Source organism: Pleurodeles waltl, chromosome 5 (assembly GCF_031143425.1).
Source record: "Pleurodeles waltl isolate 20211129_DDA chromosome 5, aPleWal1.hap1.20221129, whole genome shotgun sequence".
In the NCBI taxonomy this organism is placed as follows: Eukaryota; Metazoa; Chordata; class Amphibia; order Caudata; family Salamandridae; genus Pleurodeles; species Pleurodeles waltl.
Window position 1 is genome coordinate 1,664,448,105 of NC_090444.1, and position 72,089 is coordinate 1,664,520,193.

Consider the following 72,089-nt stretch of genomic DNA (forward strand, 5'->3'; position numbering starts at 1 on the left):
TTCCCCACTCACCGGTGCCCCTTCTCCTTTGCCTGATGATGCTGATGTACACAAAGACAAAGGAGGAGAGGGATGGAGGGTAGCAGAGAAAGACGGTGCAATGGGTCAATACCAACAGAACATTCACACAGAGTAACAACATCATTATCCGCTGCTATGCCCTCACTTTTACATGCTACAACAGTAGGACATCATTGGAGAAACTACAGGAATGCTGATCTAAACTGCTGATGGTGGAACAATAGCGCTCATGTACTTGATGAGGGTCATACTAGTCACACTTGCTGACTGCTTGGCACATTCTCATGGTCGTTAATGGAGACATATCATGTACTGCTTACTCAACAAAATCCTGCATGGATAAGTAGCATGCCCACTTATCCATTGACAAATAGCACAGTGACATCTGGGTCCACTGTACCTATCTACACATACAGTACATGGCAGCTGATAGAGGACTTACTAATTACCTCTGTCACAGTGGTAGGTTGATATTGATGGCAATGTCCCGACACCTCTGGTGTACTGATGCTGATGGTAGGAGCTGGGCTCCTAACCTTTGTTGAGGGGGACCACACAAATCCCAGATTGGAAGTAAATGCTCTCGTAAATCACTTTCTGCCTGGTATGGCCACACATCTTTGAAACCAATCCTGCCAGGGTGGCTGATACCTATAGCTGATCTGCATCTACCAATGACCTACACTACATCTTCCCACCAGTAGTCAACCCAAAGCCATACAAGTTTTACATTATTGAGGTGTGAGTGTGCACTTACCCCTTTGTGGCTGCTATGCTGCCCTCAGGCGTCCATCCACCTCAGGGTAGGCGGCCAAAATGTGGGCGATTAGGGGGGGTCAAGGTCCTATGGAACCCCCTCCCTCTTGGGAGGAATGTCCCCAGCTGGGCTTCTGCAGTCTTACGTGCCCAGCAGCGTCTCAGGTCCTTTCACCGCTTTCTGCAGTTGGTGCTCCACCAGCTATGGACCCCTAGGGTACGCACTTGCTTGGTGGTGGCACGCCAAATCCCCTTTTTTGATGGGCGCTGACCTGCATAGGTGACACAGACAGAAGGACAAAGTCATGTAGAGTGGCATCATAGGGACAGCAGTGAACATCACACATCAGAGACATCTCAAGACCACACTCACGTTTTATCACGCCACTGACGCTCAGACTCCTCACCCATCTCCATGCATCCACTCCGCTTGCCTTGGCCAAACACCTTTCACCCTCACACACATAACTATCAGACAGGACAGGGACATAAGACTCACCTGCTGCTCTGGTGCCCCATACAACTGTCCATTTGGGGGTAGGACCCCATCCACAAGCTTGTCCAGGTTCTCATTGGTGAAGGCTGGGGTCCTATATCCTCCAGGACATGGCATATTGGCTTCCAGAGTCAGAACACAGCAGCACACGCAGTGGAGGTCTTGCTTGCATGAGTGTCAGGAGGCAAGTGAGCTATGCAACTGTAAATGGCGGTCACGCCCGCCGCGTACATGACGGTCATCGCCAGCGGTGATCACCATTGGCCCCAGCCTCCCATAGGCAACAATGCTATCCAATAAGGAGTTGAGACCGCCTACCGCCATGACGACTAATGCTGGCGGAATGAGATCACTTCCATCTGTCCTGTAAATGCAGGACAGGTTGCTGCCATTTTACATGTAGTTAGTGATTAGTAATTGAATTTTAGATGTGTCGTGGATGAAATATAGTGACCACTGCATAGATTGACTATGTCCACACATTGAATACATCAACTTTTGACTTCTCCTCTCTCCTATTCACAGATACGGTGCAATGTTGATAATGAGACATGCCCCTGTGTACCGGCCCCCCAGTTCACTTTGCTACCCTGGGAGAGAGATACGTCGCACAGATGTATTGCCTGAACTGTCAGGCCATCACAGAGCTGTGTACTCAGTTGGAGCTGTATCTGTTGCCTGCCATACGTCATCCCTGTGCCATTCCTCCCACAGTACAGGTATTGTCAGTCCTCCACTTCCTTGCTACAGGGTTGTTCCAGATTACAGTGGGCTTGGCAACAGGGATGTCACAGCCGATGTTCAGTAATGTGTTGAAGGATGTACTGTGTGCTTTGCTCAAACATCTGCCCTACTACATCAGTTTCTCCCAACGGGCGGATTTGCCCACTGTTAAAGCTGCCTAATACAATTTGTCACATGTCCCTCATGTGATAGGGGCCATAGATGGCACCCAAATCACATGTCTTGGTTCCACCCAGAATAAATGAACATATATACAGGAACCGGAAAAACTTTTATTCCACTAATGTGCAGGTGGTGTGTCTCACTAACAGATATCTCTCACAGGTTACGGCCAAGTTCCCTGGTTCTGTGCATGACTCATTCATTCTACAGAACAGCAACATCCCACACATGATGGCACAACTACAGAGGGACTGGGCCTGGCTCATCGGTATGTACCCAACAGTATGTGTGCCCCTGTAATCTCACATCTCTTCCCAATCTGCTCTCGCCACCGGTATTGAGATGAGTCCAACCTTTGTGCACACAAGTGACTTTGGCTACCGTAACCTTCCCTGGCTGCTAACACCTGCGAGATATCCAACTACAGATGCTGAAAACCATTTCAATTAAGGCCCACGGCAGGACAAGGCGTGCCATCGAGAGGACCTTTGGGCTACTTAAGGCCAGATTCCGGTGTCTACACATCATCGGAGGTACCCTACTATACAAACCACTTAAAGTCTTCCAGATCGTTGTCGTCTGCTGCATGTTACACAATCTGGCCCTGGGACGTCACATCCCATTGCTGGATGTAGAGGAGGTGGCAGCTGGACCAGTGGCTGATGAAGGGGACATAGGCCCTCATTTCAACATTGGTTGCCGCCTGCCAAGTTGAAACCGCTGGGCGGTCGCCAATGCAGCCACACTCCCGCAGGGTCTATTTGGAGATCCCCGCTGGGCCGGCGGGCAGAAACCTCGTTTCTGTCTGCCGGCCCAGCGGGGACCTCGGCCTCAACACGGGTGCCGGCTCCAAATGGAGCCGGCGGTGTTGTGGCGGTGCGACGGGTGCAGTTGCACCCATCGCGCTTTTCACTCTCTGCTATGGAGACAGTGAAAAGCTCCATGGGGCCGTGGCAGGGGTCCCCGCAACTCCCCTTTCTGCCAGCCTTTTCATGGCGGTTCATACCGCCATGAAAAGGCTGGCGGAGGGAGACTCGTAATCCCCTGGGCTGCGCTGCAAGCAGCGCTGCCCTGGGGGATTACAACCGCCGGGACAAAAGTGGCGGGAAACCGCCGGGACAAAAGTGGCAGGAAACCGCCGGTCCCGGCGGTGCAACTGCAGTGCTTCTGCCGCGGTCGTAATGTCCGAGTTTGTACTGCCAGCCTGTTGGCGGTACAAACTCCAAAACAGCCCTGGCGGTCTTTGACCGCCAGGGTTGTAATGAGGGCCATAGTGAGTGATGAGGATGCAGATGGCTCTAGAGCAGAGTTAATTCAACAATACGTCCTATGAGAAACAGGTATGTGTCAACTGTTTTGTATGTAACCTGTAGTCCTGCCTGCCTTGTGACATAGCTCCTCCTGGGTGTCTGTCATCAGTGGAGGTGTTGAGTGCAGCTCTCCCCCTGGGTGGGGTGGGGGTGGAACATTTTGCCCATCAGAGGAGGTGTTACTGTTCAAATGTCACTGCTATTTACACTCTGCTGTTGTGTTGCATCACTTATGCAATTTATTGTCCAATGTCTATGTTCCCTGTATTGCTATTTCAACTGCAATGGTAGTGCTAAACATAGTGGTGTCATCAGTATTGCTACTTATCCTCACAGTCCACAATGGGAGAATGTGTAACCTAACTGTTACTGACTGTGGAACATGCCTTTAGTTGAGCTTTGTCAGCTAGAGGGAATGACAATTGGGTATGGATGTCTAGGAAATGTGGATCTGACATGGGCTTATGGTTTGAGATCCCACCTGCCAAATTACAATAGTGATTTCAACATTGTACTGCATGTGTGTTGAGTGGCCAACATTGACTCCTTTTGTGATAGTTGCTCCTATCTCGGTCTTTTTGCAGGGCATTCATGTGGTGCAACTCTGGTTCTTGCCTTGCCTGTTGGCTCTCTTGACAATGTGTCCAGAATAGGTCTGCTCTACTATCATCCTTGCTGCATATTGTTCCCCTTCTGTCTATCTCACAGACCTTTGCAGGACTATAGGTTGACTGTAATGCCATGTTTTACTACAGAAAATCTTACTTAATACAATAAGGACACGTAGGCAGTAGCTGCGCTCAAAGGGGTTTAATGTGATTCACAAGTGCAATGGATGATGAGTGGGGTCATGGTAGGTGAAATCATCAGAGTAGTTGCCCCAGCTGTATGTAGTCCAAGTCCAGTATCCAAGGGGCCATGGAATAAATGGAGACAATGCAGTGGACAGTCAACAGGGTATGTCAGTGGTAGACAAGGAAGAATGTTCAGGAGAGGGTCACTTCCTCGCAGTGGTCTTAGTCTTGGCATCAGGTCCTGAAGGATGTCTGTATGGGTGATGGTAGTCTGCGGGTCCTCTGGCAAGGCCTCCATTCCACTAGCTGCCAGAAAAGTGGAGGGCTCTGTTGAAATGTGGTTAGTGGAAGGGGCCTGATGGTGGGTGGAGGACGCACGCAGGATGGTGGTCAGTTCCTTGAGCACCCCTGCAATGAAAGCCACAGTGGCATTGAGGATCTGCCACTGCTGCATGGCTTTCTGGTGTTATTCCCTCTGCAGCCTTTGGTTCTCCTGCGCGGTTACAAGCATCTGGCCCATAGTGTTCTGTGAATGTTGGTATGCTCCCAGGGTTTGGGAGATGGCCTCTTGGCCAGTAGTTTGGTGTGGGTGCCCCATCCCTTGGGCCACAGTTGCCCTCCCTCTGCCTCTGGCCCCCTGTGTCTGTGCCCCTGGCACATTGTGCCCACCCTCAGTTGCACCAGGACCTTCATCGTCTTGGCTGTGTGGCGTTGACCCTGGTCCCTGTACTGTGGGGCACACTGCTGATTGACCTGTCCTTGGGACACAGATTTGGGGATGAAGGGTTGGCTGTGCTGTAGTAGCCACACGGGTGGGGGACTCCGATGTGTCCAGGGTGGGGCTGGCGGTGGTGGACTCACCAGTTGTCCCAGATGGGCCAGGAAAGTCATCAATATCCAGGCATCCATGGGGGCCTTCATACTGAGGAGGGCTGTCTGGCTCTGGCATCCGCTGCCAGGTGGCAGTGACAGCAGGGCTTATGGATGGAAGGGGGGAGAGTTACATTGTGGATATGTACTCATTCGTATCATCGTCTGATGCATGTAGTAGCTTGACTTGCTTCCCAGTGATGGCAATGACAGATGCAGCACTGCAAACATTGCTTGTGGGTGACAGATTGTGCCATTGTTTCAATTTTCTGTTGAGGATAGTGGATAGTACTGCTGTCATTGCCATGTGTTGGAACACAGTGGACGCATCCAGTTAGTGTGGCATGTGCTATGGTTTTCCGTGCAGGTGTTCCACTGTGAAGTGGGACTGTGATCTTTTGATGTGTAGGGAGTGATGCATTGCGGTGGTTGGCATTGTTATTGGTATCCGTGCATTAGGGAGGGACTGTGTGGTGATAGTGCCACTGGGGTGGTGTGGCATTCAGGAGAGTGGCGTGGGGCGATTTGGGGTGCAGAAGTGTGAGATGGTGTGGATTAGGGAGTGATGGGTGGTAGTGACGCATGCTGGACAGGAGTTGTTGGTGCCTGGGGAGTGTTGTTCACTTACCAGAGTCGAGTCCTCCGATGATTCCAGTCAGGCCCTCAGGACGCATGATGTCCAAGACCTTCTCCTTTCAGAATGTGACCTCAGGGGAGCGCAGAGCTGGACAGGTGCTGCAGTTGGCGTGGGCCCTCCATCAAATTAATAGATTTGTTGAACCACGAAAGCCGGTAACTATCCCCATTAGGCCCATCCTTCTAATTTCAGGAGGGTTCCTCCTCTAATTTACATACCATCAAAATATCACATGGTATGTGTCCAACATGACGGTGAGGATTAGGTTGATTGTTTTTTAGGTCCTGATGAATTGCACAGCGAGAAACATGTTGACCAGTGCATTACAAACCAGTGCATTATAGGCAGTGTAGGGAACCACCGACGCTGTTCTTTATCAGTCCATTCCTAGACGTTAGGGCTCATGGCACACAACTTGACACACAAGTAGGGAAATTGAGTCATTATACTCACCTTCCCCCACTTTGGTTTTTAACCTCGGCAGGGGTTCACATTTATAATAAAGGTCTGCCTTTTGGTTCCCCCTAGTCAATTTTAACAGCTTAGTTTCTCCAATCCCACATTTTTGCACTCATCATCGACAAAGATTTCTAAACGATCTCCAGCAAGGAGCCCCATTGAGGGGCCCATAAGGCATTGCAGTGCCGGCCTGACTTGGAGCAAAGCCCTATGATGAAGCATGTCACCGAAAGGCGAGTGAGGGCCCTTGTTCCTAGTTTAAGTGTCCTCAGTTGGTGTGCTCCTTGATGTCTCTATCAGTAGTTGTGGTTGCAAAGGTTTGTGGGGGCTTGTTATATAGTGCAGTGAGCAGGTGTGTGTATGTGTGTCAGGTGTGGGATATTCAGACTGTCCAATGTGGTGTTGGCTTCTGGTGGAGGTGATTTTTAGACCACAGCGATTCGCACCGCCAATGGTTTTCTGCTGTGCAATGACCGCCATGCTGATTTGTGGGTTGTAATTCGGAGGGCGGGATGTTGTCGACGTGGTGGTGCTGGTGGTGTGACCGTCTCTCTCCTGCCCTCGGTTGGCCTAGCGGTTTAGGATTTGTGGCTGTATTTGGGCAGTCTTCAGTGACTCGTAACTGTCACTGTACCGCCATCTTATGGTGAGCATATTGGCCAGAGATTAGCATCATTGCTGCAGGCCAGCGTATTGCTAGGGATAACCATCATTGTGCCAGGGCCAGCATTTTTATAGGGATTACCACCTTTGTGTTAGTGCCAGCATTATTTCTGGGAATTACTGTCATTGTGCTAGAGACAGAATCGTATCAGGAACTACCACTGTTATCCCAGGGCCAGAATGGTGCCAGTGATTACCACCATTGTACCAGGGCCAGCATGTTGCCAGTGATTATCAGTGTTGTGACAGGGTCTTCACTTTACCCGAAATTACCACTTATGTGCCAGCCCTAGCATGTTTCTGGGCATTACAACCATTGTGTCTGGCCCTGCACTTTACCAGGAATTATTAACAATGTGCTAGTACCTGCAAGTTGCCAAGGAATACTACCATTGGGCCAGGGCCACCACATAGCTAAGAATTACCATCATTGTGCCAGGTCCTGTGTTTCATGGTCAAAGGTATTTGGTAAAGTACTCTCTCCTTACCCACACACAAAGACATTCATGCACACAAACAAATGCATGGATATGCAGTTCCAGACGTACTCACATACATACACTTGTGCGCACACACTGACAAACTCACAGAGGTAGAGGACAGAAATAGAAGGAACAACTTATAGTTCTCAGGGATCGCAGAGACAATGGAAAAAGGCAATGTAATGGCCCTTATGCTCCCCTTCATCCCAGATCTTAATAAGTTAGAATTCTCATGTGTAAAAAAAAAAGGAGGGAGAGAGAAGAGTATGTTAGGTATGATGCCTTGTCTTCCCCTGAAAACATATGCCTACACTAGAAAGGATGCCTGCCAATCAACTACTATTTTCTCATTTCCAACCTATGGGGCCAGGAAACTCATTCCTTGTTTACAATGTCCCTCAGCCATACAGTTCCTTGTGCCATGCTTCATCATCAGCTCTATAGCCAGTGTAATCATAACTACCCTGTTGGTTCAACACAACGTCAGGAGGGAGCGCTTTGGTTCTGTCAAGAAACAACTTTCTTTTGTAGTAGGGATCCTGAAACGGGTTGGAGGGGGCCAAGATTGCCTGTTGGTGATACTCCAACTTTTCTTTATTCAGGGGCACCCTTGAGTGGATAAATCAGATCACCACATAATATATAATTCTGGTGATTAGACACTTATTGAGTGATCTAATGAAAGATCATTCATTATTGGACCCATGGCGACTGACTCATTCAGTGGTTCAAGATTATACTTTCACTTTCTGTACACACCGCACCAGCATACCAATTTGCATAGATTATTTCATAGTCACATCTTCTTTGCTGAATCACATCACTTACACAGACCTCATATCAAACACATTGTAATACAGTTTCGCATTGCAGTAGGGTTGCTTAAACCTCTACTTGAACAATGGCCTCTCCATATATGCCGATATAGCAAAATGTTGTCTGTCCATGTAATCCGCCTAGATTTTCTGCTTGTTGCCCTCCTGGTTTTTAGCCGTTTAATGTGGGTGAGCCTCACAACTGGTGACTCCTCCACTGTAAACACACGGTAAATGGACTGCACGTGGTTACTGCCAGAGCCTGCCTTTTAAGATAAGGCTGCTGCAATGCAGTAGGGATTAGGGGCTCTTGCCTGCCTAATTGTGAACATGTGTGCACATGTGAGGTGTGCACATGTGAGGCTACTGTCATCCACTGCCTGGAATTACACAAGTAGCCTGGCACAGAGGGGACTCTGCAGGTTGTTGTCTTTCCCCAAACTTTTTGCCTGCTTGCCTCCAATTTTTGCTGGTTTCTTTTTGTTGGCCTTAGGACTCTGAGCACTTTACTACTGTTGGCCAGTGCTAAGTGCATATGTGCGCTCCCTAAAACATGGTATGATTGGTATATACCTAACTGGCGTATTTAATTTACTTATAAGTCTCTAGTAAAATGCACTACATGTGCCTAGGGCCTGTAAATTAAATGCTGCAAGTGGGCCTGCAGCATTGCTTGTGCTATCTACTTAAGTAGTACTTTAAAAACATGCCCAGGCCTACCATCGCAGTCTGAGTGTAGTGTTATACACATCGAAAACAGGTGGAGAATGCTGAAGGCACTCGCACATCAACACAGGTTTAACAAATGTCCATCAGTAGTAGTCTTCTTTTAAGCAACAGTTAGTAATGGGTGCCAGGCTAGCCATGCACCTCCCACCTCAGGTGTCAGAGGATCACACACTGTAAACAGTGAGTGACACCTATATAATGAGAACACAAAGGCCAGGGCACACCCAAAGTGAAACTTCGTATAGTCGATCCAAGTGGTGATTCAAAAATTGAGTCGAAGTCCGGCAAACAGGTGACACAGAACATTTATTGCAGGTGAGACCAAGTGGTCAGAGTTCCAGTCAGATGACCAAATACAATATAAGTCCAAAGCAGCAAAACAGCCGACACGTGTTTCGTCTTCAAGACTTTGTCAAGGCTGTGAAATAAATGAACATATATGCCAATGGATGAAATGGGATGTGAACAAAAAAATAACCAACATCAAGATAAATATCTAAAAGAGGGGGGAAAGGTCCAACCACCAGTGACCAGTGTGGCAAACAATAGTCACACACGGGCGATTGTGAGTATCTGGAAGGTTGGTAAATCCTATCATAATCAGGGAGATGCACACCAAAGCTTGAAAATCATACGCGTAGAAAAGTGCACAGTATGGGAGTGATGAACACACTGAATGAGAGTAAAAAAGTTGGAAAGGCCCAGCACCAAGAGGTGATAGTATGCTGATGAACACATAGATGGCAACCTGCCCATTGGGTGCACCATGCCTTTTGTGCAAGAAAATAAAGATTAAATAATGATTAAATAGGCCAGGAAAATGCCCCAAAAGGAAATATTTCTAATTTGAAATTATTCAAGATAGAAAGTGCATAAGTGGGCAAGTGCAAGGGATTAAGTAAAAGGTCAAATACCTTCAGCTATGCGGACGCATGAAGATGAAGAGAAATGTAAAGGAGTCCCGAAAGTTTGTTTGGAAGATGTATAGAAGAAGTTGAGCTCCTGATGAGTCAATCACATGGAATACAGGTAGCAAAGAGGGCTATGATAAGCCTAATGTGAAGGAAACAGAAAAAGCTATCAAAATCCAGCTGCCACTATAAAAGTAGCGGTAAGTATCAGATAACAGGTTAAAAAGAAAAAGGGAACCATATGAAAAATAGCTTCAAACTGGGTCCTAATGCCCTAGGTTAATGTATATGGACGCCAACTGCGTGGGCTGCATAATTAAGAGGCAGGCAATCCGAGGGTGCTCAAACAAAAAGAACATGGAAAACCAAAGTAATAAATATAAACGTATAAAACCATCGTAAAGACTATTAGCCAGTAGACTGTACTAATATGTACCCAATGGCAGACTAATGAAAAGAAGCAAAACGAATCGCGTTGTGTATTGAAAAAACTATATAATTGTACACTACAATAAAAAAACATGGGGCAGTAAAAGAAAATAAAGTAAAACGGCACAGCTTGGTGCTAGTGTCAAGTCAACAGAAATTGGCTGCGCGAAGAACGCGCTCATAAAATCCAGAAGTTGCTTCCTTTGATATGCGTGATTAGTAGTTAAGAGCCGGTCGCGTCGGTGAACAGCCCAAATGCAGTCCGAGCGTATCCTGCTCGAATCTAAACACGAGCATGCGGAGAGAGAGGGAGAGGTAGCGCTCCTAAAGCTAGCGAGTTCTTACCTGGTTAGCAAGTGGCAAGTGGCACATTTGACGGATACCGACGCGACCGGCATGGTATGATGCCACAGTGTTGGCTGTTTTGCTGCTTTGGACTTATATTGTATTTGGTCACCTGACTGGAACTCTGACCACTTGTTCTCACCTGCAATAAATATTCTGTGTCACCTGTTTGCCGGACTTCGACTCAATTTTTGAATCACCACTTGGATCGACTATACGAAGTTTCACTTTGGGTGTGCCCTGGCCTTTGTGTTCTGAGTGTAGTGTTACACTGCCATGTCGACTTGGCATTTAAAACTCCTTGCCAAGCCTCAAACTCCCCTTTTACTACATATAAGTCACCCCTCAGATAGGCCCTAGGTAGCCCATAGGGCAGGGCGCTATGTACATAAAAGGCAGGACATAAACTTTTAAGTTTTACATTTCCTGGTAGTGAAAAACTCTCAAATTCGTTTTTTACTACTGTGAGGCCTAACCCTCCCATAGAATAACATTGGGGAAGCTGTAGTTCCCGATTGGGAAGGGGTAGATCTGTCATTTTTAGTACCTATGGAATTGCAATGATAAATCCTCTTTAATGTAAAGTTGGATTTATTGTTACAACTCCGAAAATGCCACTTTTAGGAAGTCTTAGCCCTGTGCGCCTGTAGACTGTCTCCAATATATGTCTGGATTGGGGGCCACAGCTCTGCTTGTGCATTCCCTCTATACAGCCTCACACAAAGGGAGCGTAAGTGTGACTGATGGGCCATCAACATCCTGGTGGCTCATCCTGGGCAGGATGGAAGGGAGGGGTTGGTCCCAGCCTCACACTTACACCTGAAAAGGCTGTGTTCTGCCCCCACACAAAGGGCTGAATACCCCCAGGTAGTAAGTCTGGAGCCAGGGCAGGAAGGGAGGACCTCTGTGTACTTCAAAGCTCTTCTTTGAAGTATCCCCCACTTCAAAGGTACCACTGCAGCCACTGGGTATAATAACTGGACTTCTGACCCTACCAACTCAGTACACTTCTGGAACTATGGATACTCTGCCAGGAAGAAGGACTGCTGTGCTGCTACAAGGACTGCTACTCTGCTGGAATGCTGCTCTGGAAGAACTGATTTATTGCTGTGCTGATCTGCTGCCCCCCTTGCCTGGATGAGAAGGACTGGACCCACAACAGTTGAACCCAGAGCCAGAGTGACTCCAAGGGCTTGCTGGCTTCCCACCTGTTCTTCTGAAGTCTCAGGGGCACAAAATACTTCTAACTCATCACCTACTGCACCTGGACATTGCCATCTGACTGCCTTGCCTTGCCAAGTGGTGCAAATCTATTCCGGGGCCCTTGAAAGTGGGCTTAAAGTGCTGCAACTGCCAAACTCCACACATTGATGCTGTTGCGCTTCTCAGAACCGGCACATCTCCACCAGCCAACACATTATGGCTGCTGAAAAGATCGAGGACTTTGCATCACCAACTGTACAGCAATTCATCTCTATTTCTGATGCATCTCTGACATTGCGCAGCTTGGAGCCGACGCATCACCTTCCTCACAAGGATCGCAAGATGATGCATCACCCCCTCTACTCCTCGCATCTCCCTCGTCAATGCAAACAAGGTACCTTTTCAGCGGGCCAAGGCTGGTTCCTGTATCTGACTCATGCTCCATCACGTGTGGCCTGACTTGTCATATTTGACCCTGCTTAGTGGAACTAGATAGTCTCTGTTGGAGCTTTCTGCTTTTAAGTTCTACATTTCAGCTTATTCTTTAACAATTCATATCTCAAGTTCTATTAATTGGATTTTGTCATTTTGGTTTTGTTAATTAAATTAAGCTCTATTTTCATAACAAGGCCTGGTATCTTTTTGTGTGGTGTTTTCACTGTTTTACTGTTTTGAAGTGTTGCACAGACACTTGCCTCTTAAGTTAGTTCTGACTGTTCTGTTCCTAGATACAAGGAGGTGAGCACAGGTTTTAGGGTGAGTTGATGACTTACCCGACTAGAATCTTCCTCAGAATGCAGTATGGCTTCCCTTTGGCATACAAGGCCTAGTGACATATCAAAATGGGGTGGATCATGTGCACCAAACTCAAATCTGCAAGATGCAAGAAGGTATTCTTTACAACTAAACGGTCATCCAAAATGGTCAAATTTCCCTGGCTCAGCTCAGGATCAGAACCTAGGCCTTTTGTCACCTTGCAATGCCAGGTTAATTACATTTCTCTCCAGTAGCAGACACAATGGCCACCCCACACAAAGAAAGCAATTAGCAGTGCTTTACTCAGCTGCGGACAGAAGGAAAGTGGTGATGAGAAGGGATCTACCTCCATCAATCTGCTGTCACACTGTTCCAGGGATGAGCCAGCCCAAGCCCACTGAAAGAGGAGTGAGCCCAGACCTCTGGAGCCAACTCAGGAGGGGGGTATCGCTTTGAAGTTTTGGTGGGGAAGGCCCTGGCAGTGACGTCAGAGAGGGGCAGAGCTGAGGCCACCAGAGGAGATGTGACCAGTGACTCTGAATGGCACCATCCTGAATTGTCCCACCACGCTTTGTAGAAGGGTTGGGATAGGGGTGGAGAGATGATGTGGCACCTAGGATAAGCTAGGGGTGTCTTGCACGAGGGGGAGATACTTCTTTTTGTGTGCTTTGTATTGGAGATGGACACTGGGGGTGGCAGCCATGGACAACAGGAAGAAGGAACCCCCTAATATCACCTGGACTAAGGACTCTGACTACAGTTGAACCCAGGACCAGTGAGTCTCTTGCCAGGACCCGGACGTTGGTGACCATTAACACCTAAGGACTAGTTAGGGGAAGAAATGGACTTCTGCACAAAGGAAGAAAGAAGCACTAGATGAGACAAAGTATAAAGGCTGGCACAGAGAGCCTGTGGAACCAGCTCCCTGACAAGTGTGCCGCCTAAGTGGCCAGGAGGCTCCATGTGGTTAGAACTCACCAAAAGGAGCAGAAGGAGCCAAAAATCAAGCAAAAAGAGTCAACTGGGCCCAAGATATGTGCAGAAAAAGGAATTGACTTCAGACCCCGCAGGCGAGGCCTTGGAGTGTGTGGGGCTCTGCTGTAAAGTAGATAAACAGTCCCGGGGTGAACCAGGGTATGGACGTTGGTGCAAGGAGTATCCTCAGTTCCTAACCCTGGGAGGCAGCATGTGTGCAACTCCTCCCAAGAGTCCTGAAGTCCCGGGGATCCCAACCCTGGGCCAGTTTCATATACTAGGGGCTGGGATCCCAACTCTGGGCCCCCACCACCAAAAGAGAGGCAGGGAACACTGTTGTGCCCCAAGAGAGAAGAGAGGGGTCTCGGATCACATCTCCAATCCCCTGATGTGAGCCACTACAGGGTGAGCACCGTCACACTCCCCCAAGAAGAGGAGGATGAGGAGGGTCCTGGGAGCCCGAATCTGTGCCCGGCCGAGGCAAATTGGAGCACCGCCATGCTCTCCCCAGCGGTGGTGACCGCCCCGCTCTCTGTGCCTGTGTCTGGGGTGAGCGGGTGGCCACTACAGAAGATGAATTCCCTGCCCACAGGAGCAGGCTGGGCAGAAGAACTTCTGGATCTCGCGGCTGCCCCCTGTTGGATGCCCTGGAGGGAATGGGCACCCCTAGGATTAAAAAAACAAAGAGAAAATGGCAAGCTGTGCGATGCATCAAAAACAAGAGGCCAGAACTGCTCATTATGTATGCACACTTCGGAGGTTGCAGTCCATAATGCCCTGCAGAGCTTCTAACTGACAAAACACTTTTCCACCACTTGTGGTGGCCGTAGTGCAGTGGGAACACCACCGACAAGAGAAAAAGAGTGCAGGGGAGCTGCAGGAGCATAGCACCTCTCCCCCAAGAAAGCCCAAGGTGTCTCAACGAAAGTACTGACCCTACATTACAAGGGTGTAAAAAGGAATGACAACCCTAGGATGTTGTTTAGTTTTCCAGTACTCCCAAGGCTGCAGCTTGTGCTCTACAGTTGGGAGTGCAGCACACTCTAGGGGCTGGTTCTATGGATGCATTCTAAGTGTCCATAAGGTTGATAGAAAAGGCACAGATACATGGTGGATGTTTAACTTTATTTAAAAGTGTTTTCACATTGGGCTGAATAATGCTTTATTAAAAAATATTCACAATGTTTTACACAATACTTTATTTAAAAAGGTAATTCACCATGCATTATTTAAATGTGTTGTTAAAGCTGATAGTAAAGCATATCCCTGAAAGGCTGCAATACTTTATTAATGACTTGAACACCTGAATGCAATGCTTTATACTCATAATAAACACAGAGGTATTGTGGTTACTGAAGTCAGTGGTGGAATGAAGTATTATCATGATGTTATTCAGGTCTTGAAGTGTGGTAACATTGACTTGATGTAAACTGACACCCACTATATGGTTATGTGCTACCGTGTACAGGAGGGGTAGCGGGTTACTGCGTTTTTGTTTGGGGCCATGACCCTTTAGGAGACAAATATAATGTTGCTAAAGGTTTTTCCACCAGCCTTATGTATATTTGTAAATCATTATATAGTATTAAGTAGTGTGTGTGTGTGTGTTTATAGTGTGCTAGCAAATGGCAATTGCTTACCCTCACCACCTCCCTTGAGTAGGCCTTGGACTGCTCTGCTCCACTACCCTGAGAGTGTAGGCACTGCAGTGGGGTGGTTGGTTCCCAGTGAATGTGGACCCATTATTTGTGCGGGCCACACAACTAATGGCCCATTTCCTCACACCCGATATAAGCTACCCAGTGATAAAATGAAACTGCAGGGGTTCTTACACAGCTGATTAAATGAGAATCAACACTCAGTGAGTGACTTCACCGTATATTCTGTGGGCAGCAGGTAATAGCAAGTATACACACATACATTTTGCAAGATTCGGCACTGCAAAACAACAGGCTAGTGCAGGACAGAAGGCCCTGGAACTGAAAGTTGCACTCCTCGCAACATAATACAATAAAAGACCCTCATTAGAGGCATTTCACATGCTACTAAAAGTAGAAAATGATCTTAATAGGATTTATAACTCCAGGGCAGAGAAAACTCTGTTTTGTCTTAAACAGCGTCATTAGGTATGGAGGAAAAAGTGAGTTGCTTACTGGCCTTATGACAGAAAGAAATCAATCACACTATCTCAGCGATCAAAGATGTCCAGGATCAGATGGTTATTCATACACTAGATATTTTATCAGTGTTTTAGTTATTTCATGAAATACTATTAATAACTAATACCTGCTCAATGGAGCCACAGCGCAGCTCCAAGGAGCAGGTCCAGACCAGCTCTCCCTGACTGCTAGCAGTAACCACAAGCCTGTCTGACTCTCACCCAGCAGCAGTCAGCACATAACTCTTTGCCCAGGCTCTACCTCTTGCCCAAGTCCAGAGCCAAGGTCTCCTGCACTCATGAGCATTGGCATCTGGCTTGCCCCCTCACTGTTCTCCTGCTCCTTCGCTCCTGGTTTATTGCTCTCCTGCCTCCCCAGCACCCCCTCCCAGGACCTATTTAATGGAGGCTGCATTGCAGCTCCATTAAGCAGGTCCAGACCAGCTCTCCCTGACTGCTGCCAGCAACCACAGGCCTGCCTTACCTGACTGTTGCCAAGCGGCTCTCTGCCCAGGCTCTGCCTCTTGCCCAGGTTCAGCGCCAAAGTCCCTGCCGCCAGGAGCCTTGACAGCTGGCATGGCCCCTCACCATTCTCCTGCTCTTTCACTCCTGTGCTCCTGGTTTCCCACTCTCCTGCCTCCCCAGTACCTCTCCCCCCCAGGACCCATTTAATGGAGGCTGCAGCATGGCTGTGAAGCGGGCACACCACCTGCACTCCAAAGGCAAGACCATCTACGCTTGTCCAAGCCTGGACTGCGCCAGGCTCCAGGAAGCCTGGACCTCTGGACTTTCCCAGGTACTCATTCCCTGATGTCCGCACCCTAGACCCCAGTCACATCAACAACTGTTGCCCACTCCCTGCATCACAGGAGCTTTGCAACTTCTTTGCTGACCATTTCCACAACAAAATAGGAACCATCTACAAGAACTTCGATCCCCAAACCTCCAAGACCCCTAGCCTCCATTCAACGACCGCAACTGACAAACCGCTCAACACCTGGAAACAACTCAGCACATCAGACACAACTGCCCTTATGAGTTCTATCAACTCTGGATCACCCACCAACCCCTGCCCCCACCGACTCTTCAGCCTCAGAATAGACAAAATCAGTCAGCAACTCACGACCATCATCAATGCCTTGCTAACCACGGCCAGCTTTCCCAATGCCTGGAAACACACCAAGGTCAGACCCCTCCTCAAGAAGCCCTCGGCAGACCCCAATGCACTCCAGAACTACAGACCCATCTTGCTGCTGCCATTCCTCGCCAAAATCCTGGAGAAGGCCATCAACCTAGAAGTCACTGAACACCTGGAGAGAAACAACCTACTAGACCCTTCCCATTCAGGATTCAGAACCAATCACAGCACCAAGACAGCTCTGATCGCTGAAGCAGACAACATCCGTGCCATGAATTGTGGAGGGTTAGGATTACCGCATTTTGAAACATACTGGCTCTCTTTCCAGTTATCACAGCTCTGTTACTTTTTACATGACACCCTAGAAAAACCAAGATGGGTTAGAATAGTAAATGTACTTCTGGGCATGATTGGTGGCTTCAGAACACTTTATTAGGAAACAGAAGGAACCTAGTCTGCACTCACCCTTTCTTACATGCTACGTCTTATATGTTATGTCTTGGCAGCAAGGGCACCGGTTACTAAAAGCGGATGGCCTAACACCTTTGGGGGTACCTACATGTGGTAATGGTACGATAGGGGGCAGAGAACCCACCTGGTCAGACTTTCTCACTAAAGGAGTGAAAACTACTGATCATCATCATCTTTTCTTCCATTGTAGGGTGGCAACACTGGCTAACATAAAACCTAACTTCAGATGATGTGAGACGCAATATTGACTATCACATTGTCTCAACAGAGTGTTTGAACCCCGGCCACTCATTCTCTCAGAATCCAAAATATTGACATACCTGTAGAAATGGGAGAAATTAAAGGGTGTAGTTTTAGGATTATACAAACTATTAACAGAAAGGATTTTCTCGAACCCAATTATGTCCCTGTTTAAAGCCTGTGGCTCTTAAAGACTGCATGTAGCATACATGGTTGGGGACTTATAGAAATGTACAGATACATGATAGAAGTTTGCAAGAAGCAAGGCTGAAACTACGGTGCCATAAAATGTACACCGGTGGTACTGGACACCGTTCAGATTGAAGGCAATAAAGTTAGGTCCTCATTCTGATTGTTGGCTATGTGGCCAAAGGCATAGTGATATTCTACATATATTCTGGGAATGTCAGAGGCTGCAAAAGTATTTGGCAGGCATCTGGAGAAAGATGAAAAAATATCCTAGTTATTTTTGGGGCACTCACAAGCTTCAAAGTATTACTCCATGACACCTCTGCTTACCTAGAGATGACCTCACAATATGGAAAGTGGTTCGCTAGTGGCCATGCCTATATCTATATTGAGGGCCTCATTTACAAGGCCTGTGGCACAGGGTGCCTGCTGTGCCGCCCTGCAACCCCGGGAAAGGGCAGAAATGCACCGTATCTATGAGATACGGTGCATTTCTGTCCTCTCCCCCTGTGCTGGCGCACAAATTGCTACCATTCCCCAATGCAGGCACCCTTGCACCATGGTGCAAGGGTGTTTCCGTTATGGGGATGATTGTTTTTGTGCAGGAAGTGACATTTTCCCGCACAAAAACAATCACAAGAGGTGTTTTCCTCTTTCTATGTGTGCAGCAGAATACAGCACTCATTGAAAGAGAAACAAACGGGGAGAAATAAAGATATTTCTCCCTGTTGCATCACTCTTATGCCACCATTAAGGTGGCGCAGGAACCTAATGCCTTCTCAGACTTGTAAATCTAGGAATGCGTCAGATTCTTTCCGGTTCTATGGGTGTTGCTTGGGATCACCCCGAGGAATACCCATGGAATGCTCCTTTCACATAGTGTTATGCGTGAAAGGGGCCCATATTTACAAGGCCACGCAAAGCCACTTTGCGTGGCCTTGTAAATATGGGCTAGCACACTGCACCACTGGAGCGTCCAAAAAAATTACGCTCCGGTGGCGCAGTGTGCCGTTAGGCCCTCGTAAATGAGGCCCTGAGTATTTTAGCTTTAGAATCACAACAGCTTCGCACCAGCTTATCTTTCTGGTTATAGCACCGCTGAAAGCACGTTGACTCTAACCACTACCACCTTTATCAAGCTGGAAGAGTCCAAGGGACAAAAACACTAACTGCCCATAATGGGCAGCCCAAACAGACACCACAGTGACATAACCATTTACTTGAGCTTTTTCAAGCGCGAAACATCCTTTATGCCGACTTTTTTATAACGAAGTCCTGGTTAACGAAAGCGGAACAACGCTTTCTTTAACCACGACTTCGTTATTTTGTGCCTTAACCACGCATGTCCTGAACAACGAACATGCATGGTTAAGGTACAAACAAGGGAATTAGCTGAGGAGGACGACGCAGATGACGAGGCGACGACTCAGGTAAGTGGGGTTTTTAGGTCTTGGGGAGGGGGTGTGGGGTCGGGGGTTTTAGGTTTTGGGGTGGGGTTGGGGGGGTGGGGCGTTTTTGGTTTTGGGGAGGGGGTGGGGGCCGGGGTTTTAGGTTTTGGGGTGGGGTTGGGGGGGTGGGGCGTTTTTGGTTTTGGGGAGGGGGTTGGGGGTCGGGGTTTTAGGTTTTGGGGTGGGGTTGGGGGGTGGGGCGTTTTTGGTTTTGGGGAGGGGTGGGGGGCCGGGGTTTTAGGTTTTGGGGTGGGGTTGGGGGGGTGGGGCGTTTTTGGTTTTGGGGAGGGGGTGAGGGGTCGGGGGTTTTAGGTTTTGGGGTGGGGCGTTTTTGGTTTTGGGGAGGGTATGTGGGGTCGGGGGTTTTAGGTTTTGGGGTGGGGTTGGGGGGGTGGGGCGTTTTAGGTTTTGGGGAGGGGGTTGGGGGTCAGGGTTTTAGGTTTTGGGGTGGGGTTGGGGGGGTGGGGCATTTTTGGTTTTGGGGAGTGGGTTAGGGGTCGGGGTTTTAGGTTTTGGGGTGGGGTTGGGGGGTGGGGCGTTTTTGGTTTTGGGGAGGGGGTGGGGGGTCAGGGGTTTTATGTTTTGGGGTGGGGTTGGGGGGGTGGGGCGTTTTTGGTTTTGGGGAGGGGGTGGGAGGTCGGGGGTTTTAGGTTTTGGGGTGGGGTTGGGGGGGTGGGGTGAGGCATGCAGGATCAATGGGTGCCTGTTACTAATGACTTTACCAGGAATGCCTTTACAACGAAATATCGTTGTTAAGGCATTCGTGGTAAAGGCATTAGTAGTAACAACGAGGTCGGTGTTCCGACCTCGTTGTTTAGGCACCCGTTGTTTTGTCAGTCGGCATTCCGTCGTATAACCTTTTCAAGCAGCAGCAGAAGGATAACCAAATCTTTCTGAAATGATTCTGACATTAACCTAACTATTCAGAGTGAAATATTGCCAACATGGCCTCTGTAACATTGTGCCCAGATAATGTGGCTTGATAATGCCTGTTCCAGATACAGTACTAACATTACACTCTCCCCAGGCCCAGTGCATGAGAGGCCAGTTTGAGTTTGGTGGGCTTGCCGCAGTGTGGATGTTGTAGAAGAGAGGGCACTCCAGGCTTCCTGCAAATTATAAAGTCCATTTTAGTTATTCAGAACACTCAATTCACATAATTAATATCAAATGTATTTTTCAGTAAAATTCTATACTTTTATGAGGAAAGCCAAAATGGTGAGTGTCAGGTGTACCTTTCCCAAAGATGACACTCATATAAAGATCTCATGCCATAAGAGAACATAGGTGAACTAGAATGTGGCGCCTACCTTGAAGAGCTCTGCTTCACAGTGGCCACATTGTTGCCTGTGCATGTCTTGCTTTGTTTGAAGACCAACCTCTACTATGACTACCCTTTGGAATCCTGTGGTTCTTGGCGTATCGCCATCATCTTTTCTATGGACTTGGAAACATTCTTAAAATGCTGTATTGTTCCTTATTGACTTATTTGGACTAAAGTTACATTCTCTAGATAAAGTGATAGTTTTTCATTCTATCTAAAGACTTTGAACTACATATCTGATTTGGCTTTTTGAATGTATTGTGAACTGTATTCAATATTATTTAAGGTAGTTGAAAACATTGTTTTGAATGCATATATCATTGCACTCAGAGAAATTAGATTTTAGACTAATACAGTATTTCCCATTATATGTTGCAGGCGAACCATTTTTATTCAAAAGCACATGTAGCTGAAGTTCTACCCAACTCTAAAACGTATATCATATACAGTATAATAGATAGTTCAGTTCAGGAGACTAAATAGCAATGTTGTTGGCTCACTCTCTTCAGTACCCAAACCCAGTAAACGAATCCATAGCAGGTCCGAAATAGGGTGCTACAAAATGACATGTTTTTCCCAACAACCATTTCCTCCTGTTGACTTTAGTAGTGGCTTTTAGACCCCTTGGAATACAAGGTGGACGACACGGATCAGCATCGAAGTCCAGACATCCACGCAGAGTATAACAGGCTATGGGGGACTGCTTCAACTCATGCTCAGACTCCATAGTCCCTCAATCACTCAACAAATGCAATACTATAAACCACATTTTCTACAAAAAGATAAGAAAAATCAGATCACACACTAAAAACAAAAACAAATATCCCCACTTTTTGATGTCCACGGCACTCTATCTCTAAGTGGAATGTCTTCAAACTTCCTTTTTTTGCTGATGTGAACAACAGCATCAACACACTCAAATTCACCTCTTATGAGATGGCATCCTGATATCAGCCATCTTGAAAGCGCTTCACGGAGATGTCCCTCACTCCTCCTCAACATCATCAATGCCTCCCGTAGTCAAGGAACTCCTCTGGATGACGACAAAATAGAAATGATCCTTTCTCTGTTGAACCCCCAAGTCCCAGATAACTTTGCCAACCTATGCCCCATCACCCACCTTAACTCCATGGAAAAAGAATTTAAGAAAGCTTTGCCATCCGACTACAAAAACAGATCACCAAGAACAGCCTACTGCATGATTACCAATATGTCTTCAGAATCTCGGCTTCAGCACTCACTGCAGCAGTGAGCCAGCAAGCACTTGGCGATTCCCTGCTATTCAGTGACACACGTAATCCCTGCCCACTCAACTTCTCAACCTCTCAGCAGCTTTCAGCAAAGTGGACCAAAAAGACACATATTAGCACCATAGAAACATGTATGGATTTTGATGATGATGTTCTGGAATGGTTTACCTCCTACTATACCCACCACCACCAGCTCAAACAAATGGGAAAATGCACAGGTTTCTCTAGCATGTACTTATTTAGCATAGTACTACAATGGGTGAGCTTCTACATCATCAATTGTGTTCAATTCAGCCAGGTCAGAAGCTCAAGATCCCAGAGACTTTCCAAATCAAAGCCCACCCATCCCTGAAAATCTTGTAAGTGGGTGAAACTCAACAACTCTGAACCTGCCTTGAGCTATTTCAGGACTGGATGGCTTCAGATTAACAATGCAAGCATTAGTTAGTACTCTTTCATCTGAATGTAGACAACATCTTATTTACAGGCCTCCCTGACTCCACACTGGCACCCTTGAAATAGATCCCACATGCTACTGCTCACCTTCTCAAAGGCCTAAGGAAATTCACTGATATTACCAGAGCACTAAAGGAATTTAAATGCCTTTCCCTCTTGGTCTGCACCACTTAGAATACCCTCAGAAACAATAGCCCTGCATACCTTGCTGAGACACTAGCTGTCTTGAGCAGACTATAAAATGCCAGAAGCCAATACAAAGCTAGACAGGAGTCAGAAATTCAGGAAGGAAATGCCTGGAAAACAGTCATTCTCAGTTTCCAAACCCAGGATCTCCAACAATACCCCCATCATCAAAACAGTCGTACCCTCCTGCAATCCAGAAAGACAATGAAGTCACTCCTCTTCACAGAACAATATCACCTCACCTGTTAGGTACCCTCCCAGCATCTACCTATCTATCAAAGTGCTTTAATGTACTACTTGGCCCTCCTGTTCAGCAGCCTCTTGCTTAGAACCTATTGGCATATACACATTGTTTGGATAACATAATTTATCTAGTGATCTTCCATACAGATCCTCCACTCATTATTCCAGGGTTTCTGCCACCATGAACCTGGCCATTTTAAATCGATGTATTACCCTAATATGCTCCACCTTTCATACTCTCCCAAGTAACTCTTGGAAATTGCAGTTGATGAGGTATTCTTTAGTCATTTATACTGCATTTAATATTTTCTAGCCCGAGACAGCCCCTCTCAATATCGGGCATGCTTGGTTCTGTTAGTGGAGTGAGTATGACCTGAGTGCCATTTTGTCTGCTGCTTCAGCCTATTTGGCATAATAATAACTGCATGTTTGAGAGCCAACTTTGACTTACTTCCCAAGAGATATATGCTGTGCTGAGTCCCACACTATGCAGACTAGTCTTGTGGAACACATTTCTATAACTGAACACATGCTGAGATGTAACAACACCTTTTAAGCAGTGTTTACTCATCTGCCTGGCGCTTTTGACTGGGCTTTGCTGGGCTGTAGTCATGGTAGTCTTTAAACCCAGCTTTCCATGTCACGTCAATGGGAATATGCCTGGCTACTTATTCTATTGAAATTTATGTAGGATGGGCACCACATTAAACCAGTGAAATGTATTTTTTGATAAGATGGCCATTAAGTATTCCCTTTTACAAATATTTCACCCTTTGCTCTCTAAGGCCTTCCCTGGGAACGCCACACCTCAGCCACATGGTTTATCACTACAATTCATGGTTTATCACTACCATCCTCCAAACGCACCTCTGATCACACCATGAGATATAAAGCGCCACCGTCACAGGCATGCAGGTGTATCTCATTAACAAGAAATAACGACAACTGTGGTGTGCTCCAGTCTGCCTCAATGTTCCTTTTAGCTCTTCTGATGTGGCCCGCGTGGCCAACTGCAATTTTGCAGTTATCAGCCACTACATATCTAGTTCTCTTGGCACAAGTATGGAAGAGGACTTCTTTGAAGTTGCCACCTGATCCACTTTGTCACACAAAATGCTCTTCTGGCCCCATAGTCCATAAGATTGGAGACAAGTCTGAAGCCTCTAGGCGTAGAAACACAGTGTGTTCACAATATGGTCCACCTGCCATTTTATGCACCTTCATGTGACAGTTAACAGTGCTAGTAACCACAAATTTCATTGGTGCAATTTAGTCTTGACTATAAAACAAATAGAATAGTATTGCACCTCCATGTTACCCAACATGTAGGAAATAATGACCTGATTCAGAACTTGACGGGTGGATTACCTAATCACAAACCTGACGGATATTCAGTCCACCATAGTACGATCCCATTATATCCTGTGGGGATTGTAATATGGCGGACAGTATATCCGTCACATTTGTGACTGAGTATTCCCTCTGCCAAGATCTAAATCAGGCCTTACGTGTTTAAACACTGTAGAATTTTGTAGCAATACTTTCAGGGTGTTGCAGCACTTTGTTTTTTTTCTCAAGATGTTGTTAAAGCTTGGTTATAGCATGTTAAGTTACTATTCTTTCTTTCGCCTCTTTCAGACCAATTACTTTTTCACAATGTCTATTACAGAGGTAGCAGTAGAAATAAATTACCCACACAATCCCCAAGTATTGTGGTCAGTACTGTATAGGGAACAAGTTAAGGCCAATGCTACAACAGGCTGCCCTTCTGCTACCAACAAATGCATATTCAGTAGTTGCTTCAGCAATGCCTAGAATATATCAAAGGTTGTCTGAAGAAAATGTCAATATTATATGAACTTAGTAAGTGCAATGAAAGTGAGGTGAATGTACAATTTATTATGACACAATAATCCATTGAGAAGTGATAAGAAACTCAATTTGGACACTGATTAGAGTAAGGATTCCTGAGACACTCTTTAAAAAGCAGCCCAACTGAGCACAAAAAAAGAAATAAAAAACAAAGTCCAGATCTTCCAGCTTTTAAAAGAAAAGCAAAAGCCCCATTCTGCCTAGAACGAAATCCCAGGTGCTAATTGTGCACCAGGTAAGTACCAAAACTGCAAGATATTGTTTTCCCGGGTGCTCAGTTTGCTTATCCCTTCAAACCTCAAAATGACGATGGCACACTAAGGGCCAGATTTACAAGACCCTAGCGCCACCGGAGTTCCGGTGGCACTTTTCACTGCACTATATTTACAAGGAGGCGTTAAGCCACTTTTTTTGGTTAACGCCTCCTTGTAAATATGGGCCCCTCCGATTGAGTTTTCTGCATCACAGGGGTGTGCAATGAGTGCTTCTGTGGGCATTCCACCATAACACCCATTGCTTTTGATGCTGCCCCATATTTACAAGAAGGCATTAATCTGAGGCAGCACCAAAAATGAACGCCACCCCAGGGGTGGCGTTAGCATGGCACAACGAGGAGGAATACTTTAATTCCTCTTCGTTTTTTTGCTCTTTCTATGTGTGCTGCATTCTGCAGCACACATAGAGCAAAACGCCATGAATGATTGTTTATGTGCAGGAAGGTGACCATTCCTGCACATAAACAATAATTCCAAAATGACGCTGTGGTACTTCTATATGTGCTGCATTTCGTAGCACACATAGAAGTGCCAAATCACCATTGTAGATTGTTTATGTGCAGGAAGGCACACCTTCCTGCACATAAATAATCTATACTCTCAAAGCAGACACCCTTGAGCCTGTGTTGACACAGCCAGCTTAATTCAGCACCGGCGCAGGAGGAAACACAAGGTGCGCCGTGTTCCAGTAAATATGTTGCATCCCTGCTTTTCACAAGTGGCGAGGCGCTGCTATTTTTGGCACAGCACCATGCTGCGCCACTTTGTCATAAATCTGGGCTTAAGTGTCCAAATTTTTTCTTGTTCTGAGGTGTGCAAACGTGAATCTTTTATATCTTGTGTAAAGCAATACCTGCTGAAAATAGTTCGTAGAAAATGTTTTTTGGTGCACAAATTGGAATTCCAAGTTGATGCCCAAATTAGAATTTTGAGGGCAAGACAAATCAGGAACCAAATGTTTAGGAAATATTAGCATTAAAATTGATATGTGATATGCTTTGTTTCATTGGTTTTCTTTAATGCGTCCCCCCCGGCCATATGCAAGGCTGGGCAGAGGACAGCTATGCATGATAGACCAGGCCAATCAGAGATCTATTCCGTTCTGTTGCTCAGCGCGCATTTGCATGCACCGATGCTTCGGAAAGGCTGCACTGTTTTCTTGGTGGTGAGATCTTGCAAGTTCAGAGATATCATTGCTAAGATACTAAATAAACCAGGAAGAATACCTATTTTGTGTGTTTCTGTTCTGGCGGGTAGGCATGGAGGGCAGAAAGACGAATGCAAAACAGCACCATTCTGAGACAGATGATCTGCTTATCAGTCCTTCAACGTCGGGGTATATGATCAATTACCAGAAGTCCAGTCTTCATCCATCACAGGAGAATTTGTTTCTGTGAACACTGTTAAACACTCAGTTGGGGAGGGTGTTCCTGGCAGAAGTAAGGATGTAGTCCATTCTTCAGAGCATTTGTGATCTATTGGCTCAGTCTTCTGTGACGGCACGGACTTGGTTGAGCGTTCAGGGTTTACTGGCAGCCACTACTGCTGTTGTCCCTTGGGCTTGGTTTTATCTCGAACCGGTGGTAAATCATGTCCTGGCATGGTGGTCCCCAGCTTCAGGGATTACGATTCCATAATTCCAGTGACTCTGGAAATCAGACTCCAGTTGGGTTGGTAGCTGGTGGGGGTTTCTTTTCAGTACCCAGTTCCTCTGGTTGTAATCACAGATGCCAGCCTTTGGGGAAATTGTAAGTCAGTGGTCCTTGGTCTCAGGTGGAGAGTGCCCAATCTTCCAATTGGAGGGAGGTCTCAGCATTGTGGAGGGCTCTTCTTGCATTTGTCTCTCTGCTAGAGGGACACAATGTACTGGTGAGAACAGATAATCTAGTCATGTGGTGTTATCTGAATCATCAGGAGCAGCACGAGATGTCAGAGTCTGAATCAGGTTGCAGAGTTGATTTTCACATCCTGGCACTGGGGGCTGTGTACATTGAAGGTCAATTGAACTTTCAGACAGACAGATTGAGTCCAAACCTTCCCGCATCAGTGTCTTACTGTCTGTCAGTTCTGGAGTTCAATCACATACGTGCTCTCTTTGTTAACCCTTGGATAGACCTATTTGTATCTCCTCTTATTGTAATGCTGCCAAGGTTCTGCTCAGAGCTCCCATGTCCCCAGGCCTGGGCAGTGAATGCTCTTCCAATTCTCTGGCCTCAGGGTGTCCTGTATGCATTCCCTCCAATTCCCTGCCTCCCAAGGATGCTTCTGAAGATTCAGGAGGAGAGGTGCACAGTGATTTTGATTGCACCATTTTGGCCTCGAAGGCTTCTCTTGAACATGGCCGGGGTAGATTTCTACATTTTTAGGTTCACCAATCTCCTCTTCAATTGCCTTCTTGAGTGGCTACATCTGTGGGAGATGGGTTTTTCTGATGCAGTGGCCTTAGACATCCAAGCTTCTAGGAAACCTTCGACATTAAGCTCCTATAAGAATCATTGAGCTTTTTTTCATAAATGGTGTGTCTCAAAGGGGTGTGTTGCATCCTCTGTAGATCCTTTTAGGATTTTCTAACGGAAGGTTTCATGAAAGGACTTGCTCCTGCAACCTTAGGGGCTCAATGGGCAGCTGTAAAAGCTCTCAAAATAAGAGAAAATTGTTCTAAGGTTCCTCCACTAGTGGTCAGGCTTTTGAAGTGTTTTTGTTTACAACGACCAGTAATTAAAAGTCCTGTACCAAATTGGGATCTATCTGTTGTCCTTAAGTGTCTCCAACTCTCTCCTTTTGAACCTATGCAGCAGTCAGATTTGTTTTTTCTGTCTGGTAAGACTGCATTTTTGGTTGCAGTCCCATTGGCTAAAATAGTAAGAGAACTAGGGGCTCTGGTGATTTATTTTCCTTATTTGAGATTTTTTCCTGATCCGGTCATTCTGAGCCTGGACCCTAAATTTGTGCCTAAGGTGCAATCTTGTTTTCATTTGTCTCAAGAGATTGTACTACCTGTCTTTTCTGATTCAGATTTTCTGTCATTTCTTGATGTCAAGTGAGCTTTGAAGATAAATCTGAACCGTAACAAGGATTTTAGTTTTTCATCCTCTCTTTTTTCTCTTTTGGATCTGTTAACAATGGTAAAAAGGCTACTTCTCAAACCATTAGCAGATGCTATTTCTAAAGCTTAAGAGCTGGCTGGGGAGGTTGCATCTCTTCAAATTCAACTAGAGCGGTTTCCACTTCTTGGGTGGAAATGGGGGGTGCTTTGAATCAGGAAATTAGTTGTGCAATGACTTGGACTTCACGTTTGATGTTTTTGAATCATTCACGTCTTGATTTGTCTTCTGACTGTGATGTGAATTTTGGTTCTGTTTTCTCTGATTCTGCAATGAAGTAATTGCTTATTGCTATTAAAGCTTTATGATTCATTCATTTGTTGGTGCTTTTCTGTGCCTTGGTAAATCCTTAATACATTAGGACTGGGACGAGGAGGACAGAGTTGAGGGGGTAATGATTTCTTTACTTACAGGCAATCTTCATTACCCCAATAAGTAGTCTTCCTTGTCCCAGTCCATTCCCTCTCTCTCCCTCCCTGGACCACCCCCATTGAGACTTTAGATAATTACAGGCTAAGTGGAGTAGGGAAGGAGTATTTATCGAAGGATCAATGGACATAGAAAATGGATTATGTTTTGGGAGAATTCAGCTTACAATAGTGGTGAACTTCCTGCCGGAGGCGGGATCGCCTAATTACATTAGGACTGGGACGAAGAGGACTACGTATCTGGTCATGAAGATTACTGGTAAGTAAAGAAATCATTAACAGACAGTAAGTGCCCGTTTAAAGTACAGATTGGGCTTCAGAAATTGTTGAACATGTACAAAGAAATATATAGAAAATCTTTAGCCAAAAGATTGCAAAAGGCCATAATGAATTTGCTCCACAAACATCAATGTACGTTTATAGCAAATAGGAAAACAGCACATAATTCAAAAAGACCTAGATCGTGTGATGGAGGTTATTAAACGAGGAAGACGAATATACATTGTCATCACTGGATGCTGGAAAAGCCTTTGACACAGTTGGGGGGGCTTACCTGCTGCAGGTATTGTGAAAGATGGACTTCATTCTTAAGCATGGTAGGCGTACATGTATACAAAGCTTATGGCATGAGCGGGTACTAGCCACACACTCTCAGTTACGTAGGAAGTAGGTAGTGGATCCAGACATGGTTGCCCATTCCTGCGTCTGTTGTTTGCGCTAGAAGTGGCTGGAATATTACATAAGTCATTGTAGGGCTAAGGAATACAGGTGAGCTTCATAGAATAGATTGTATCCATGTACACGGATGATATGCTGATCTATATGAGGGACCCTGAACATTCTGTGGACCTGCTTTTGGTAGATCTGAGCAATTTAGGCTTAGCTTCTGTACTGAGACTGATTTGGGATATCAGTGCTTTTCCTGAGGGATTCTCTACAAGTTAAAAATCAAAGTATTTGGATACTTGACCGTTTTGATCGGAAACAAAAGGAAACTGAGTCACAACTTGAATGTTGACAAGGTTTTACCCAAGTCTGGAGAGCCCCCAGTAATGCAAGCTCCAATCAAAATAATTCAGTTTCCTACATAGCACTCATGCAACATCATACACATGAGAAAAAATAAGTCCAGGCAACACAGACGATTGCCCCAAATGTAGGATTGTGCCAGCTACGTCCATGCATATGGCAATGAACTGGTCCAAGAGGAGGTTAAAATGAACAACTGCCCTGGCATCTGTATCCCTAAAACCTTAAAGGCTTGTATATAGGGGGCCAACCTCAATGCCTACTAAAAGCAAAATAAGACGAACAGCAATGCACTGTTTGCCACCTGGACATTTCACCAGCTTTTAGCTGTTATTTCCTATCGGCCCAGCAACTTTATTACAGGCCGAATGAGGATATTATTCCGCACTCCTCATAAGGGCCCAAGTATTTGCTCACATCACATCTGTTCAGGAATCTAGACCCTAAAAAGGTGTTTCTGTCCTAACCTAGGAGGAATGCTTGTTCAGATGCGTCGTGCGCACTGGAAGAGCCGAGCCCCTGCAGGAAGACAGATGATGGCACCTATGTAATTAAGAAACGCAGCTCCCACGGAAAACTGGCAAGTGAAAAAATCATTGTAATTATAATTGCGGCATAGTTTAACTTTTAACACCAGGGCCTTGCACAACGGTAGGCTTATACAAGCTTCAGTTTTAACCAATGCAGAGTCGGGTTATGCAAACTGAAGAGAGGAAAACATGCATTGCTAGATTGCAGTGGTTGGGGATGATTAATATCACCGCATGTTCCATGCGTCATTAGACAAACTCTGCCCTTCCCAGGTCTGAACACGTTTCAAATCAAAATGATCTAAACTCTTCTCTTCCGCACCCAAATCTGATTCATTCGTTGAATTTTAAAAAAAGCTGTCTTTGACCAGTGAGCAAAACACTTGCTTTCACCTTTTAAGTTTTTCATTTCTTTTTACAACAACACAAAAAACAACCTGAGCAATGATGTATATACAAGCCTGTGTGCCACCACGCATGCGTCTCTTCCTCCAGTATTTTCATTTGGGAGGGTGTTGTAGTATCAGTGGTTCGCCATGAGTAGTGCTGGACTCACTACAAACGAGTAAGTTACTACAAAAGTGCAGTTTATGAATAACGGAAAGTAGTAAACTTGCTCAGCGTGTGTTACCTTCATGAGTCAGGCCCCAGGTTTTCAACAACGGACAACTAAAGCTGCCTGTAAGCGAGATCTGAAAAACATAAATAGCATATTTTCCATTTGAACTACAAACAGCATTTAATCCTAGCTATGCACTGGTACTCTATTTTGTAAAATGTACATACCAATGAATATGTCATTATTCACAAATTTAAGACTTACTTATACAGTGCTTGGTTTGTAAAATAATGAGTGCGATGTCCAAAGCGCTGCTCAGAAGCCCGCACCTGGTGCTGTTACATGTCAGCGTGGCGACTCCTCTGACCTCCTCATCAGTCTGTTGCCCTCCCCTGTGCAGCACCACCTGTTGCTGTTGCCTCTGCCAAGAGCAAACTGAGAGCCTACCCGGCTCTCAGTTCGAGGCCCACCTCCACACACAAGCTCCCACCTGTGCCTCATCCCTGGTGGCCTAGTGGCCATCTGCAAGTATCTTCTGTCTCCCTTTACTCCTGCTTTTACTTCTGCCTTTACTGTCTGTTTTTATTTTCTGTCTTTTATTCAATTTTTTTCCCTCTTGTCTCTTTCTCTCTCCTTTCACTCTCCTTGCCTTTCCCCCACGCCGCAGCTGCCCCTGTGGCCCTGCCCTCCTGCAAAGCGATTTTCCCACCCTCCCGCCTCCCAGCCGACTGCCCCCCCCTTCCCTTCCCTTCCCTTCCCTTCGTAATATCAGCCACTGGTCACTGAGAGGGCGACTACTCTGTCCTCCTGGTCAGTGTCTGTTACTCTCCCCTGTGCAGCTCTACCTGCTGCTGCCTCTTTCTCAAGCGAACTGAGAGCCTGCCTGACTCTCAGTTCGAGGCCCACCTCCACCCGCATCATCCCTAGTGGCCTAGTGGCCATCTGCAAGTAAGTATCTTCTGTCTTCCTTTACTGCTGCCTCTGCTTCTGTTTTTTACTTCTGTTTTTATTTTTGTTTTTTATTTCTTTTTTTCCCTCTTGTCTCTTTCTCTCTCCTTTCACTCTCCCCGCATTTTCCCATTGCGGCTGCTGCCCCTGCAGCCCCTCCTCCCTCCTCTCGCAAAGCCTTTTCCAACCCTCCTGCCTCCCAGCTCACCGGACCTCCATCTCCCTCCCTACTTAATGGCACCGACTGCCTGCCCACACAGCGGGCTCGTCACCGGCATGCCAAAGGCAAACCTTTCTGCGCCTGTCCGTGCCTGGACTGCGCCCAGCGACACGAACCTTGATCATCGCTCCATTCACCAGTTCGACACCAACACTCTACGCACCCTCAAGATCCTCAGCCTGCCACCTAGCTGACCCCAGCAACAGTCGTGGACCTTTTCATGCTGTGCATGCTCCCACACCCTCCAAGGATTACCTCACAATCCTGCACCAAGCACGGACGACCACCTCAAGTGCATACGCCTCAACACCCGCTCCCTCATCAAACATGCAGTAGAAGTCTGGGACCTTCTCGACTCTACCACCCGGACGTCACCTTCTTCATGGGGACATGGATCACCCCCACCTCTGCCCTGGACATCGCCACGCCATCCCTGAAAACTACAAAATCATCCACAAGGACAGAGCCAACCGCTCTGGAGGAGGCATTGACATAGTCTACAAGAACACCACTCGCCTGACAACCACCAATGAGTCACAGTCTTAGCCAACCCATGAACACCTACATTTCCATATTCAGACCAACCCCAACTCCTTCCTCCATGGCACACTCATCTACAGGCCGTCCAGACCCCAACCCTAATTCTGTGAAGACATTGCAGACCTCATCGCCCCCCAAGTGCTCACCTCCTCTGACTACATCCTACTCGGCGACAATTCCACCTTGATACCCATGATGACCCCAACACCACAAACTTCCTGGACAGCCTCACAACACTCGGCCTCAAACAACTTGTCAATGTCCCATCCACAGAGCCGGACACATTTTTGACCCTGTCTTCTCAGCAGGCAACAACATCACCATCTCTCACACCTCCGAACACCATCGGACCGACCAAAAGTGTGTCCACTTTTCCTTCACAAAGAACACTACATGCAACTATGACCCCTACCCCCTCAGCAGATGCTGGGGCAAAGTTACGGAAGCACAACTCACCAACGCTCTCAAACTCTCCCACCCACCAGACACAGCAGACGCTAATGAAGCCACATGCAATCTACACAGCTGGTTATCAGAATGCACCAACAACATAGCCCCCCCTAAGGAAACCTCCAGGAAACCGACATAGCAAAACAACTAAATGGTTTACAGCAGACCTACAAGAATCTAAGTGCTCCTGCAGACAACTGAAACGGAAATGGAATAACAGCAAATCAACCGAAGACCACACAGCCTATAAGAATGCAGTCACCATGCACCACCAGAACACCAGAGGCACAAAAAAAGCCGCAATTCAAGAATGCTTTGAAGGCTGAAAAGTGAGATCAGGAAAATCGGTTGTTTGAAAAGCCATATGGGACGTATGGGAGTAACAAGTACAATAATACATCGGGAGTGAGCGATTATAAAGCACCTAAGGTTACCTGTAGCACAAAAGTGTAACTGACGAAGTGTTGACGTGTCACTTAAAATTTATTACACAAAAGAGAGCAATGTGAATGTGATACCCACTGAAGGGTTGTTCATTTCTTTTTGGAAGGAACGGCCAGAAGTGATTGTAATTGCAATTTAGGGAACAGTCCCAAATGTTATCATGATAAAATATTGGGTATGATATTGATCCTTTAATTAACCACCTCACAATTGAAGAATATTACATAAGAAAGGGGTGACAGAACTAGTTACTCAACAGTTGGAAGATATACAAGGGTTGTTCATTTTGTTGTAGGAGGAACAACCAGATGTGTTTTTAACTGCCATTAGGAAACAATTTTGAAGAGTATTGTTGAAAATCTTTGGGCCAGTAGCTGAGTGGCCATTTACTATGGGTTCCAATTAAATAAGAAGAGATCTGCAATGAGGATTAGACTTCCCATGAAATGATTAAAGAAGAAATCTTTATCTTATTTATTTTAGGTGCTACCTGCATAGAGAAATTTTCAGGCCTGATGATGACCTGTTATTGATTCATGCTTATAAATAGGGTGTAAACGTCAACATAATTTGATGTGGAGTCTTTTTGAAGATCACTAATCTCATTTTTTAAGCACACTCTGTATATAATGTATATAACACTTTGGCACTTAGCATATCACACTATTCACTTTCATTGAGCCGTCACTATAGAAGCACCTTAATCCGTTCTAAATGATGAATCTGTTCTAACTGGTAAATATATGAAACTGTTGAAAAAATAAAAAAGTATGAATTGATTTAAGAATACCAAATTGAGACAAAAGGGCTCTTTTCTGGTAAATTGCCTAGATTTGCCATGGAAGTCAAGGCACACACGTCCCTCTGGGGACCAGGTTTCTGTTTGATATTCACTTACCCAGGTCTAAGGGCTATTGGGTTTTGTCTCATTTTGCTAAATAATTCAAGAAAGCCTCGGCACCAGCTCTCACAATAGCAAAGAGTTCTTCGCCATTGTCAAAGAGTTCACGAACCCCAGGACAGATATTTCATCCATCCCTCCCTCTTAAAACCTCAGCAACAACCTTACTACCTTTTTTTCACCAAAAAATACAAGACATTTACAAAGGCTTCAGGAACCAAAACCCACCCGCACCACACACTAACACCACCATGGACCCAGCACCACACCAGATCCTGAACTCCTGGAGCCCATCACCTAAGAGGACAAACAAAGACTCATGAACTCCATCCACTCAGGAGCACCCTCTGATCCGTGCCCTCATCATATCTTCAACCAATGCAACCTTAGCACCTGAGCTCTGCCGAACTATCAACCGATCCTTTGAGACCGCTACCTTCCCATCAGACTGGAAGCACGCTGAGATCAACACACTGCTCAAGAAACCCACTGCCAACCAAAGGAAGCTGAAAAACTACAGACTCATCTCTCTGCTCCTTTTCCCAGCCAAAGTAACGGAAAAGGCCATCAACAGCAACTCACCGAATTCCTCGAGACACACCATATCCTAAACCTATCCCAGTCCAAATTCAGAAGCAACCACAGCACCAAAATAGCACTCCTAGCAGCCACTGACAACATACCCATCATACTAGACCACGGAGGTACGGCCTAACTCTTCCTCCTTAACCTCTCTGCTGTGTTTGACACCGCCTTCCACTCCACCCTGTGCAACAGACTACACGATAATGGTATCTGACATAAAGCACTAAATTAGATCTGGTCTTTCCTCACCGGAAGAACACAAAGTGGCTAAACACAATCTCCTACACCGACAACACCCAGCTGAACCTCTCCCTCTCCGATGACTCTGCAAAGGCCAAGAGAAATTTCCACAACTGGATGAGAGCAGTCATGGATGGAAGCCAGCTGCCTCAAACTCAACTAGGACAAGACAGAGATCCTCGTAATCGGCTCCACCCCTTCTGCCTGGAACGACTCTTGGTGGCCCACCGCACTGAGAAACGCCCCCGCTCCCACTGACCACGCTTTCTCATCATAATATTTCCACACCCTCAGACTCCCGTGAAAGATTTTCAAGTGGATCCCCTCAGACATGAGGAAGTCAGTCACCCACGCATTTGTCACTAGCAAACTGGACTACGGCAATGCAATCTATGCCGGCATCAGCAAGAAACTACAGTCAAGACTACAAGGAATCCAGAGTGCAGCAGTCAGACTCATCCTGGACACCCCCTGACACAGCCACATATCCTACCACCTCAGAAACCTACACTGGCTCCCAGTCAACAAGAACATCACATACAAACTCCTGATCCGCACCTACAATGTACTACACAACATAGGACCGGCATACCTCAACCACCGCCTCGCCTTCTACGTACCAAACAGACATCTCCGTTCTTCCCATTTCGCCCTTGCAGCCGTTCCCAAGATCCAGAAAAGCATAGCAGGAGGAAGATCCTTCTCCTACCTCTCAGCCCAGACATGGAACATGCTACCTCTCAAGCTCAGGCAGACCGCATCACTGAAGCAGTTCAGGAAGGACCTCAAAACATGGCTCTTCGATTGAGCAGCATGCCCACAATCAATGTCTTGAGACCCTACGGGTGATTAGCCGCGCTTTAAAAATCACTGATTTATTGATTGAGCGTACCAAATACCAAAACTGTGTAGCCCTGAATCCACCCCAGTCCTCTAATCCACTGTCAGGCACTCCATTCCCCTTTTTTCACTCTTGTAGGGTCCTGCTGTCTACTTTTGTGACAGTTTTTCCATCTTTCTCTTCTTCCTTCTTTCCCCTTTGTATATTTTTCCTTGTAAAAAAATACCTTCCTCCAAGTTTTAACTAAGTTCAATGACAACGCACCATTAAATGCCTATTGGCTTTAACATGTGCTTTTCAGAATAAATATGTCATCCCTACTGACTTTGTTGTACTTTTTCATAAGAGACAGATCAGGGCTACACCCTTGATCTTTAGATTGTCACAATATCCATCTCAGTCCTATTGTGTTGAGCATATGCTTTCCTACAAGGCAAATAGAGTAACATAAAAAAACTACTCAATCAAAATCTGTACTCTAGATAATCAATATTTGATCAGAGCTAAAGTCCCTCGCTTAAGAGTGTTCATTCAAGTTCTTTTTCTGTTGATTACTTAAAGTCTAGTGACATCTGCTCTGTCTACCAAAGTTAAAAAAGAACATCAGCATCACAGGGGACTTATCACTACCATAGCCACTAAAGACAGACTTTCCTTATTGCTATGATGTTCCATTGCCCGGTGAAGCCAGCTGGCATAGGCAGCTTCTACATTACTGTTTTTTATCTCTACATCCAGATAAGCAGCGAAAGGCTTATAGTTGTGCAAGCCAATGCAGAACTTTTATGTATCTCATGTTGACTAATTGGTAAGCATAAGTAGAAAATTGGACATTTCTCCATTCTTAGTATCTTTGTGATGGATATTCTGGCCCAGATTTTTTTATGTTTATTGATCATTCAAAAACAGACATATAAACTACAACAGGTCAGTATCATCTGTTTATGAGATCTAAGAGTTTACAGGCGAGATTGGTCATGATTGGAGCGTAACATAGGTACTGCTTAAAAAAGGTGCACACATGCAATCAATTAATTTGATTCCCTCAATTGGCAGCATGCATAATACCAAGTGCAGATCCCACTGAGTCTTTGGCTTACCATCACCTCAACTCCTCAACCTCAGGCCCTCTTTAATGCAGTTAGTTGTGTTGAGCACTGTAACATGGTGGAGCTACTTGGCAGCATCAGGCTCAAGGGCATTCCCATCATTATGGCTAGCCCCATGGGTCTTGGCGTCCTGTTCTGCTAGATACACTCTTGGGAGGCCCCAAATGTCTTTGGGTCGTGAGGCGATCAGGAACATCAGTGCCCAGGTTTCAGTCTCTGTCATTGCAAATAGTTAAATCTTGAAGCTAATCCGCAGTCCTAGGAGTGGTAAGGCTTTCCCAGTGCAATGATACTCTGCGCTTTGCCAGGAGCAATGCCTGTGCCATGAAGCACTTGGTACCCCGGTTGTGTCCTTGACATAAGCCAATAATGTTATGAGTGGGTGAGCCCAGTGCTTAATTTGTAAATAAAAACGCGCTGGTGCCCAATGCCCTCTTCTTAAACACACGGTTGCTGCAATTAAATGTGCGAGCAAAGAATACTGAGGCAGCCTAATCCTGAAGTCATCTCTGGCCTCTTCAATCCATTTACAGCCACTCCCTGCCCCTTCAGCTCACTCTTGCAGCTTTCTCCCATTGTGACGCTTTTTCGTTTTTCTCTTCCTCCGTCTTTCCCATATGTGTCTTTTGCTCGCAGTAAATGCTTGAGGCAGAAAATTAAGTGCGGGCCTTAAAAATAAGTGCCAGTGCCCCTCACCGGAAACCACAAGCAGACATTAAGCAATGGGAGAGCCAAGAGATAATGTTCTGTCATTTGAGCCAACAAGGCTAGTACCATCTTCTGATAGGCCTGGATCGCAGTGCAGCCCCATGACAAGTGGCGAAACCCCACGTGTTCCACCCTGCAACGGGTGCAGTTGTGAGGGGGGATGGGTTTATACAGTGTTAGCAGGATGGTGTGTTATATGCTCTATGTATTTGAAGTGTAAGAGTTTCAGTCGGTGATTGAGAGAAACGCGTCCCACCTGATGACAGCAGTATTGCCACTGGGCGTCTGTTAACAGTGTCCCCAGGTCATCATGCCATTGTCCCGACTACTTTACTTTGTGGCATGCTGGCATACAGCCGCACTCACCTCGTGGTGGTAGGTGCGGCTAGGCCGGATGGCCCAGGATCTTCTCCTCGGCAGTGGAGTCTAGCAAATGTAAAAATGTTGAGGGGCTTAGGGTTCCTGCACTCTTGAAATTGTTGTAGTTAAATGAAATATCCATGTATATAGGTGACCGAGCTCTGATATTGCCATCTCTGCATGGTCGTCTCTACCTCCTGTTTTCGGGTAAGGGGTAGCACGGGGTTACAAACAGTGGCATTGCTGGTGATATAGAAAGGATCTGCCTGCTTTACGGAACAGCGTGCACCATGCCCAACATGTGGTAGCAACCATCCGCCCCTCCCTCTGGAGCCTCGGCTTTCCCAGGGGGAGGATGGATTCCAAAGGGCTGTCAGTTGCTTGTTCCAGTACAAGCATTAATTGAGGGAGGTGCACGGTAGGGTTGTACCTCTGCGCAGCAAAATGACATTGTGCCACATAATAGTAGAATTCAAAGTTAGGGACTTAGAACTCCCCACACTGGTTTGGTAGAGTCATTGTGTTCCACCTGATCTGTGTAGTTCCATTGGCCAGAGAGGTCTAATTTATGAATTTTGAAGTGTATGGAAAAAGTTCCCATTGAGGGGGATAGGGATGTTTTGAAATAGATAAAGGAATTTGGGCAGCACTATCATTTTCAATAGTCTCCCTGCCTGCCAGAGAGAGTAGGAGACTTACCCAGAAGTCTATATGGTGCTGCAGAGTACTTATGGCTGGATCATACTTTAATCGAATTATGGTCTCCATCTCTCTATGCATAACAATGCCCAGGTATTTACCTGAGTCCAAGTCCCATTGTTCTGGGTATTCTGAGGTACAGGATTTCAAGTTGTCAGTAAGAGGGAATATATCCGATGTATCCCAATTAATGGTGATGCCCTAATAATTACCAAATCTATTAATTTCCCTAAGTAGGGGAGGGGTATTAGTAGCCCGGATGCTTCACAAAAAGAAAAATATCGTCCACATACATTGATGACAGTAGTTTCCCATTACGAAAGGTGAGGCCCCTATGTAGATGCTGTTCTTGGAGATGTTGAAATAGGGGATCCATGGATAGGATGAAGAGTAGAGGGGATAAGGGACATCCCTTTTGAGTACAACTTTCCACCAGGAATGGTTCAGATATTAGACCATTAATTGTGACTCTAGTAGTGGGTTGGGTGTACAGCAGTTGAATGAGAGCTAGGAATCCCTTTGGAATCCTAAACCGTCTGAGTGAAGAGCTCCACACTACCAAGAAATGAATCTGCAGTTTATGGCACCTTTCCCAGGGACTCTCCACCCAAGTTTGAGTCCCAGGACATGGCAACACCTCACCTCTTACAGGGTCCTGCCCGTTATGGCCACACTACACAGGGCACAACATTGGCAGATGAGCACCCTGCACAGTGCAGGAAGGGCCACGGGCAGAGCACGGAGGAAGCTGGCAGACCAAAGTCCAGGGAGAGGCTGCTTCTGGGGATGCCTATTACTTGTCCCCCACCCGACTACGCCAGTGCCTTTCCCCAGGGCTCCCCAGATGGGAATGAGCCCGAGGATGTGGTGCCAAAATATTCCTGCCTGGGCCCCACTGGAGGTGACCGCATCCTCTGGAGCCTGATGAAGAGAGCTACCTTGTGGCTCCTGTGGTGAGGGAGGGGGCTGCAGACTGGAAGGGGAGGGCCACCGCTGGAGGTGCTTTGGCCTGGCCACTATGCCTGCACTGATTTGTAGACCACTTTGAGGTGGCTGCAGGGTACACCTGTCTCTCCCGGTGAAGGAAGCACACATGGGAGGGCTCAGAGATTGGCTGCAAAGAGAGACACCTGAGGAGTGGAAGCAATAAGGTCAGACAGCGAGGGAGGACCCCAAACACTCAACATTGCGGCCTCAGGTATGGTGCAGGGACTGCCTGAAGCATGAGGTCCATGGTGCCGGCTGTGATGGTGCAGATTTGTGGCTGCTACTGTCCTTGGGGCACGACGCCACTGTTTCCCGAGGTGGAGGCCGGGGCTAGAGACTGGATCTGTGAGGATTGTGGGATCCACCGCACCACTTCTCCTCTTCCTCCCCTGTCTTTTCTCCTTACCTTCACCTCCAAACAGGCCATGGGGCAGGAGGAAGCTGGTGCCATGGGTGGTGGAGATGCCTGTTCAGAAGGCATCCAGACAGCCTCTATCCTTCAGGCTATCTAAGACCTCAAAGTAACAATGGAAGGCAACATAGAGGAACTGAAAATTGAATCTTTAATAAGGAAGGTCATATGGAACACGGTTGACAAAGTCACAGGGGTAGAAGGTAGAGTCTCTGAAACCAAAGACACTGTCAAGTCCCAGGACTACCCAAACCACGTTTATCACGTTTATCTTGGAATGGCTGAAGAGCTGGGTGCCACCTTCTGAGGTTTCTCCTGTTTCATAATTGAGAGTGAGCACAGGGCCCTTCTTGCCCGGCCATTCATTACCCGTGTTCTCAATTATGCAGACCGGGATGCTGTTCTCCCAGTGGTGCGCTCCTTGAGCAATTTGATGTACCAATCCTCAAAAGTAATGATTTTCCTGGATTAGACCTTGAAAGTCAAACAGCACAGGAGGTCCTTCCAGGAGGTGAAACAGAAGTTGCAGGCCTTGAAAATTCAGCATATGCTCCTTTCCCCTGCCTGACTGAAGGTCATCTACCAAGGCAAGACTCTGTTCTTTGATACCCCGGAGGCAGCATGGAAAAGGGCAGAGGAGCGGCCTAAACTGCGGAACCGAGAAATGTCTCTTGCGGAAGAGGTAGGCAGGAGGGGACCTATTGGAGGGGCTTCTCCCACCACGTTGTTAAGAGGTGTTCCATGCATTATAGGGGACCAATGACTGCCGCTAGTAAAGGGAGGATGGGGGATCTCCAAGCTAAGCCATCAACTTGGCTGTTCACTTGGCCACGCCCCCCCTCCATTCTGGTCTAGATTTAAATTGATTTTGCATCAAGGTAGCATAACTTGTTTTTGCATGACTTTGTCAGAAAAAGTGACACAGCAGTTGCGTTACTTTACATCAGGTAGGCGTTTCATAGGTGGCGCGGATATTTCCTGTGCATCCACCCATGGATTTGGATTGAAACCCATATGTGCTAAAAAAGCGATGAAAGAAAAAGCCTGTCCTCCTGATTTAGTTCTGTGTATACATGCGATGTGTGGAAGTAGGAGTCCTGAGGAGTGGAGGTGTCTGGGTGGCTGGTGAAAGCAGATGTGATATTTCAGGTAGGTGGGGCCTGAGTTGTTTAGTATACTTATTTATGTGTGAGGAGTTTTAAATGAGCGCGCTTGTGTGCAGGAAGAAAGTGGAGTACCCTGGGGTGCACTGTGATGTGAACTCTGTTTCAGAGGTTGCTAATAAGTCTGGCTGCTGAGTTCTGGGTGGTTTGTTGTCTTCTGGTGAGTTGCTCGGGTTTCCCCATAGCCAAACTTGCTAGTGACTAGGGCATGAGTAACAGTTACTCTGGTGTTGCTTGGGGGCCATTTGAAAATCTTCTATAGTATCTTAAGTGTTTGGAAGCAGGACTTTGTGACAGCGTTAACTGTTGTGGTCATGTCCAGTTTGCTGACAATGATGATTCTGAGGTTCCTGACATGGGTACTGGGTGTGGTCCCATGGTGAGGTGTTCTTACCAAAGATCACTACTTCTATCTTGGTTTTGAGCTTGAGACAGTTGGCTTTCATCCAGTTAACAACTTCAGTCATGCAGGCAGTGAAATATTTTCTTATTTTGGGGTCTTGTAAGAGAGAGAGTATGAATTACGTGTCATCGGCGTGGGAGAGGACATTGATGTTATGGCCTGGATGATGTTGGTCAGAGGGATCACATATGCTTGAAGAGACTGGGGTGAGTGAAGAACCTTGAGGCATTCTGCAGGTTAGTTTGAGGGCTTCTAAGGTGAAAGGCGCTAGGCTGACAGTCTGTGTTTTATTCACTGAGAAGGAGCAGATCCAGCGTAGAGTGGGCCTTTGGATGCCAATCTCGTGCAGATGCCTAATTACAATGAAGTGTGAGACCATGTCTGTTAGACCTGGCATCCTTGCATAATCTTCCCTGTCTTTTTGTGCCTCTGCTTCCCATGTTTTGACTGTGTGCTGGACTCTGTTTTTGATACTCTGGACACTTTACCACTGCTGACCAGTGCTACAGTGTAAGTGCTCCTGTGTACACTGTGTGTGTGTAATTGGCTTTTCCATGATTGGCATATTTGATTTAATAGTAATTCCCTAGTAAATTGCACTTGAGGTGCCCAGGGCCTGCAAATCAAATGCTACTAGTGGGTCTGCAGCACTGGTTGTGCCACCCACATTAGTAGCCCGGTAAACATGGCTCAGAGCTGCCACTGCATTGTCTGTGTGCGCAGTTTTAAACTGCCAATTTGCCCTGCTAAGTGTACCCACTTGCCAGGCCCAAACTGTCCCTTTTTATACATGTAAGGTACCCCTAAGGTAGGTCCTTGGTAGCCCCAGGGGCAGGGTACAGTGTATGTTAAAGGTGGGACATGTACTGATGTGTTTTACATGTCCTAACAGTGAAATAGTGGCAAATTCGGTTTTCACTGTTCCAAGGCCTATCTTTCCTATAGGTTAACATGGGGGCTGCCTTTAAATATCCTTAAAGTGCAGTTTCACTTTGAGAGCAGAAAGAGATTTGGAGTTTTGGGTCTCTGAATTCACAATTTAAAAATACATCTTTTGGTAAAGTTGTTTTTTAAATTGTCTGTTTGAAAATACCACTTTTAGAAAGTGGGCATATTCTTGCTTAAACCATTCTGTGTCTCTGCCTGCTTGTGTATTCCCCGTTTGGGTCAGACTGACAGTTGGGCTGTTTGTGAATTCCCTCTAGACAGTGACGCAAGGGGAGCTGGGGTGTAGCCTGTATATCCTGATGAGCCATCTGAGCTAGAGTGGAAGGAGGAGTGGTCACTTGCACCTGAATGGGCTGTGCCTGCCCTCACACAATGCTGTCTCCAGCCTCCTGGTGTGTGTCTGGGACCAGGTCTGAGCAAGGCAGGATTTTGTGAACAACAGAGACTTTCCTTTGAAGTTTGCCTGCTTCAAAGGCAGAAAGGGGTATAAGTAGTGGGTTCAAAACCCCAGATTTTTAGATCACTTCTGGAAACAAGAGGAACCTCTGCCACGGAGAAGAGCTGAAGAGCTGAGGAGAAGTGCTGCTCCTGCCTGTGACTGTGCTTTATTGAGCTATCCTTCAGTTGCTGCTTCTGCCTGTGAAAGGGGACAAAGACTGGACTTTGTGGTATATTCCTGCTTGAGAAAAATCTCCAAGGGCTTGGACTGAGCTTGCCTCCTGTTTTGAAGTCTCAGAGCCATCAAAGACTCCCTCTGCCAGCACCTGAACTCTCTGCTGAGGCTCCTGCCCTGCCAAGTGGTGCCCTATCCAGTCCCTGGTGAAGCTGGTAGAAAAAGGATGGAAATCCACGCACAGGAAGCCAGGCGGGGAAAATTTCCACACACCACCTGCGACTCGGCTGAAAAAAACAGCGCGCCACCAACTTTATTGCTGAAATCAACGCCCCCCGCCTCGCGGCTCGGAGATCAACGCATCATTGCTGGAGAAAGACGTAACACCTGCTTGTGTCTGCTGAGAACGACGCAAACCCCACGCAGTGCGGTTTTCCAGCACTGTGCGACTGGATTTCTCACGCATCGTTGCTGGGCGTCAAAGTCATTGTGCACCTGCGTGGATCCAAGGTGCCCTGTCAGGAAATCGATGCATCGCTCTCACGCAGGGGAGAAAAAACAACACATCGCCTTCCCGACCAGAGAAGAAACGATGTACGGTCTCACTTGCGAGTAAGGAATCAACGCATCGCTGACTTATCCGACTCACCCCTGCAGCTTTATTTTTGACACAAACCAGGTACTTTGTGTAAAATCAACATTTCCATTGTATTCTATGGAGTAAGACTCTTTTTACTTTGAAAATGCATATCTTGACTTGTGTGTGTTTGATTTTTGTTGTTTTGGTCTTTTTTGATTTAGATACATATTACCTATTTTTCTAAACTGGTGTGGTGTCCATTTTGTAGTGTTTTCACTGTAATACTGTGTGTGTTGACACAAACACTTTACACATTGCCTTTGAGATAAGCCTGACTGCTTGTGCCAAGCTACTAAGTAGGTGAACAGGAGTTGTCTTAGGAGTGTAACTCCCTTACCCTGACTAGAGTGAAGGTCCTTGTTTGGACAGAGTGCAAACTGACTGCCAACCAGAGACCCCATTTCTAACAATGTCAAATTGTCAAATGCTTTAGAGAGGCACAGGAGAATGAGGGCTGCGGTCCTTCCTCACTCAAGGATCATGCAGAGGTCACCTGTGACAGTGATGAGTGCTGTTTTATACTGTGTTTGGGCCTGTATCCAGAATAAGTCACGTGAAGGATCTGGTGGTTGCTGAGGTGGTCGGTGAGGCATTGGTTGATTAGTTTCTTCAAGACACTGGCCGGGTATGGGAGGAGGGAGATGGGTATGTAGTTGGACTGCATGGCTGGGTCAGCAAATGGTTTCTGGAGTAGCGACTATGACAGTGGCATGTTTCCACATGACCTGGAATGTTGCTGAGTTGATGTAGGTCTTGCGGGTGAGTGTTAGTGCTTTGCTAATCAATAGGAGTCCTTTTGTGAGGATGTGGCAGGGGCAAGGGTCAAACGGGTGCCCAAGCAGTTGGTCTTCATGGTAGTGGTGATTTCGACAGTGAGCCACAAGGTCAGGGCTCGTTCTTTGGCCATGCTGGAAGGTTGAGCTCAAAAGTGACGGGGTCCGTTTGAGGGTTGAATTTGCCATATATAGAGGTGATTTTGTTACAGAATTCTGAGAGCTGGAGACAAAGGTCTTGCAAAGAGAGGATGTTGATTGAGGCGTGGTGAAATCTTTGAAGGTGAATATTTTCATGCTGTTGTTTGTGCCAGCATCAATGCAGTCTACAAGAACTGTGCTTAGTCTTCCATTTCTCCTGGTGGTAGCATCATATGGGGGATGTAAAAAATTTCTTATGCATGATGTCTTAACTTCCTCTGTGTATCAGCTGGCCTGTGGTCGTCTCTTGCCATTGGATTGCACTTGAGGAGAGCTAGGGTGTAGTCAGGTGTAGTGATCCAGCTGCTGAGATTCTTGATGGCTTTTGGCAAGTTGCTGGTGTATTTGGGCCAGTGCTCGCAAAGACAGAAGCCCAGTCATCTTCTGTGATGCTTTCCCAGCTATGACAGGCAGGTCCAGTAGTAGTAGGTCTGTGGTGGTGCTAGATGAGTATGGCTAAACTGACGAGGTCTGTCCAGGTCATAGCTGCTGGCTTGTTGACTGTGATGTTGCTGATTGAGGAGAAAATCAATCCAAATAGATGTCCTGTGGTGTGGTCTGGGTGGGTTTGGTAATAAGCTGGGTGAGGATGTGGAATTGTATTGGTCTATGTCATGCCCAGCACCTCTTCCTGCTCCCTTTGTGTCCTTTACAGGACCTGGGCTGGTGGCCTCTCCCTTCACTCCCTTCACTCCCCTAGTACCCTGTCTTCAACATGCTGCCACCAGAACCAACATCATTGCCCCCATCAGTCCCTTGGACTTCCTTCATTTCCCCTCATTTCAAGGCCTCCTTCCTGCCTTCTGCTTGCAGCTGCCGCTTATGAGACAAGGAGAGCTGAAAACTCATGAGGTTTCCAACTTTTGCTAGATTTGGTGGCCATCTTGGACGCAGTATTAAAAATACTGCACCCAGCACTGGAGACATCGCTTGCTTTGGAGACTTTCTGCTGGAACGATCTCCGGTTTCTGCACCCCTTACCTCGGTCGGCTCCATAAGCATCCACCTTCAGTTCCTGGACTTCCTGAAAATTTTCAGACTCTTCGTACCAGCGACCTGCAGAAAGAATAAAGAATGAACATTCGAGATTCAGCAGTGACATCACCTGCACGAAGGCCAGTGCACTGAACCTTCAAACTTTAACTCTTTTGGTTTTAAGTGTACTTTAATAAAATGTTTTGGGAACATGAAAATCACCAGAGATTCAATTGAAGGTACTAAATGAAGGATAGGAGGAATTATCCTTGTGAAACTCTGATAAGAACAGCTTTTGTTTTCTTGCAAACTGGATTTAATCTTGTCGAAGGAGAGACTTTTTTCTCTGATACAATAGAAAGGAGAATCTAATGTACACTTGTATTTGACGGGGTAGAGTAGCTGCTTCATGTATGATGTGAATGTAAGACAGCAATATTCAGTGACACAGTCATTCGCTAATTGTTGTTTTTTGCTGCTTTGGCTACCCTACTGTGAGAATACGCAAATGACTACAAACCCTGAGTTCTGCCGCAGGTCCAGAGTCTGCCAAATACTCGTCAAACAACCTGATCAAGAGGTGAGAGATCACTATTTTGTTATTTTGTGTTACATTTCAAGTTCCCAACTACCTTTACTCGTGAGGGTAACTGACACCTGTTCTAAGGCGTGCGCTCAGGGGCAGCCCTGAAGAGTGTGGGGTGGACTCTCTTGGAACCTGCAGACGCCTGTACTTCAAGGTGAGTGGAGTCTTGTCAGTATGGTTTTCTAGGTGGCAGTTAAGGTCTCTGAAGAGCTGGCATTGATATGGGTGGTACAACGGAGTCTGTGATGTTGCTGGCAAAACTGATGCAGGCTCCCAGTGGTCTTTTTATGAGAGTTCTGCCCAGGCTGTGATGCGTATCTTTAATGTGAGGTGTTCCATGTAGCCCGGTGGAGGTATCCATGGAGGTGGTGCAGCTGATGCGGTCTTTGACTATAATGGCGACTCCACACCCTGGCTTGTGCTGACAGTTTTTCTTGGCAACTTGAAGCTAGTGGGGATGGCTGTAGCGATGTCTGGTGTAGCGGTTGGGTTTAGCCATGGCTGCATGAGGAGGAGCAGGTCTAGGGCAGGGTCCTACAGTAGGTCTCATACCTCCTGGTGTGTGGTGATTGAGCAGAAATCGAGGAGAATGTATCAATCAATCAATCAATCAATCACTGTATTTCTAAAGCGCGCTACATACCTGTGAGGGTCTCAAGGCGCTGGGGGGGGGCGCTACTGATCGACGACCAAGGTCTTGCGAAGTCTTCTGAAGGCCTGCAGGTCCTGAGTCTGTCGTAGGTTGGTAGGGAGAGTGTTCCAGGTCTTGGTGGTGAGGTAGGAGAAGGATCTGCCGCCGGTGGTGGTTTTCCAGATACGGGGAATTGTGGCAAGGGCGAGGTTGGCTGAGCGGAGGCTTCGGGTGGGGAAGCTGAGTCGGTTGTTGAGGTATGTAGGTCTGGTGTTGTGTAGTGCTTTGTGTGTGTGGGTGGTGAGTTTGAAGGTGATCCTCTTGTCGACGGGGAGCCAGTGCAGGCCTTTTAGGTGGGGTGTGATGTGGCTGCGCCCGGGGACGTTGAGGATTAGTCGTGCCGAGGCATTCTGGATTCGTTGTAGTCGTCTCAGGAGCTTGGTTGTTGTTCCTGAGTAGAGGGCGTTCCCGTAGTCAAGTCTGCTGGTGATGAGGACCTGGGTGACGGTTTTCCTCGTGTCAGAGGGAATCCATTTGAAGATCCTACGGAGCATCCGCAGGGTGTTGAAGCAGGACGTGGAGACGGCGTTGACTTGCCTGGTCATGGAGAGGATGGAGTCGAGGATGACCCCCAGGTTGCAAGCATGGTCTGTGGGTTCCGGGGCTGTGCCTAGCGATGTGGGCCACCAAGAGTCGTCCCAGGCTGATGGGGTGGGTCCAAAAATGAGGACCTCTGTTTTGTCTGAGTTCAGCTTCAGTCTGCTGTCCTTCATCCAGTCAGCTACGGCCTTCATTCCTCTTTGGAGGTTGGCTTTGGCGGTGTGGGGGGTCTTCAGTGAGGGATATGATCAGTTGGGTGTCATCGGTGTAGGAGATGATGTTGAGGTTATGTTGTCGTGCGACGTGGGAGAGCGGTGCCATGTAGATATTGAACAGCGTCGGGCTGAGGGAGGATCCCTGTGGGACGCCGCAGATGATCTTGGTGGTTTTTGAGCGGAAGGGTGGGAAACGGACACTCTGGGTTCTGCCGGAGAGGAAGGATGTGGTCCAGGCCAGGGCCTTCTCTTGAATTCCGGCGTCATGGAGGCGTGCTGATAGGGTGCGGTGGCAGACTGTGTCAAAGGCTGCTGATAGGTCCAGGAGGATGAGGGCGGCTGTTTCTCCTTTGTCCATCAGGATCCTGATGTCGTCAGTGGCGGCGATGAGGGCGGTCTCGGTGCTGTGGTTGCTGCGAAAGCCGGATTGGGAAGGGTCCAGGATGTTGTTGTCTTCGAGGTAGCGGGTTAGCTGTTTGTTGACAATCTTCTCTGTCACTTTTGCCGGGAACGGGAGCAGGGAGATGGGCCGGAAGTTCTTGAGGTCTTTGGGGTCCGCCTTGGGCTTCTTCAGAAGGGCGTTGATCTCAGCGTGCTTCCAGCTTTCCGGGAAGGTTGCTGTCTCGAAGGAACTGTTGATTGTTTTCCGGAGGTGGGGTGCGATGGTTGTGCTGGCTTTGTTGAAGATGTGGTGAGGGCAGGGGTCAGATGGGGATCCGGAGTGGATGGAGTTCATGGTTTTGATGGTGTCTTCGTCGCTGACGTAGGACCAGGCGGTCAGGTGGCTGGTGCGGGTGGTGGTCGCAGGGGTGGTGGTCTCGGTGGTGGGTGCGGGGGTGTCGGAGTTGGAGCTGTTGTGGATATCGGTGATCTTGCAGTGAAAGAAGGTGGCCAGGGAGTCGCACAGGTCTTGTGATGGTGGGATGTCGTTGGTGTTGGAGCTGGGGTTGGAGAGTTCTTTCACGATGCTGAAGAGCACTTTGGTGTTGTGTGCGTTGTTGTCTACGCGGTCCTTGAAGGCGGTCCTTGAAGGCGGTCCTGATGAGTTGGTGGTGTCTGCGGGTGGTGCTCTTGTGGGCTGTGTGGCTGTCTGGTGTTCGGTCGTGGAGCCATTTCTTCTCCAGTTTCCGACAGGTGTGCTTGGAGATCTGGAGGTCTTCAGTGAACCAGGTGGCTTTCTTGTTGGTGTGGTTGGTTGTGGAGGTCTTGAGAGGGGCGAGGGTGTCGGCGCAGTCGTTGATCCACTGTTTAAGGTTAGTCGCGGCGGTGTCTGGGTTGGTGGGGTCGGCGGTTGGTCTCAGGGCGAGGGTGGTAGTCAGTTGGTCTTTGGTGATCTTGCCCCAGCAGCGGGGTGGTAGCTGTTGGGTGCGGTGGTGTGTGGTGGGTTTCCTGAAGGTGAAATGGATGCATCTGTGGTCAGTCCAGTGGGGTTCGGTGGTGTGGCTGAAGGACACATGGGGGCTTGTGGAGACGATGGCATCCAGCGTGTGTCCAGCGGTGTGGGTGGGTGTTGTCACGAGCTGTTTGAGTCCTAGGTTGTCGATCAGGGCGGTGGAGTTGGCGCCGTTGTTGTTCTCAAGGTGGAAGTTCAGGTCCCCGAGGAGGATGTAGTCTGTGGAGGCGAGGGCGTGGGTGCTGACAAGGTCAGCGATGGTGTCGCTGAACTGTGGTTGTGGTCCAGTTGGTCTGTAGACAAGTGTTCCTCTGAGGGTGGTGTTGGGGTTGGTGTGGATCTGGAAGTGCATGTGCTCGGTGGTGGTGAGGGTGTCGTCGGTGTTGGTCGAGACTCGGAGGGTGTCCTTGTGGATGATGGCGATTCCCCCTCCCACTCCGTTGGTGCGGTCTCTGCGGAAGATCTTGTAGCCCTGTGGGACGGCTATGGCGATGTCTGGTGCTGAGGTGGCGTTCAACCAGGTCTCCGTCAGGAAGGCGACGTCGGGGGTGGTTGTGTCTAGGAGGTCCCAGAGTTCGATGGCGTGCTTACGAGCGGAGCGGGTGTTGCGGAGGATGCAGTGGAGGTGATTGGGTTCTCTGGTTGGTGGTTTGGTGGGCTGAATGCTGGTGAATCTGCAGTTCCGGCAGGCGAAGGGCCCTTGGGTGCGCTTCGGGGTGGCCCGGTAGCAGGGGTGGTCTCGTCCAGTGTTGAGTGCGTGGAGGGTGCTGGAGTCGTAGTGTAGTCTGGCATTGCGGGAGGCGTGGGGTCCAGGGGTCCTGCCGCTGGGCACGGTCCAGGAGCGGACGGGCTTGCCTTTGGCGCACCAGCGGCGTGCACGCTGTGCACGTCCCCTGCGCATCCGCGCGGCGACCTCCATAAGAGGCGAAGTGGGAGGGAAGAGAAGCTGGGAGGCGGGAGCGGGGCGGCCAATGGGCCAGGGCACGGGAGGCAGAAGGTAAAAGGGGGCGGGCCGCAGGGGAGCAGTGGCGGGAAGTGGGGGGCGGGTGGGGCACAGAGGGCAGTGGCGCAAAAGGGAGTACCTAGCAGAGAGACAAAAAGCCAAAGCAGAATGCCAAAATATAAACAACAAGTTACAAGACAATTTGGGAGAAAAAAAGATTGGCAATACAACCAACCGTCACCAGGGGCAGCGAACCCTCGGCAGCAGCGGGAGTGAGACACGGGCACCCAGGAGGAGCCGTGCGGCATGGGGAGCGACCCGAGGTCAGGTCGCACTCACTGCCGCGCGGCGACCTCCATAAGAGGCGAAGTGGGAGGGAGGCGAAGTGGGAGGGAGGAGCAGCTGGGAGGCGGGAGCGGGGCGACCAATGGGCGAGGGCACGGGAGACAGAAGGTAAAAGGGGGCGGGCCGCAGGGGAGCAGCAGCGGGAAGTGGGGGGTGGAGGGGCACAGAGGGCAGTGGCGCAAAAGGGAGCACCTAGCAGAGAGACAAAAATGAGAGACAAAAAGCAAAAGCAGAATGCCAAAATATAAACAACAAGTTACAAGACAATTTGGGAGAAAAAAAGATTGGCAGTACAACCAACAGTCACCAGGGGCGGCGAACCCTCGGCAGCAGCGGGAGTGAGACACGGGCACCCAGGAGGAGCCGTGCGGCGTGGGGAGCGACCCGAGGTCAGGTGCAACTGAGTGGTATGTTGCGTGGTTGGTTATTGGTCTGAGAGAGAGCAAGTGGATAGCTTCTGACAGTGTGAATGAGTGGGGTTCTGGGTGCTAATGATGGGGGAAAGGTTGGTGAAGGGTGTGGTAGAGTGCATGAGAACTTGCAGGAAGTGTATGTGAACTCTCTCTCTGTGTTGTGTAATGCAGTGTGGCAGCAGTGCACCAAGGTGCGGCCGTGGTTGAGAGCATAGAGAAGCAAAGCAGGGAAGCAGTTGGTAGGGGAAACATCAAAGTTCCTGGTACTGGGCGCGGTCCAGGCACAGACAGAGGCAGACGTGTTTACCTTCAGTGTGCCTTTGACACAGCAGCAGCGAGCTCAATGTGTGTGTCCTCTGTCGGTCCATTAAGTAGGTTATGGAAGGGAGGAGAAGCACGGTGGGCGGTGTGCAGAGGGACGATAGGGAAAACAAAGTGGAAGAAGTATCCAAGGATAGTTGTGTGCTGGAAGATACCCCTTCCTTCACAAAAACTATCCTGACCATTACGCAGGCCCCTCTCAGTGTGATGCAAAGGTGCCTGCATTGGCGCTAAACAACCACAAGGATGCAAGCACTTGGAAAACGCAGAACTGTGGCATTTGTTTTAAGATATGGTGCACTTCTGCTCTCTTCTGATAACGCAATGCAACACAGCAATTTTGCTTGCTGCACTCCTTTATAAATATGCCCCCAGTTTGGATATATTTTTATTATTAAGAAACCAGGTTATCATGTGCTATTTGTAACAAATTAGAACAGTCTTCTAAAGGTGCAAGGCTCTTCTGAACATGTTGGTTAAACTGGACATGATCTGGACCTGAAGTCCTATGGGATAAATCCCTTTGCAACCCAATTGAATCATGCGGTTAATTCAATTGACGCCACACATTTTAAGACACCCGTGATAGTGAAAATGACAACTCAGAGCTTGGGTACTAAGCTGACTCTTCTAGAGCTGTAGTATAAGGGAGTGCAACATGATTGTACAAAGGACTGTGTCCACCTTCCTGATACTAACCCCATCTACATCTTTGCCATCAGAAATTATGTGCACTGGGTGGCCGGTGACGTAAGGACACAGCACACCATCGTTACGTAATCCGGCTTCACTCTCATTTCTCTTATCACTTTCGAATGTTTGCCAACTTTAGTGTAGATACCGGCTTATAGAAATTACAGTGAGAATGTGGTAATAATGCTTACACCATATCACATTTCTAACCTGTGACCATGTGAGATGATGGATCATAATAGATGATAAGATTTAAACTGCAAGAAAAGAACAATGCAGTCCTATTTCTGTCATTTGGGGGTGTAAGCTTAGATATATTTGAAAACAAAAACAGAAAATGTCAGGAAAAAAAGACTCGTAAATAACATTTCGAAAGTGTTTCATAAAATGCGTTCCTTTTTAGGGCTCGTGAAAAATGTTTTAATCAAAGTAAACAATAATCTTCAAGAAGGCGAATGCTTCCACTTTGTTTCAGTGCTGCAGCAAAGAGTCCTCTGTTCAAGTGCACTGCGGTAGATAACTTGCAGGGAGGCTGTACACTGATCTGGGGTACAGCCTTGCTGCGCGCGCTCCTCAGAGATATCCCAACACAAACTGTAAATAACCAAGTTCTACTTTAAATAGAACAATTTTAATAATGACCTTCAGAACAAAAAAACATCAAAAACTGTCGAATCCAAGAGTGTTTTAAAAAACACTTTGGCACAGTCTACTGTATAAACGTCACTCTTGTATCTTTAACGAGCAATGTGATGCTCTATTCCAATGCATTTCAGGCATCAGATGCCTTCCTTCACGGGAAAAAGAAGCTAAAAACAAATGATGTAACAACAGCAATCAATAAAACTCAATCAGAAACGCCTCATAGTCCTAGACAATTGCCTTACTAAAGAAACTGTACAGTGTTACAATGTGTCTAGAACACAAAAGAAAATCAGAACTCCTTCTGCAGATAATCACTGGCCAAGGCAAAGAGAAAGTAGGAAACATAATGTGAGGAACGGCTCTTCTAAATAAAAATGTGTATAAATTGTCCAGGCAATAAAATATTCAAAGTGTCCAATGAGTTATTCAAACTGCAGAGGAAACGGTGAGCGGCTTAACTCTGGCATGGAGTGCCCAATAATGCCCCGCGAGGGCCTGTTGTTTACATTTTGTTGATCCTGGTGGTGCCCCTAGAAGTGCAGGGGCATCAACAAGCATTTTCCCAAAGTTGTTGGGGGCTGCAGGGAGTGCAACATTAAAAAACACAGTAAGTCTCCAGGGTCGTTAAATCAATGCCGAAAAGAGAGCTTAACATATTTGTTTAAAGCACTCTGAGCTGGAGCTCTAAGCTGTTTACCTGGAGTGCAAAGCCACCTTTTGGTTGTTTTTATTATTACATTCTTTAGTCTGAAAAATGTTAACATAAGTTTTATTAATAAGCCTTTATTAAAAATGGTTAATGACAATCACTTTTATTGAACAAGCAATGTGTGAATTAATGAAATATGAATAGAATGTACATTCATTTATGATTATTGGTGATTTGTTGACCAAGATAATATTTCTGCTTTATATATGTTGATATGCTGATCCCTTGATAAAGCCAATTGCCCACTTATTATATTGTGATATTCTGACTCTTTGACAAATTCAGTAAGTCTGCCTTACTTAAAATACCAAACACCCTTTATATTGTAACATCCCATAGCCTGCTAGGGTTGGGGATAGGGTTTGGTGATGTTATAGGTAGAAATTGCAATAATATGTTACTTTACATTTAAAAATACCCTTAAAATTCACTGAAAAAACAAAGGTTAAAGGAATGTCACAGCTAGGTGCAAATGTGAGTTAAAATCCAGTACTTAATGTGTAAATAAAAACGTGCCGTGCCAAAAGCTCTCTTCTGAAGTGTGCAGCTGCTGCACTTACATGGATGAGCACTGAATACTGAGGCAGCGCGATCCCAAAGCTATCTCTGACCTCTTTAATCCATTTACAGCCACTCCCTGACCCTTCAGCTCACTCTTGCAGCTTTCTGCTTTCTCCCTTTGTGGTGATTTTCCGTCTTTCTCTTCCTCGTCTTTCCAAATGGGTATTTTGCTGGCAGTAAGTGCTTGCGGCAGAAAAATAAGTGCCGGCCCCCAAAAATAAGTGCAGTGCACCGAAAACCCCCAGCTCAAATTAAGCACTGGTTAAAACAGTTTCAAACAAAAAAACACTGAAATTCAATAGCTGTATACTATAACTCATGCTCTAAAGTAACTATTCCTCCCACTCTTGCCATTAACTGCTAATTACGTCACATTGTACATCACTCATGACATGTTCTTTGTTACAATTGATATCATTATTGCAACATCTGAAATGACATAAATGATGACAACACTGTACTTGGCGTGGGTCCCTCCTGCAAATAGCACTCCTATGGAACTATTGGTGTTTGAGAAACCCATAGTTTAGGAATTGAACAAGATCGAGGAAAAGAACAGATACATGAAAAACAATCTGAAGACGGATCAAAGACTGGCTCTACATAAATTGAAATCAGGTGAAGAAGTATTCATTAAGCCAGCTGATAAGGGCGGAGCTATAATTATCATGGAAAGATGAGATTATCATAATGAAATAAACTGTAATTTGCAACAGGAATCCCCATACAGAAAAATTAATGGGGGTCCTACTTCAGCGATCACAGAGAAAATCTGTGGAATTGTGGAAAAAGGCATATGTGATGGCATGCTCACAAAAAGGGAGAAGAATTTTCATATAAATAAAATCCAAGGAACCTGGTCATATATGTACTGCTCAAAATATATAAGGAGCCTATAAATACCACCTGGCCGACTCAGTCAATTCAGTCCTGGAGCTTTAGCTAAGTACGTTGATGTCGTTTTGAAATCCTTGATCCTCTTTCATTCTGGAACTGGCAAAAATATGTCTAAAATGGAATATCTTTTTCTTCAACCATGAACACTATTTCCAAATAAAGAGGACTGCAATGGGTTGTCCCTTTGGTCCTGAAATAGTGATAATGTTTATGGCCAAATATGAAAAGAAATGTATAATTGGGCAGAATCCTTTTGCACAGTATATAGGGCCCGATTTTAAGCTTGGCAGATAGAAAACTCTGTCTGACAAACTCCCGACAGGGTGGCAGCCTACGTCCCCGCCGGAGGTATTATTGTTTTCCTGCTAGGTCAGTGGGTGGAAAAATGAGTTTCTACCCGCTGGCCTAGCGGGAAACAGGCTACAGTATCGTGGCAATGCTGTAGCCAGCAAAGTGCCCCAGCACTCTCGCAATGTTCACTGTCTGCTTTGCCAAGTGCATGGGCCCCCATGGGGCCCCCTGCACCCGTTCTCTGCCAGCCTTTTCATGGTGATGCTAGCGCCATGAAACCGCTGGTGAAGAATGTAGTCGTAATCCCCAGAGCAGTGCTGCTTGCAGTGCTGCCCTGGCGGATTAGGACAACCACCACCTCCAGACCACTGGGATCTCTGATCCTGCGGAGCTGAACAGTTCCCAGGCGGCCTGACCGCCAGGGTTGAAATATGACACTTGGACTACCACATTGGCGGTGGTCCGACCGCCACACACGAACCTGACGGTCTTATGAAATTGGGAATGAAAACACGGTGTGTTTAAACAACCTTTGACACCAACACCATAAAAAAGTAGTCAGGAAGCACTGGAATTTGGTTTCCATCCTGAAACATGTTACAGAAGAACCATTAGTCACTTTAAAAAGAAATCGAAACCCCAGGGATTTTTTGGTCCATTCTAATACTGCGAGCCTCAGACCAACACAAACCATATGAAGAATGATAGTACGTCCTCCTAAATAGGGTCCTAACCCTGAAATGTGGGAACTGCTCTCTATGCACGATAGAAGGTAAACAATTGTTTTATTACAATGTCATGATCACGCACACTGAATTTACCAATCGCAAAAAATAAAAACATGGTATATTGTATCCTATGTCCTTGCCAGTAGGGTTTTAGGGGACAGTTGAACAATAGGTTGATGTGTCCCCCTGGGTCATTGGGGGATGGGATAGCACAGTACAGAGGACTGGGCTATTTTGGGCTACATCTGTTAAACAATGTGGCCCAACAGTTTAAATACGGCCACTTTGGGGCTGGCAGTCACCATTTTGTGGTGAGTGCACCCAGTGGCAGCCCCTTCCATAGTGATAGGCCTTTTTGCGGTTTTTCCTACTTGAAGGTTGTGCGTTTCTTAGTAGCATTCCTGGCATGGTCTTAATTGATTTTCACTTACCGGTAATATATTGAGATGGCATCAGAGCAGGAGCTGGTTCAACAGACCATGTTGGCTTCTTCAGGAGGCCAGGCACATGGGTCTTGTGGTCAGTGGTGACTCACTTGCTCGGCCCGCGAGGGACACATACAGTCGGTTGGCAGCAGCAGTGTTAGCCTACTCACCACCCCACGGTCAGAGAGGAAATGCTGTGGCACCTAAGGTAGGCCTTCGCAGCCGGCCGCAAGAACACAGTGGGGCCCTAGGTACTGTACAAGGTAGGGGCGGGGCTAAGAGAGCCGCAGGTTATGAGCGGCAGGTGCATGGTGAAAGGGGTGGGTTTTCTTAAAGGGGTGGAAGATACTTGGAAAGAGGCTGCTGAGAGACTCCATGATCTTGGCTGCACAAGAGGTGGGGGGGGGGGTAGGTTAGGAGATGCCGCAATGCATATTGGGCAATTTGAAGTACAGGACCTGGGGGAAGAAGGGCCCTATTCTGGCTTTCACGTTTCCATGACTGGGGAAGCCAATTTTTATGCTCCCAAATTCATGAAGGGGCCCCAGGGGCCCCTGAAGATAGAATGCTCACCAAGTTGGAGTAAGGAGGGGGCAGTGAATTTTTACAAGGGGCAGGCTTTAAGAACATGGAGCTAGAGGGAGGGAGCGAGGGAAAATGTGGGATGGGTCCAGAAACACCAAGACCAATTGGAGGATGATACACTGAGAGTTTCTTTCTGTAGCGAATGGGGGTGGATGGAATGCACCCCTCAAGCCTTGCAGGACGAATGGCAGGGCATTGGATTTTGGTTTGATGAAGGGCGGGGAGACCCCTGGGAGGCAAAAGGGAAAACGGGAATTGCTATGGCACACATCAGGTCTGCAGCATGCAGAGGGGAAAAAGTGGGGGTGGTAGGTGGTCGGATGTCAGCAATTGCCAGACCTGATCTGGAGTGGAGTGATGAGGAGGGTGAACTGACCCCCTTAGGTGGGGTGAAGGTAAAGCTGAAGCAGGTTTACTCTTGCAAGAAGGGCAGGGCAAGTTCCAGGAGTTCTGGGTGGTCTGTCATTAGGGGTGAAGGTGAGGAAGTCGTGCTAGAGTCAGTTGTTTGAGGACGCTGCACACTGGACTTGCCTCTACTTTTACAGGTTCCCAGCTCATCAGATGTCGCAGACTCAGGAGAGCACAGGGTGGCTCAAAACCCCCTAAGTGAAGAGACAGCACTGCACAGGGTGTCCGGCCTGACAGCAGCATGGGATCCAGAATCAAGCACCTCGCGGAGGTTTGGAGTGGCCTTGCAGAGGGGACCAGTGGAGCATCATGGAGCCTTTGTCTTGAGCTGTATGGTGGGACAGAAGTGCATGGTGAGTGGCGAAGGCTTGAGTGGGTATGGTATGGCCCCTCAAGCTAGCCTGACGGTGAACCCTATGTGGGGGTTATGTGGGGCGACGAGGTGTGGCGTATGCAGCCTCACAGACAAGCCTTATGTTCAACCATGCCATTTGGGTCAGGCTGCACAACATGGCATTATATGTGGGCTGAAATATGAGGTGTTAGTGAAGGATGTTGAACTTGACTCTGAGGAAGATAGTCTGGAGGAAGGAGAGATTGCTGAAGTAGCGGGTCCAAGTAGTGCAAAGGTTGGGGAGAAGGGTGGACAACTCATGGGGGGGTTGGGCAATCTCATAGTTTTGACAGTGCTATTTTTCAGGGACAACGACAAGGATGGCGACCAATACGGCGCCAGTGAAGGCAGTCACACTGGCCAAGCGGCAAGCTTCGGAGCGGACACCGACCTTGAAGCCAGGTAGGATTAAATACCCAGGTCACAGGGTAGCATATTGTTTGACACAGGGGGTAGACACAGGTTGTGGAGGAAGTCTGGACGACCTGCAGTTTATGAAAGGTAGGTACATAAAGGGTACCGGGGTGGGGATGGATGAAAAGGCTAAGAGAGAATGCTTCCAAACAAAAACAAGAAGTTCATGTGAGTACAGTGGACATACAAGCAGGGTCAAGTGACGGACAGGCAAAAGAACAAGGGTTCTATGTAGTAGCAAAGGAGACAGAAGAAGCTGAATGCAAGGTAGGGTAAACTGGAAAAGAGAGTAAGGAGGTAAAGGTTAGAAAACTCCCTTATATGGAGGTAATGAAACCTTTGGGGGCTCATCTGATGTTTACTATGAAAGAGACATTTGGAAGGGGGAATATGTAGTGATTTTGAAGCTCTTACATAGGAAACTGAGGGTGAAGGAAGGATCAAAAGAGGAAAAATATGAGCTGGCAAAGGGCCCACGCTAATGGGTGCCAGTGACGATTGAAAACTGGACCTCAGCCTTTCTGAAATATGAAGCGTTTACTGTGAAAAGTTTCAGGAGAGGAGTGTTGCTTTGTTTAAATTTATGGATGTTATTCGAAAGGCGCCCGTTTCTTTAACGCTTGGGCTCAGTATGATGGGGAATTCAGGGCTAGGATGGCAGGGGATCCAGAGGCCAATCGACACAGATCTGTGGCAGCAAACAATAGGGCCTGTGAAGTTTGGCAAAACTGTTTACACTGCGAGTGGTTTGCCAATTGTTGATCAGCCCTTTCAAGCACGTCCCACCCGGGGAGAAATGGGGTACACAGGTAAGAGTCAAGGAGGAGCTTTGGGGTCATGCTGGGATTTCATTGAGAGCCTTTGCACGAGGGGATACTGCAAGTTTAAACACAAGTGTTCCAAATGTGCCGGGAAGCACCCCCTGGTGCAGTGTTTCGATAATACAGTGGGGGCTCAGGGTGGCCACATAGGGAATAACTCAGGACAGTGGCAACAACAGTCAGGAGGGCAGGGTATGGCTCATGGCACGCAAGGATGCTTCTGGGGTGCTCGTGATATCCGAGGCTGGGGGAAAAGGCTCAGGTTCCGGTTAACCTAGAGCGACTGGCACATTGGTTACAGTTGTACCCTAAGGGGGGCAACGCACTGTTTCTGCTAGAAGGTTAAAGACAGGGTTTTAGACAAGGCTATGATTGACCTAAGACAAGAAGCTGAGCGGAGAATTTGAAATCAGCCAAAGCACACTCACAGATAGTGCAGGCAAAGCTTCACAAAGATGTTAGAAAAGGTAGAAAGGCAGGCCCCTTTAGTGACTGGCCAATTGAGAATTTGATCATATGCCCAATTGATGTTGTTCTCAAGAAGGAACCAGGACAATTCAAACTCATACAGCACTTGTCTTGTCCGGCAGGCCTTTCGGTCAATTATTTTATTGATGAGGAGCTGTCCTCAGTGTCATACTCATCTGTTGATGCAGCAATGGAGTTGGTGGAACAGGCTGTGCACAGTGCACCCATTGCAAAATGCGACATAAGTTGGCATTTCGACTGTTGCTGCTACATCCGGATGAATTTCAACTACTTGACATACAATTTGGGGGACAATGGTATGTGGATAAGGCACTGCCCATGGGTTGCTCGATATTGTGTGTACTGTTTGAGCACTTCAGCTCTTTTCTGCAATGGCTCTTCACTTGGTGTATGGGTCGTACTTGGGTGACCATTTGGATGATTTTTCCATTGTCACGAACTCTGGTTCCACGGAATGACAGAAGTTGCTGGTAAGTTTTTAGGAGCTCATGGAGGACGCAGGGGTGATGATTGCGCTGGAAAGAATGGTAGGCCCAAGTAAAACTATTCCTTTATTGGGAATTGAACTGGATTCTGAGGTTATGCAAGCTCACCTTCCTATGTAAAAAAGTGGGGATGCAGTTGTCAGATGCCATGCTAGCTAAGCTTAAGGTAACAGTCAGGGAAGTACAAGTCCTCTTAGGTCACCTGAATTTTGCTTGTAGAGTACTAAGGGCAGGAAGGACATTTTGAAGGCATCTGGATTTGGCTCTTACAGGACTATCCTTGCCTCATCACTACCTAAGATTATCTGCAGGTGTAAGGGAGGATTTGGCATCTGGCGCATATGTTTGGACACATTCAATGGTATCCCTATACATGCTCCTTTGGAGATGGAGTGGGACGTGCAGCTATATTCTGATGCCTCAGGTGGAGTAGGTTTTGGGATCTATTGGCAAGGTCGCTGGTGGGCAGAGGAATGGCCGGATGAGTGGAAGCCTAGGAGCCGCAGCATTGCCTTATTGAAGCTTTTTCCTTTAGTGGTGACAGTAACTTTATGGTGCCAGCTATTACGACATAGGAAGTCTTATTTAGAGTAAACAACATGGCAATAGTGCACATTATAAATTGACAGTCAGCGAGGGATCCCCAGGTCCTCAAGTTACTGAGTGTTTGTGCTGATTTGCTTGAGGCATGAAATTTTATTTTGGGCAAAGGATGTCCCAGGTGTGAACAATGACATTACGGATGGTTTGGCTCATTCACAGTGGGAAAGGTTCCATAGACTTATTTTGGAGGCGGACGGGGAACGGACAAGGATGCCTCCTCTATTCTGGAAGATAGGAGGAAAGGATGCTGCAATTGGTAGTAGAGTCTCTGGCTGAGTCAACTAGGAAGAACTATGTGCAGGCATGGGCAGAATTTATCACATCAGGTGCTCGAAAGAGATTGTTAGAATTGGAGTGCGTGGAGGATGTGGTTCAGTTTTTAATGGGTTACATCAAAAAGGGTCTCACTAGGGTGACAATAGCTGGGAAGCTGGCAGTGGTGGCATTTATGGGCAAACTATTTTGGGGTTATGCTCCAACAGAGGTGGAATTAGGAAAATGGATACTTGAGGAATGGGTCAAAGCACAGGGCAGATCAGGGGCAGTGAGACAGTGGATTCCACTGGGAATGTTGTTAGAAGTAGATGTTTCATTTCCCAAGGTTTGTGTTTCAACAATTGAAGTGAGTGGTACTGTTATGCATACTCAAGTGCTGGATGTTTTTTGGAGCTTTTAGAGCTTCTGAGCTACTAGCCAAGAACCGGGAGCAGGGTTTTGTTTGGGAAGAGGTAGTGTTGCAGCCTCAAGGTGTTGCCATTTATTTACATCAATCAAAGACAGACGAGAAGTCATGGGGAGCAACAGTGCTGCTACCTGCACAGATTAAACAAGAAGTTTGCCCGTTAGCATGGGGAGTAGGCTTACGCGATTGGCTACACCAGCGAACGGGATGGTTTTCACTCACGTAGATGGCAGGAGAGTGACTCCCTTTCAGTAATTAGTGATTTTACAGAAGAGCCTCCCCTTTTTAAGCATGCCTTAAGAATTACTGGACACACTCCTTAAGGATCGTGGCGGCCATGGAAGCAAGGAGGAGGGGTTGATCCTGGGAGGGCATACAGGAACTGAGGAGATGGTCTTCTGACAGCTTTCAGTGTTACGTCAGACAGGGTGATGGGGCGCTGAGAGTTAACATCACTCTTCCTTACTACTTTGGTTAACTCTTTTTTCTTTTACAGGTTTAGTATAGGGCCCTTTGTCGGCCAAACTTAATGTGTGGATTATCGGCCATTTGTTCATTAAGTGGGTGGCTAAGGAAGCAGCAGCAGATAATGGTGGCACTCATTTGGGGACTGATCATAATTGTTGTACTGTTTTTTGGCACGGTAAGGGAGGCATGCAGTGTCAGGAATTGTTGCACAACCTAAATAGGCTACAGAGGGGGCGTTCTGTCCTGATGTGTTTCTGATACACCTTGGAGAGAAAGATTTGGTGCTTGAGACAGGTTTGTCTCTTTTGCATGACATGAAACAGGACTTGAGAGAGGTGCAGAAACAGTGGTCAGGCGTTTTTCCGATCTGGACTGAATTCATCCATCGGAGGAACTGGAGAGGGGCTTGTAAGCCAGCCACCATAGACGTGGGGTGGAGAAAGATAAATTGGAAGATGAGACACTTTGGTAGGGAAGCAGGGATCAGCTGTATAGCACACACAGACAGATGTTTTGAGGCAGCGCAATACTTTCAAGGTGGAGTACATCTGTCCAAGTTTGACATTAAGCTATATCTGCTAGAAATCTGTTGGCCCAGTTATTAAATGGACAAACTCGAAGTGCAACAGGGATAGCGAGGGTGTGTGGGGGGGGGGGTTGGGGCATTTGGACAGGGGGACAGAAAAAAGCAGGCCTGCATTTTTCTGCTGGGGGTGGCCCTAAAGTTGGCAGGGCTTTACAAAAGGTTTCGTAAATTGACATAGGTGGACCAGGTTGTAAGGAAAGCTCTGAACAAATTCACAACAGAAAGAGAATAGAAGTTAAGGTTATGTCACAGGACATAACTGTGTTTACTGTTAAGCAGGTTTAGAAATACAAATGTTACAAGCATCTGGAGTCAGTAGATCAAGACTTATGGAACTATTGCAAAGTTCAAGAGGCGGGTGGAACTTTAGGGGTTGGGGTATAGTTTGTATGGTGTCTTTGAATGTATAGTGAGTTTGTAGTTTTGTAATGAGGTATTCCTAGGATGTTATTGTGATGTGCACCTGTTTTAATAAAGTGGCCTTTTTCACACTCAAGAGGGTCCGTAGTCTGTTTGTGCCCATTTCACCTAAACAGCATACATAGGTAAGACAAATCAATAATTTAAACGACGGATTAGCCAACATAAATCCAGGATCAGGCGCCGCACCTTGTCAGCCCCTTTGGTGACTTACTTCTGGAAAATCAGCAACCCATTTCTGATCTGAAGTGGACTGTATTGAGGTCGGTGCTCTTTCACGGCAAGAAGTGCACATGATAATGAGACAGCGCACAGTGGAAACAGGTTTAAATGAACTCCCTGAGATCAGTAATATGAGGAAAGAGAAACACAGCGACACCATTTTCACACTACATCTAACACAATGCAACTATCTAGTCCCAGAAATTTTCTCTGTCTTCCCTGTACGTAAAATAATCACTATATGTGCCCATTTCTTTGGAATTTACATGACACGCGTATCTGTTTATTTGCGCCAGCACGCCCCAAGATTGGTATTATCCTTGCTCCTGTTGAGTATGGTGCCATAGACGAACTCTATGAACTTTTTGATTCTTTGGTGGCCAGATGTTCTATTGAAGGACTTTTGACTGCTCTGGGAAGTCTTGATCATACTTTAAAATATCTATTCATTGTATGTCCTTTTTTGCTTGTTTAACTGACTCAGAGTGCTGCACATGTGGACACTGTAGGAACATTTATGTGATATGTTCATTTCTGAATATTTTTTATTTTATGTGCAAGTATTTTTGTTTTCAAGAATACGCTTTGTGTAGTGTAAATAAGAAGCGTTTCATGTATAACTAGAAAGCCTAAAACTCTTTAAAATGGTAAATATATGTGCAAGCAATACAGATCATAGCAGTTTGGTAGATGTTCCTGTGCAAATTTAACTTGAATGTTTTTAATTCATGGGGGATGAGGGGTTTTCCAGTTTATATTGTTATGTAATGAGTGCTTTCCTCTTCAGCCTTACAGGTTCAAAGCCCATTTTGCACAGCACTTAATTTAGATGGGCAGACATACAACAGATTTTCACAATGCCTGTCACTGCCAGGAAAAATATAGCGGTGAGGGGCACTGAAAAGTGCTCAATGCCTTCCTCACCATTGGAGGAAGCTCCCATGGTGAGGTGGCTTTGTTGTTTTATTTTCAAAAAGAAAATCCCGCTTTTTTTCTTTTTACATTTCATTTTGTAAATAAAAAAACACTGTAAGTTTGCAGTACTACTCCGTCATGTTGATGGAGCCATGCTTACAAGGCATTGGCAGGAACAAACATGAGGGACGTTCCTGCCACTGGTAGAAATATCTCATGGGCCAGTGGACATTTCCAGGTCACCCGCCAAGATTCAATTCATGCTCTATGTCTTATGCAAGAATAAATTCATATTGACTACATCACCGTCTCTTCTTCAGTTCTACACCTTCCTCTCCAGCTGTTCTTATGCTATCATTTCAAAGGTGTTTGGCATAGGAGTGCATATTGAACCAGGCTTGACTTCCTTTCAAAAGTTGGAGGTACTTCTCCTAAAGGTATACATAAATCAAGGGAGTCCACCATGTCCCAGAGAGTCAAGAACCCGAAAGTCACTTTCTACAGCAACCTCAAATTTTACCCTAAAATCATGGGCAGCAAAATGTAGTTTCACATGCTTCTAAAATTCTCCAGCAAACTGCTCACCCTGTTGAAGAGGGGAGCTACCTGAGTAGGGAGACACTAGACCATTGTAATATAATCAGCATGGGCCTTTCAAAATCAAGGGATGTTCTTGAGCTAATGGCTACATGATCACTTCAAACTAGCCCTGAAACGACTCCCACTGGAGTCCAGGATCAGATTCTAAATACTCTGTATTGTCCGCAAAGCATATTGGACCAAATGTCTTAAATTCCTGCAAAAGTTGGCTCCTCATTACCTCTCCATTCCTATCTAACAAACTTCATGATGACCTCTGTCTCCGACGCTCTTTGAAGAAGTGGAAACACAGCAATGATCGTTGGAACTGCAGGGCCCTAAACTCTGGAATGCTCTGGACTCTTGGTTGAGGGCTCAACCAAACTATTTCTGATTCAGGAAATTTCTCAAAGGTGAAGCGGTCATATAGCCACTCAGCTAAAAGATTGTTCTTGGTGTGTAATCGAAGAATGCTGGACAAGGGATTCCCTTCACATCTGGCTAGACTCTCCCTGCCCCTTAACTTTTTGCTTCTTTAACCTGAGTGTTTGGAACTGAATGTATCTATTCTTTTCCTTATTTGCAGTTTTCTGTGGTATACACTAGAACCAGTGTGTGACAGCACTTTTACATAAGCCCTGGTTACCAGTTATGGGTTACAAGAGAAAGAATACACGTACCACCCAAGCACATTGAGCAGAATGGTGTAAGTCAAAATCACAATCCAAGAAGTTACATGCCCCCGTGGTGGGTGCTTTGCATAAAATAGATACATAAGCAAACAATAGTGAGGCTTACTATAACCACTATAAGGGCAGAATAAAATAATATTACTATGATTGAATGCAGACTTTTAGAATCAAGCAGCTATGTGCCTCTCCCAGATTGAGATGGTATGGAAAGAAATTATATTATTTCATTTTTTTTAATGCATCATAAGAGAAGTCGTGAAGTCCAGAGAGATGGGTAGCAGACTTCGGAGGACCTGGAGGAGAGCTGTGTTAGTTTGTTTCCCTTTCAGAAAATGTATTTCAAGAAGTATGTAGTCTGTGTGAGCCCGACTTGAGTGCTTGGAAGCATCCCACTGAGAGGAGTCCCCCGGATATCCCGGGGAGGGGCATATTAGATCCAGATTCAGATAAATGCCATACAAATATGCTCCAAAAGTATTGTACTCATAGTAAACTTTTAGGGGCAGATCTAAGAAAAGTGACGCTACACTTAGTGCAGTACCACTTTCCTTGTGCCCCCCCTACCGCCACCATGTGTGCGCCATATTTAAATACCACGCACCATGGCGCACGGTAGGGGGCAATAGCTTAATTTTGTTTTAATCTATTGATGTACTCTGCAGGAGTAGTACCAACATTTTGGTGCTATTCCTGCAGAGTACATAGGGGCCCTTTATAAACAATGGAAGCCCCCTTTTAACTCCTGGTCTGAGCAGGCGTCAAAAGTGCCAAAAAATGGCATAAGGAAATTTCTTAGATTTCCTTGCACTATTTTTGCAGGCATAGTGTGATGCAAGGGTTTGCAAAGTGGCGCAATGCAAGCATTGCGCCACTTTGTAAATATGGCTTGGGGAATATGCCACTTTAGCGCCGCCTTAGCATAAAAAAAGATGATATGGCAGCACTAAGGTGGCGCTAGGGGCTCTTAAATATGCCCCTTAATGTTCGCAGGGCTTTAGCCAGCCTGAGCCTTTTTTTCATACCAAGTCATGCCCAATGAGCATAGTTTGTAGAAGGTGAATATGATCTCTATCCCTTGGGAACTTAAGCTTATGGTGCTGGGCAGATGGTGTTACACACCCTGACTAGGTTCACCAGGAATTTGTGTGATCTGGGCCTGGTGATGGTCTTCAGTAAGAGGGCCTGAGGGAGTGGCGATGAACTGACACTGGAAGCCTGGTGAGTAGGCAAGGGTTAGTGCTTGTCATCAGAACAGACTTACACAGGTCCAGAGACTGTCCAGGCAACATTGACAAGATATGGGAAAATGAAGGTTCTATTACAGGCTCGTGAAATGAATTCCCTCCCAATGGTTGTGTACCAATCTGAAGAGGATTGTGGTCAAAACGCAAAGAGCCCTGCAGATTCTTGATTATTACACTTGTGATGAATGCTAGTTGCGTATGGTAAATTGGTGCGCTGTATGCTCTTTTCTGAGGCAATAGATAAGCAAACTTTGTGTTTAATTTTTTCTTGTGTGTATTTTTCTTGTCTAGAACTGAAAAAAGCAATAAAACTGTTTGGAAAAATGAAGGGAATCTGATGTAGCCAGCTGCCTTAGATGACCAGTTTCTGGGCTAAATATAATGGAGATTTAGAATGAAGTGTTTTGTGGGTAGTTAGGTCTGGAGAGCAGTAAATAAACTTTCTTGTACCAGTGGCCAACCTGCCTGCTGAGTGAAGGATCGCTTTGAGAGGGGCTAGATGTTGTTTTGGATATCCTGCTAGAAGTGAGCTTCTGCACTCCAGCTGGAAAGCTCGAGAGCTTGAAACATCTGAATAAAATCCATTCTGAGGAAATTTTTCGAAGGAGCCTGAGATGATGGGGTGTCCCTTTAGCCAAGGTTTTCAAGTGTGCCAGCAGGTTCAAATTACTGAAGGGATTGCACTTGGACCAGATTGAACAGCCACAATAGAATGGACTCTGGGACATCAGAGGAGAACCACCCTGACAACTGAGGCCCAGTAGCCCCTCTTTGCCCCTTGGCCCGTCGAATGGGCCTAACAGAAGTGGCTCATTCGCTCACGTATTAAGGTTTTAATTATTGTCTGAGGAGAAGCTGGTCTGATCTGTTACACAAGCACTAGGTCGGCATTGACAATGTGTTAAGCGGAATTTGGACTGGGGTGATGCATTTTTGTGGGATAGAGCAGCAGGAAATATGTTTTTAAGTTTGTTAAATTTGACATGATCTATCATTATCCAGAATCGGATGTCAATAAAACTTGGCCTACAATTTCCGTGGCTTTGGGTATGATACAGTTTGGTGTAATTCGTGTAAAAGTGAAATGCAATCTTTGAGTGTTCAAGGAAAAAAAGGCAAATTATTTAGCCTAAAGTTTGAAAAGGGAAGAGGACACTTTGTAGGACTGCTGATGGGTTCGTGGAAGAGCTGCTTAGTTTTACATGTTCACACCTGATCTTAAGAGAAGAAAATAACCGAATGAGAGGTTCTCCCCACCTTGAGAATTTCAAGTAGAGTGGATTGGATCGCTGTGCACAGCACCCTTGATGGGTCCAAAATGTGAGGAGACAGGAGACACCTATGCCCAAAATTCGAAGAGCATAATCATGTATTTGTAGCTCTTTCCATGCGGCATCCAGGTCTAAAGCCTAACTGGGGCTCATCAAGGAGTTCGTTTTCAGCCATGAACATTTTGAGCTGAACTTCTACGCAGCTTTCAGTGCCTTTTGCAAGGATTGGTAGGTATTTGTCATAACACCTTATGAGCTAATGTGCTGCAACACATATGTACACAAACAACTATTTTTTCCCGAAAGTAGTGTATTATTAAACGTTTCATCACGGGCAACCAAAAACCATCCAATTTTTGTACTAATGTTAAGAGTGGGTGAAAGTTGTTTCAAACAACATTTAACGTCACCTGATGTTTGAACATCTATACATGAAGCAACATTAAAAACCCTGTGAAAGCTTGCAATTAGAATAAATTCAAAGTTGGAGAATGTTTCAGGATATGTTTTTGGAGCATGAGAAATGTGTCCTGTGCACGGTGTCCTGGAAAATGGTACGTGCCTGGGCCACCATCTGAATATAATCAACAATAAGCTATGAAAAAAGCATATTACACGAATAATTTATAGTTAGGTCCACCTTAATGCCCTTGTGTTTATGACAAGTTTTGGGGAGAAAGTTATCCTCTAGAACATTTACTGTAAATCATGGCTTGCAAACATTTTCTTAGTGGCCCAAACGTTTGGTCTGTGTTGTGACGAGGGTCGCATTGATGCCACTAGGATGGTGGTCGGGGCCAGAGGAGGGCAGGTGGTGTGAGGTGGGCGTAGGGGAAGATACTCATGCACATCTAGTAGCTGAATTGCACTATGTGAAACATGAAAACCTTGGCTCAATCCCGGCTTCCCCACTTGACCAAATTGTGTGATCCTAGGCAATTGCTTCATTTCACTTTGAATCCTTTCTCTTCATTATCACATATAACAGGACCTCAAAATACACATCTTCAGGATGTGGATGTACAAAAGGTTCTCTTGGGTTTGATGTAATAAACGTTGATCTTGTGCATGTATAATAGCAACCCAGGCAGACCAGAAGGTGCATATAACAACTGACTTGCATTTTAGGTCACTATTGGGATTGTTATCAGGGTGCAGGGAGGCATGAATGTTTCTAAATTAATGTTTGAAAACTGTCACTTTTCAAAAAAACTTCTCAAAGCACTGATATGATCTACTAAGGTGGAACGCTTCTACATGTTAGTTAAATACATTTTTTTAATTTTGAAGATATTTTATCATATTTTATACATTTGTTGCAAGGACACCTTTAGTCTTTTTCTTTTACTTCAGTTGGCTGTAAATAAATGCTGCTTTTTATTCAGCATCTTTATGAATGTTTGTTATCTGTAAAGTAAGCAGTGGCCTAGTTATGCTGTTAACCAGGGGTGCCGCATGTAAAGGTCAGGAGGGACTCATGCAGTCCGGGCTGTACTTTAAGTATCACTGCTGTAAATCTTTATCATTTGTGGCTCTATTGTGAAACCTCTAGATAAGAATTAAAATGTAATATTTCCACTCTGGGCAAACCACAACAATGGATTTTCTGAGATTCATAAGCAAGTTCGAAACCTATAGAAGGCAACATTTTTGTTTGGGTATGTTTTAACAAACTAAGCTACATTAATCACTTTGGGTAATTCGTCCTTGGTTTAATGTGAAGTATTTGCACGTTTGCCTACAAGAAGCCATCTCTTTTGGGTGTTGGGTGTTGGTTGTGTGGTGAGTGCTAGGTTCCTAGGAAAATGACTTACATTTGTACTATATATCAGTCTATTCCATTGCAGCAACATTTTCCTGAACACTTTTTGAATGATGTGCACAATGGGTCAAATTAACTTTTTTTGATGCAACAATGTGCAGCAACCAAATGCTGCACCGAGTAAAAGGTAGAGAGCAGGTCAGGTTCATACCTTCTAAGATATGGTGTTGCTGCTCTCTTTCCTAGCACATTTTCTGGATGCCTAGTTACAAATACACAAAATAGGGCAAATGTGCCTGCGTAAGTTGGACATTGGTTTTTGATTGGTTGGTTATTCATCTAGTACAAAATACTATGCTTACACTAACTTGAACATGTTTATCATTTTGCTTGAGTGCAGTACAGTGCAGCACACATTCAAAGTTAGAAAAAGATTGGACAAAATAGAACTTTCCTCCTACTTTGTACCTGTCACAGGGAGGTTACAGCCCTGTCTACTTTTGTTAGTAGATAGTGCTTTACATCAAATAACATGGGTGGTTGCATGGGAGCGCCCATGAACCACCTGTGAAACACCACCTTGAGGCAAAGTAGCACTAAGCACTGCTTTGTGTTGCTCTAGGGCTGAATCCCAAATTTATACTTTGTGTATGATTGTATCACTTTTAATTGCCTTGCACCAGTGCCAGGTGTTGATACAATTGTCCCTTCTTGATGAACTGATATGATAATCTATTGTCCTGATGAAGGCTGCAACAATCTGAGAGAACCAAGGCGGAGTCCCATGGTGAGGTATCTATTCCAAAAATTACCAGTGTGGTCTTGTCTGAGTTGAGTTTGAGGCAACTGGACTTCATCCAGGTGAATACTGGTCATGCACGAGTTGAAGATGTTCTTTTGTTGGGTATTTTGGCAGAGAGGAACAAAATAAGTGTGTGTGTGTCATTGGCATAGCTAAATATGTTGATGATGTGTGTGTGGATAACATAGCTGTTGGGCTGAGAGAAGAATCTTGCAGGGCTCTGCAAATGAGCTTCTGGCTTCTGGGGAGTAGGGTGGTATGTTGACTGTGTCCTTCCAGTGAGGAGGGCGGGTCCCTGGATGCCAGGCTTGTGAAGTCATCTGATGATGATGGGGCGGGAGACTATGTGGAAGGCTTCAGAGAGGTTAGTAGGATGAGGACTAAAGTCTCCCCTCTGTCAAGGATAATCCAAAGGTTGTCTGTTGCTCCGATGAGGTTGTTCTTAGTGTTGTGGTTCGTTCTGAAGCCTGATTGTGTGGCATCAAGAAGCTGTTTTTTGTTGAGGTGGTCGGAGAGGTGTCTGTTAATGGCTTTCTCCAGGCCCAAGGCTATGTCTGGAGTGAGGGATATTGGTCAGTACTTGGCAAGTTTGTTTGGGTCAGCTGAGAGTATTGACAGATGCATGCTTTCAGGATTCCTGTGTAAGGAACACATTTATATATGTAGATTCAAATCACTGTGCATTCCTGTCCGTGTCTGAAATCGCTGCAAACTAAAAACTGTCAATACCATGCATCACTTACCATCAGTCTAGTTCTCTGTTAACCCTATGATGCTTTCCCCTGTTAGTGTTGATGCAAGTATCTGAGAAATATCTGAGAGTCTTTTTTGGGAATGAGAGTAACCATAATAGAGGAAACTAGCAACTACTGCTCACTCCGGAAGCCATCCCAAAATTCCAAAGCAGGTACAGGCCAGTATTTTCAAAGATGTGTGGCATGGTCGGGCAGATTAACTGCCAACCACCAGATTGATCGTGGAGACCATGTTAGCACTAAGATGGAACTGCGTTCTACTGTAGGCCACGTCACCGGTGTTGGAGTGTAGTTATTATAATCAAAATTAACATGAAATGTTTGCAAATTAATGCCTAATGATGCTGCACAGAAATTGTATTGCTGTGTTTTACTAAACGCGTGTTTGAAATATGCCCTCGGGGAGTGGCCACCAATGTATACGATGATTAATGAAATTGACTAATAATGAATTATTAATGTTCTAATGTATGATTTTATGTTAGCATTAAGAATTATATGTTATGGTTTTGCTGAATTAATTTCTAGGCCTTAGTTAGCATGAGTTGGGGCCTAGCTTCCGGCCTCATATTAAATGTGCGATGTGCTGACTTGCTGAAGGACATGTAGCCGTATTTTTCCAGAAGCTAGAAGATGTGTGTAACCGTAGTAAATTCTTTCTCATGAGACTCAACTTGCTCAAGGAGACATTCTTGCTGAACGCAACAGTGTAAACTTGCAACAGGTACAAGGTCGCCTGAACTGGTAAAGACAATGGAACTACTCACTGAGCCTGAGAGAATAAAAATTTGTACCTGACATTCTACCCGTTGGGGACGTCAATTACAGGAGCCAATAAACTATGTGAGAACTGTTCTAAAGTGACAATTCTAATGAGGTGATTACCTGATTATTGGACGGAGATAATGATGCACCAAAATTCGCCCAATTAGAAATTAGGGGACTGTACAACAAGATTGATATAATCCTTTGACACAAGGAGAAATCAGCCATTACGTGCCTTTGCTATTACCTAGACACTTCGTCGCTCTGTCTTAAAGACTTTGCTGTTCAATTCTTCAAACCATCCTTATCTTTGTCCTGCCCGATTCATACTTTTCCTCCTTATGTTGGAAGTGTCCCGTATTGCCTGTCTTGCTAAATTTTGCTGTGTTTCCTGGCTGATGGTGAATCAACTGATGTCCTGAAGACGAAGACTGACTCTGTATGCTGACCCATTATGGAGGGTAACTATATGATAATGAAATTGTAATTGTCTGTTTGCCTTTCCTTTCTAGCTACCAACTGCTACCTTTTGATAGAGACCATAGTTAGATGTTTTCTAAATTTGTGTTGCTAAATTGTTTTGCATGAAGCCCAACATGCTAATGCTAATTCGAGGTTAGTTAAGGAGTTCACTAAAATGGACGCAAATAGACAAATGACTGAATCAATGCTTTGTTGAATAATGCGCTACTGATACTCTGCTAAAGTTAATCC